The 72,089-nt window shown below is 43.2% G+C and overlaps 1 protein-coding gene across 1 annotated transcript; it reads left to right on the forward strand.

Annotated features, from left to right (window-relative positions):
- The first annotated feature begins 10,537 nt into the window (after positions 1–10,537).
- nxph1 (neurexophilin 1) lies at positions 10,538–44,170 on the forward strand. The gene is made up of 2 exons (XM_052071283.1): positions 10,538–11,000; positions 42,045–44,170. Exons 1-2 carry the CDS (start codon positions 10,947–10,949, stop codon positions 42,798–42,800), a joined length of 810 nt encoding a protein of 269 aa, XP_051927243.1. The 5' UTR covers positions 10,538–10,946; the 3' UTR covers positions 42,801–44,170.
- Positions 44,171–72,089: the final 27,919 nt, after the last annotated feature.

Genomic DNA, 72,089 nt, shown 5'->3' on the forward strand with positions numbered 1-72,089 from the left:
TATATATACACGCCCACCCTTCCCTGATTGGCCGACTTTTTTCCGCATGCCTGGCCACAGTCACTTCCGCCTTTTCTCTATATAAACAGCGTGTCGGCTGTCAGTCAGATTTTGGAACTCAGCGCATATAAAGGACGCTCCGCACCATAAGGCGTCCTGTCCATTTTGGAGAAAATTTAAGACTTTTAATGGCGCCTTATAGTCGTGAAAATACGGTACTCAAAAAAATGCCTGGAAATCACAAGTATCAAACTACAACAGGAAACAAAACATGACAGGAGCACACGTATGCTCACATACTCACAGCTCACAATGACCCAACAAAGACCGGCAGAAACTCAGTGAACTAACTACAAGCTAAGTGACGAGACAACGAGAAACACCTGGACAACACACAAAGGGTTGAGGGAGCCAATTGGTTACATACAAGGAACACTGATAACGAGAACAGGTGGCGAAAAAAGGGCACATGGAGGAATCAAAACATAACGAAACATAACAGTTTTACATACAATGTTGAGATGTGAGTGGAAAGTGATGAACAGGCAGGAATGATATTGGCGTGGGACCCACTGAAAAACATTCCAAAATCCCCAGAATTGCCCTTGTCATGAGAAATGGAGCAGAGTTCATTTTTAACCCCTTCAGGGACAGCGGTTACTACAGTGGACAACTTGTCATTTATCAGGTTTACAGAGTGTCATGATTCTGTTTGTGACCAAGAGGTGGCACTGTAGGGCTCCCCCTGCAGGTGCACACCTGTTGGTCGTTATGTAATTAGTTGTATAAAAGAGCTCCCACCCGACCACTCATTGTCGGGTCATTGTTTGTTTGTTGTACAGCTGTCATGTTTGTCTGTTATGTTCTCGATCATGTTTTGGTGACTATTAGTTTTGACTCAAAACTAATAGCCAAGAGGCCTCATGAGGTGTGTCGACACAATGAAACACTGTGTTGATAGTGTGTCGCTGACCACTGCCACTTGCTGGACCTTCAAAATCCCTGCAGCCAACCCACTTGACAGACTGAACAGACTGATTTATTGTTGAAGTGTATACAATGCACTACCTCACTCTACCCACAATAGCCACAAGTGCCATTGTTTATGCTGCTTATATTGTTTATATTGTCTATACTGTTCAGATTAAATGTCTTTTTTATACAGTGTAGCTGCTATCCTTTCTTAGCTGTGTGTGTTTAATGCACAGCATGTTTGCATGCATATATGCACTGAGGATTGAGAGGAAGAAATTTCATCGATGATGCATGTCATACATAAAGCATATTTGACAATAAAGATAACCTTGACCCTTGACAATATCATTCACATCCATGCATTCATATTGTGTCATTCAATATGTTTCAATAATGTGAAAATCATGTGAATGAGGATGCTTGTGGGCTTTCTCTTCACAAATTTTGATTAGAAAAATAAGATGCTCCAGTGTTTTAAAATCCAGTCTGTTGCATTTAATGCATGCTATTTCCTCTGTTGTGGACAAGACAAACACATAATGGAAAAAGACATGTCAAAAATCCGAGAGGCACTTGTTGAGACAAGGAGATTTTAATAAATACCTTATTCTCCAAAAGGAGATCAAAATGGCTCTACACGGCGGACAATTTGTGTTTGTCCGGAAGCTGCTCCATAATATGCACGTGCTGTAGCAACGTCACTCGAGTGAAGCGCGTCTCAGCAGTCGATAGTCCGCTGCTCTCTGCTGTGCGCGGGTGAGCGCGAGCACATACTCGCGGCGCGACCGAACCCACGCCACATATTAAGCTTTGAACTACGGCAACAGCTAAGCTAGCCTAGCCGATGTAATGATGGTCAGCAGACAAGGTTTACGTTTGATGTGACTTTTAATAACAACGTGGCAGAGTCATCAAACATGTGGTGTGCGCACTCGCAGTAACTTTCTGGAACTCCCCCTTATAGGCGGGACCTCTCAATCAACTGGAGTATGATGTACCGTACAAACGTTCATAAAGCACTTCTCATATAATAATAGCCTATTATATGACAGGCGACACGACGCTCGAAGTCAGACAGACACATTTTTTCTGATAATCAGTGTGTTTTCCATATTGCCCAAATATTTATATTCGAGCGAGGGTGAGGTCTGGCTTGTTTCGGCAGTCGGCATCATGTCGCCAGATGCACTTCCTTATAAACACTGTGTGGGCTTTTGCTGCGTCAAGGCCCCCTGCACTAAGTCGACGCCCCCTGGACTGAGTGGCGCAGCCTGGACTGTGCCAAGCAGCCTGGACTGTGTCGACGCAGCCGATGCAGTCTAGACTGGCCGGTGCAGTTCACGTGTCAATCACGTGATGTAATGAAGCCGCACATGCACCGACACGTGGATTGCTCTGTGAGCCCGATGCATGCGTCAACGCATCGGTGTCGCTGGACCCATCACTAGTTTTGAGCTTCAGTCATGGTTTTTGTTTGATACTTTGAATTCGTTTTGTTTGTATAAATTTGTTTTGGATTTAGTTTCTCTGTGTTTTATTAAGATATCCTTTATTTGTCCTGCAATGGGGAAATTACAGTCAGAATTCAGAAAGGAAAAACGCTGGGTAGGGAGAGGGAAAAAAAACACGCTCGAACTATCCTCTTCTGAGGATAATTTAAGTACAGGATGAAAAAAGACCCTAGCGCATGAATAAGCATATGACAGTTACAACAAGTCACAAGACATAACATGTATAAGAGGGAGGATAAATGGGAAGGGGGGGGGAGGTAACCGCGACGCGGCCGAACAATGACCAGCTGCACGGTTCGCCGTTGCGCTCCGCATTATCGAATCACGTCACGGGGGGAAAAAGAATCGGAGCGATGAAGACGGTGATAACAAGGATGTGTATGCACGTGTGCTTGTCCAGTCGTGTATGTGTATGCGTGCACAGGTCATAGCTGCTTCGTCGAGGTCTGCTCATCATGAAGACAGACCCGGCTTATCAGTCCATGGCCGAGAAGGAGGGGGTGGTGGTGGTGGGGGCCCTAGACTCCATGCGTATTTCCATCCAGGGGAAAGGCCAGATAGCGTTGTTTGTTTTGGAGCGACGGACGCCAACAATTCCATACAGCCTTGAGTCCTTGGTCTGTATCTCTCACTGGCGCCAATCATTCGGATCCGAAAATTGTTTCGCAGCGTGAATTCCAATGTCTCCATGGTATTTTCAATCACGCGGAGTCGCTCCAAAAACCGCAAAGTCGCAACAATATTGCGGTTGAGCTCAGTCACCGCTTCAGTCTGAGTGTTGGACATTCATGTCAAGCCATCCAGAGTGACCGGCAGCTTCTTCACTTCCAATAGAGCCGCTCCCGTCGGTTGAGTTTTGCGATAGAACAGCAAGCTGCCAACACCAAACAGAAGCATACCTGTTATCAAAAGGCCAATGATGTAGATGTCTTCCACATCCTCCACGGAAAGTACTGTCAGGCACACCGGTCTCCACTTTCTCCATGGATCAAGGGCGTATCCGGCAGCAAGTGTCCCCACTTGCAGGCCCACCACTGCCCGCTCTTTCCGTCGAAAAAATTTTGTCGATTACATTAAGAGACCAGCCAACTAATTCCATGGTTAGTTCTTCGGATGAAAACACGGTAGGAGGCTAGGAAAAAGTTAGACAAAGACAGCACAAAGACTAAGTGGTGAGGAGGGAAAAAAAGGTGGGAGGGCAGAGGAGCTGTGCAAAAACCGTCCGCCTTCGTCGAGAGCCAAGCAGAAAGAGGATTATTAATACAACTCGTCAAGTACACCCTGCTCCTCTCTCTTGACTGCTTTTTGGGGTCCACCACCACCACGCAACGTGACACTGACACAGAGTGTGTGAAAGGGTTAATAACCCCTCGGGGATAAGAATTGGTTTCATCCAAATAAATATTATTAATACTTTGAAATGGGTGAAAGCAGCACAGAAGTCTAAATTTGGCTAAAAGAAATGATTTATGTACCGTATTGGCCCGAATATAAGACTGTGTTTTTTTGCATTGAAATAAGACTGAAAAAGTGGGGTCGTCTTATATTCGGGGTCTAGACATTACACCAATTCACGACGCTAGATGGCGCCCGATATCAATGAAGCAAATGCTGAACTTGACTGCCCAGGCCAAAGTGAATCCCTGCCACAAAGAATAAAAATAAAAATAGTGGTAGCACGAAGAAGAAAAATAAAAAATTGCGGTAAGAAGGAAAAGAGAAGAAAATAATAGAAGAGATAACAGAAAATGGTGAAACGTAGTGACAATCTGGAGAAAAGTGGGTCAATGATCGGCCAGGTTAAACGGCAGCTCGGGAGAAGTTATGATGTAATTTACATTTCAAAAACCAGAAGCTATTCATTTATGAATGTGATTGCACTTCAAATTTGAATGAGGCAAAATAACATGCTTTTTCTCTCAAATATATTGTTATAATCAATGGTTTCAGATGCACTGTAATTATTTTCTGTATAAAAAATAACTTGGTGTTCAAATAGACTTTTTTCAAACTTGAGTCTTGAAAAAGAGGGGGTCGTCTTATAATCAGGGCCGTCTTATATTCGGGCCAACATGGTATTTCTTTATAACTGAAGTTTTAAATCAAGTATGACAATACAGATTAAAAATGTGTTTTGGGGCTTTTAGGATGATGACAATGTATGCTTCCCAGCTGTGCATATGTTAAAAACATAACCTCAATAAAAAAATAAGGAAGTAAAAATTCAAAAATCACATTGACGTGGCACACGCCCGAAAAGTTGGTCCGAGAAGTTTCGACCCCAAAATAAATAAATAAACCTCATGTACATCTTCATATCCTCATCAGGCTGAACGGAAACTCAAGTTTCTGTAAATGCGTTTTTTGACGCCCACGCCGGCAGTCATTGCTATAATTGTGACGAGGGAAGCAATTGATACCCAGCAGCTGCATCCTTTTGGCCAGCGCGCTACTCTCGGCCATTCATCTCTGTCAGCCCTCCCACCTTCCGCATCCTCCCTGAAAAAAAGTGCTGGCTGCCTTGACCGTGACTACAGGCCACGTTGGCTTTTTTTTTTTTTTGGTCGCGCGCACATGGCATTGAAGTGCACCCCGTTGGTGCCTTCTGGTCAAGCCTAGTTTGACTCGTATTCCGTGCAGGCGCGATCACCGCGTGCCACTTGACATGGCAGCTGGTTGGGCCACAGCCACTCTGCGTCACTGCCTCGCCTGAGGGCTCGCGGCAACATCTGCCCTCACAATCGGAAATGGAGCGAAGCCAGCCAAACATTTCCGTGCCACCCGGACAACTAACTCTGCTCAGCTCCGCAATCATCCTCTTTCTTTGGGCTTCATCTTGTCTTAATGCCCCTCCTTTTGGAGCCCGAAAGCGAGCCATTAGGAAGAGGCTACACTGTCATTTTCTAGCCCCAAAAGGCTACACTGGAGAAATCCGTCAATTGGCCTGCTGATTACACGTTGTGATCGACAATGTCGTGGTGAAAAGAGGAAGAGAAGCAGGTGTTTGATTGATCTTTAAGATATGTTTTTTCTTTTCAGCGTATTGATTGGCAAGCCTCAGCTGTTGCCCTCCCATGCTCGTAAATAGGCCTCGATTAGAACGACAGTGATCCAACTCGGTTGTTCGTATCTGCGCTTCACTGAGTCTCTATTGTAGCCTTCAAATGCAACGAGACTCCTGCTTCCCCTTCAAACTCTGGACACTGGCAATGGGGAACAGATTCCACTTCACAGATGAATAAATAAACGACGGTGTCGATCCATTAGAGTCTGTAAGGCACATTATTTAATGAGATCCACAGCAGGAGGTGTAAAAAAAATGTCGGGCTTTATAAAGGCATTACTTCAGCCTTTCAATGAGTAGCAAAGTGCCAAATATTTCTACAATGTTGAACTGTGTGATCCTTTTTGGGGTTGTTCACCGATTTGTTTGCAAAACAATTCTTCCTCATTCCAAAATTCAACAGTGAAATGTGATGAATCCAGAGTCAAAAAGTCACATTCGTCCAACTTTTATCGCCCACTTTTATTCGGATTTCTCTGTTTTTGGTGGCAGCTGGACGAAGCACAAGTGAGACAAACGAGGGGCTTGCAAGATGTGATAAGGTTTTAAGATGGCTGTTGGACATTTGTCTAAACTTTAAGGCGTTACCAAAATTGAAAACATCAGTATGTCTGTCACCAGTGTAACTGCCAATCAAAGATCAAGAAAGCTGCATTGCAATAATAAATATGGTTTATGCCGACGGCCTGGTGGACAAGTGGTTAGCGCATCGCCCTCACTGTGCAGAGGTCGCGGGTTCGATCCCGGCTCTGCCCTTCCTATGTGGAGCATGTTCTCCCTATGCGTGTGGGTTTTCTCTGGGTATTCCGCTTTCCTTCCCCATTCCAAAAACATGCCTGGCAGGCTGATGGAGCACTTTAAATTGTCTCTAGGTGTGAATATGAGCTCAAATGGTTGTTCGTCTGTGTCTGCCCTGTGAATGGCTGGCAACTGGTTCAGGGTGTCCCCCGCCTACTACCCGAAGACGGCTGGGATAGGCTCCAGCACCCTCCGCAATCCTTGTGAGGATAAGGCAGTTCAGAAAATGGATGGATGGATTGATGCTGAAAATGTTTGAAAAAAAAAAAATCACACACTCCAAAAAAATATCTCCTCATTCACCCTTTCATGCACCCTGTAACCTGTAAACATGAGAAGCCGTCCACTGTCGTGAAAGCTGTGCCTGAAAGGGTTAATGATACAAAATTGAAATGTAATGAAATTACAAATTCTGGTTAAGTGTACCAAATACCCCTTGAGGGATTATACTCAGTGGTCTCAATTTATTTTTGATTTTCTCTTTGCTTTTTTTTTTTTTTTAATTACCGGTGTACGGCTTCAGCTCAAATTCACCAGTGACACCGAACAGAGGAAACATAAAAACATGGATGAGTGGATGTATTTTTAAATGATTGTCCTTTCCAGACAGGGGTGTCCAAACCCTGCCCTCGAGGGTTCGCTTGTCCCGCATCTTTTTGATGTCTTCCTCCTTCAACAGACCTGATTCAAAAGGTGAGGGTCGTTATCGGCCTTCTCCTTAGCTTGCTGACGAGCCGATCATTTGAATCAGGTCCGTTAGAGGAGGGAGACATGTAAAACAGGCAACGACAGCAGCCCTCGAGGACGGCAATTTCGTGAGATGAAATTCAATCAAAGAACGAAGCATGCAACTTGTTGTGGTTGGTTTAGTCATGCATCATTCAAAGATCATTCAATATGTGTCTTGGATGCATTACCATTCCATTTTAAACTGTCACTTTTCAATTCCATTGGATATGGTCCGACTCACTTCAAGAAAGTGAGATGCGTTGAGTTTGCTGTCATTTGACTAAATCTAGAAGAGTGTTGGGACCTATAATTAGTACATGAATCTTTCAGATGGGGCAGCACGGTGCACAACTGGTTAGCACGTCTGCCTCACAGTGCAGAGGTGCAGTATTCAATTCCGGCTCCGGCCTTCCTGTGTGGAGTTTGCATGTTCTCTCCGTGTCCATGTGGGTTTTCTCCGGGTAGTCCAGTTTCCTTCCACATTACAAAAACATGCACGGCAGGTTAATGGAACACTCCAAATTGTCCCTCGGTGTGAGTATGAGCGCAAATGGTTTTTCGTCGATGTGTGATTGGCGATTAGCTGGCAACCAGTTTCGGGTTTACCCCGCCTACTGCCCGAAGACAGCTGGTACAAGGTTCCGGCAGGCCCGCGACCCTCGTGATGATAAACCAATTAGAAATTGGATGGATGGATCAATCCGATGTCCATGTTCAAACTTTGAACTTGCTATGAATTTCATTTTTGCATATAGTGAAACTCCTCTACAACAAAATCATGTTTACAGCAAGAATTTTTTCACAACAGGGGTTTTTTCACTTTAGCAAATTTGATCCTAGATGTAAACACACACACACACGCACAAACATATGTGTACTCTATATTTTTCTTCCAATAGTGCATAAGTATGAGCAAACACGTATTTGACACTTCATATAGTCAGTGTAGAAAGAAAAAAGGAAAGAAATTACAAAATTTACGATCAGCATTTACTTTCACTTACATCAATTTCTTGTATAATGAATTTTATTTTGCTTCCTCCGTCTTTCATTTTGATCACTTTTACCCTCTCTTCCAGCGTCAGAGCTCTTCTTGTCTTAGCTGCTTGACATCCAAAGGTCCGTTTTGTAGACATTTTAGCAATGCAACATTCTTGCTGCATCTGAAACTAACAATAACAAATATTTCTTGGACTACTGCGCATGTGTAAACCAGTGTGGTGGTTGCTGTTGCCGTTTCCGAACGAAGCAGTAGAGGTCGCTGTTGGATTAGACTTCGTTGTAGTGAATCTCGTTGCGAGGCAAGAGCAGAGAAAAAGATATCATGTAACACAACAGGGTTTTTTGTTGTTGTATGGGGGCAGGAAAGTGGGAATGATGTTAATGCATGAATATTTTTTCACACTAGGGGATATTTTCACCCATGTAGGTTTTCGTTGTAGAGGAGTTTCACTGTAGTAAATTCATTCTGGAGCTAAAAAGTCTATATTGTCCTTCCATGCTGCCACAATGGAATTACGCCACCCCCTTGTGATCTATGCCCCTTGTTCAGGCTCAACATGTCATGCTGGGCCCATGAAGGCTATCTGGACCATTCAGTGCAGGATCCCATCAGCCAGGCCGGCTGAGTTATGGCCAACATACAAGAGCACACCATTGTTGTAGCAAAAAGGCTGTGTGGGGATTTATTCAAGTCCCATCCTGTCGTTTCTTCTCTCCTCCTCTTGCCACCCTCTCTGTTCTGTGACCAAAAAGACGTCTCCTATCTATCCCGACCTAGGGACACACACTCAGCAATACAGCGAACTTCACTACCTTGTCTCGCCTCTGATCGCAAGGTGGGCAGATGAACAGGGGACAAAAGCGGACGCCGGCAGTGAAGCCCGCGTTGAAGCCATGTTCATCCATGATGCACCTCGAGTGACGGATCACAAATAGTGGCAGCTAATCCAGCAAAGAGGTACCGGTGTCTTTTTCTGAAGAGGACACTTAGTAGCGTATAATCTTGGGTCACCGCTTACAAATGTAAATGAATATAAAAAAAGACGTCATTCACGTCGTCATTCTTCATTATTACATAATATAATAATTATTGTTGTGTGGAATGATATGAACAATCCGCCATTGAATACTCTTCACGAAGACTACATTTCTTTTTGAATTAAGTTCCAGTAAAGGATCATATAAATTACAGAAAAGGGACACGCATACTATAATCTGTCCCTTATAGTCGGGTAACAACGGACTGAATGGTTAACAAATCATCCAAAGAGGCATTTAAGTACACTTGGGTGTAATTAAATCGTTGAACAAAACATTTTTGTGCCATGCTGCAAATTCATTTGTCCAGAAATATTCGAAACATATGCTTACATTTCACTGTACCCTACAGCCACAATATTAAATGACAACTGTTCAACAAAAGACCGTATTGGATCTCATTTGATGATAGCCGCAATGATCGAAATGTCACGCGCAGTCAAGTGTGATGAAGAAAAAATGCAATCGTTGAGCTAAGGAATCCTACACAGAAACACAAGCAATTGACACCAATTAATAAATGGAAACGGTGTTCCGTATATATCCACGTATGCATGTATGTGCCCTCTCGTGGTCTATTTTCTGCATTTAAATAATGCGGAATATGCAATTTGAAACATCCACCTTTCCAAGTACTTTGACTGTAAATATTGTAAACTGAAAGAATGCAAGGTTGTGCCTGGAATTGAAAACAAATGGAGCGGTGGTGCTGTGATTGTTCTGTGTGTTTATTGACACACAACAAGTTAGCTGCCTGACAATCAGAACCCGTGTCTGTTTTATCAACGTTAATTAAAGATGCCACGGTATAACATAATGGACATGTTTCGTGTTGGTTTATTCATACAGAAACCGTAATTGAGCCCATAGAAATCAGTTTCTTTTCTTCAAAAGGTGTCTTTTCAATCAATTGATATGTGTTCCTCTCTCTTTTTTATAACAGGGGTGTTGTTGTCAATTACTCATTCGTTTTTTTACTTTGAGTACTTCACTCGGCAAAGCATCTGCGCAAATAACACGAGCCGATATCGATTGCACTGATCGGCTCATCGGCTTCCATTCGAAAGCGTTAAACGAGGATAAAGCGTGAAGAACTCCCAACAGCCGTAAAGCGCTAAAATATGCCGCATTACCTCAACACAATGATTTCAAAATCTGAAAAACGGCAATATCGCGCGGGCTTCTCGCTTGGTTTACTCGCCATTTTTTTTTCTATGAAAGTGAATTCTTAGTAAGAAGTTAAAATAATATGTCGAAAGAAACCACAATTAGTATGTGCTTGATTTAGCAAAAAAGCGAAGGCATTGTCCACGTCTTCTTGCTTTGATTAGTCTATTTGCATTTGAAATGTCTTTGCCTGCCCCCCACCTCCCTTATATCGCTACTCGACCCCCACCCCCTTGAGTGAGAACCTCTCCGCTTGTGTCGGAGGCGCGCGATATAAAGCGCAAAGCTCCCTTGTGTCGCCTCCACAGCGGAGCTTTCAACATCACCAGCAGCCGGACAATCAGAAGCTGACCCTGCACCCGACCATGACCACCGCACTCTTTTTCAGGCCTGGACTAACTCTTAAGTAACTGTTTGAATCGCGACCCCTTAATCTTTAAAACACTCCGCCAGCCTCTCTTTTTTTTTAGTTGCATCCGTCCTTGCCTCCTTCTATCCCTTTTCAAATCACAGCCCGCGGTCATGGGTTGCGCCGTGTCCTTTTTACCCCGATTACTTAAGGACTTGACCGTGCAGTGAGGTAGACGCCGGGTGGATTTATGGTCCGAAGAGTTGCAAAGAGCATCCGAAGGAAATTTGTGGAACTTTGAGCAGCTTGGAGGATGCAGGGGACGTGTCGGTGCGCCGTGTTCCTCCTCACGCCTGTACTTTACCTGGTGAGTTGAACACTTGCATACTCTGTCTGGACAGAACTTTTCCACTCCACGTTTTTTTTTTAATTTTTATTATTATTTTTTGTGGAAATATAATTCAAGAGAACATTTGCTACTTTCATGTCACGTCAATGTGAGGCAGGGATATTTTTCTGAGTTGAAGTCGTCTGTCTCTGCTCATTCGTTAAAGTCCGACGCTGTCTCCAAAAAAAATAACGTTGACCTTTTTATCTTATCTGCATGATTAGATTCTTATTCGCACCCCTTTTAATCGTTCTTATTTTTATATATATTAATTTGATACTATTTTGGATACTTTTCGAAAGTGTGTGATTATATGTGTCAAGCGGAAGTGGCCATTTGCATTCAATGCAAAGCGGAATTGTAATAAAATGTCCTATTTTTCAAGCACCCAAACTTTATTATTACTATTATTATTATTTTAAATGTGGGGACAATACCCTCTCAGAAATAACCTCAGGACAGAAGCGATGTCAGACCGTCTCACGGGGGCGCCACAACAAACCAAATGTCGATATCGGTTCCCCTCTGCCTCAACAGACAGAGGGAACGTCAGAGCAGATTAGATTAAAATCCCGCTGTTCGTCCATTAGTCTTGCTATTTTATTAAAGTCCAGTCAGTCATTGTAAAAAAATGGTGGAGTTTAAATCGCCTGGTAGGAACTTGTAGAATTGTCGAGGGAACTCAAGACAGTCTTTAGTCTTTGTCTTCACCGACAATACCATTTTAAAATCCCCAAATGTAATGGTGTTTTTTTTTGTGTGAATTGTGTGGTTGTGTTTGAGGATTCACAAATTAAGAAATCTGTTTTTCTGTATTCTTCTTTTAGTATTTCGATTGAAACAAATACAATAATATCCTGTGTGTTTCGTGCATGCATAAAACATGTAGTAGGGATTTACACGACTGTTTTTTTCTATACCCCTATTTTTAAACAGCCTGAAAAAAATCGATAAAATTTCGCCATTATAGTACACTTTTATTTATTAATTATTATAATTAAATATAATGTCCTGAATGTTTTTTTGCTCTCCAGTGTTCGAAAGCGTATTGCCTTTTCACACACCCGCATGTCTTCTTAAAAAAAAATCATTTTCGAAAAACAAGTTTAGATTTGTTTCTGATGTTCACAGCACGTCTTTTCCAGGCATTTCAAATAAGACTAAGACGAACAAAAATCCCCCCCCCCCCCCCCCCCCAAAAATACTTAACAACCCTGAAATAAGTGTGGTTAAGGAACTGTACACTCGTGTTTATAAGCGCACACACTCTCTCTCAACTCAACTGTATTTATAGAGAACTTTCAAACACACACACACATGCACACACGGACAGAAAGAACCCGGTGTGGAATGAAAGTAGAGCCTATTGTGCTGCACCGGAAGAGCGTGCCTTTTCGCAGCAGCGAGGATTAATCCTGAACTTTGATGGTTTTAATTCATGTTAAAGACACTTGTATCTCCTTAAGCCGCTTGTCTGAGATACGCACCTTGACCCCGATAGCAGCTCAAAACCCAGGTACAGCCAGAGCAGTCTGGCAATCAGAGTGCTTCACTTATGGGCTCACTGTTAAATAAAGAAGGCTCATTATTCCTGGACATCAAAATCCTTTCATGGCGTTGCCAGGATTTGGTCCACGTGACTATTTATTTACTAATTACCACACAAACTAAGAGCAGTTCCGCTTACAGACTTGATCATTTCAATTTTTTATTCTTTGGTATAATTTCCAATATGAATTGCATCTGCAAGTGAATCAAATTTCAGTATCAAACCTTTTTCTGGTATACAGTAGTTGAGGAAAGCGATGCCAATAAAAAGTGAAATCATTTGAACCCTTTCAGGGACGGCGGTTACGAGAGTGGCCAGCTACTCACGTGTTGTTTTCTCTTATATTAATTCATCTTAATGTCACAGTTGTGCATCAGCCACTACAATGGACTCTTACGTGTGTTGCCATCCATTGCCATTATTTTTTTCATACCTAAAGACTAATAAAGAATCCTAAAGTAGGTTATTCTTATTTGTGCATGAAAAGGTGAATGTATTTATTATGAAGCCACTATTTTTATTTTTGTCTTTTAAGTCTTTTTTTTTTCTTTCAACATTTCAAATATACAGTAACCTCTTATCACAACCTACTCGTGAATCGAATTTTAGGCAGGACAATATTTTCGCAGCATCTCATGATTGTCACATAGAAAGTCAAGACTTAAACGGAGCGTCTTCATCACTGACCATCTGTCATCCAGATGAGGAAAAGAATAAACTCAAGCAACGGGAGGGAGTCTTTGTTTGCCACTGCGCCACTGTCATTGGGCCTGGGTTGGGGGCAGTGACAGAAACTTGCATTCAATTGTTATTTTCAAACTGTGCAAATGTGGCCTGCGGAACCAAGCAGCCAACACAACATATGCCGGCGGGGGGCTCACACATACAGTACTTCTAAAGCAACGCTCAGATGACAGGACCCCCCTCCCACCACCTCTTTCCACTCTATTTCAGATCAAACGACACAAAGAGTATTGTCCTTTATTTATGCTATTCATTAACTCTTTACTGGGTTACATATAAATAAGTAAATAATACGCCACTTAATAATATTCATTGGCTCAGGTGTCCAGATAAGTTGATTGTGTAAAAGTTAGAGACCATATGTGTATGTGTGTGTGTATCTACAGTATATGTGTGTGTGTGTGTGTGTGTGTATGTAATATATATATATATATATACATATATATATACACACACACACACGTGTGTGTGTGTGTGTGTGTATACATTAACCTTGTTAGAGGTACCGAACACAACCAGTTTATATGTATGTTCACCCCAAACACTTCATTTGTGAAAAAAAATATGATTTTTTCAAAATTCAAGACATAAAAAAAAGAAAGAAAAGTACATGACCAAATGATATTTTGTTGTTGTTTGTTTTTTAAATTGTACAATGTACTATCAAGACAGGTGACGACTGAGTGAACTAAATTTCCCGCAGCACTGATTGGACAAGCGATGTCATGTGATCACCTGCAGCCAGTAATAGCCAAGCGGGCGCGTCATTACGAATTGACATGTTGAGTCAGGTGTGTCTTACCCTCCATGGCAGAGGCTCCGTTGAACCTCTGAGACCGGTTCACTGAACCCTGAGGGTTTGATCGAACCCAGGTTAAGAACCACTGAGATATTTATATATGTATACACATAATTTTCCGCATGCATCGAGGTGCTAATTCGCTGCAGCATGAGTGTGTCACTGTACACCAAAAAAAAAAGCTCTTTCAATGAACTTGAAAAAAAATATGGAAAGAATTTCCACATCATGAAATGGTTTCCTTGAAGCAATTGCATTTGTTTATCTGAATGTGTTGGGGTTTGGTCAACCTCATTGATCATTTGGTTCATTTACCTGAATTATGAGGATTCGATCCAATTTAATTGACTTGGGTTTGATGAACCGAATTTCATCAGGGTAGTACAGTTTATTGATTCAGGTTAGGTTTCTTAAAATTAACACAGAGAGAGTACACTCAGAGCAAATCCAAAACAAGCACAGGTGGAAATTCTAACTCCACACACAACAGGGCCAGATTTGCACCCACAACCTCAGACCTGTGAGGCAGACGTTGTTCATCGGTCATCCACGGTGCCGCAAGTAACATTGTCACGGCAAACAGTACATTTGTCTAGTTTTTCCACCACTGTCAGATCACCACTTGATTTGATTTACACCCAAAAAAACAATTACTGATTCCCAATTCTATGTCATATTTGAAGAAATGAAAACGGGCAGCCAATATAATTTTTTTGGGAGTGTATCCTTGTCTAGCCCTTATTCAAGGCTGACTGCTCGAGTGAGCCAGCTGGATCGTTATGCCAAACACCCCCCCTCCCCACCCCATCTGATATAATAGACTTGTCAATATGAACACAATAAAACACGGAGTTTTACCGATGCGTGATAAAGGTATAAATCCAATTTAATTTGCGCTTCCGGATTAAGCTGAAAAACAATTACATGACATGCAAGCGTATAAAGATCATCTTAACTTTGATAACAAGTAACAACGTGCGAGAGGTGAATATTACAGTAAGTCGGCTGGTTTTAGACACACACACACACACACACAACAATGCGAACTTTTGAAGCAAAACAAGTCACCGGGCACTTGAGTGCAACTCAGGAAAATCTTCAATCTCATTCAGTACCAACCAATTCTGGCCCAAGTCTGAAAAGATGTTGAAAAACATCTTTGGGAGTGAATGAGTTTTAATTTACCTCGCAAGATTATTGTGCCGTTTAGATCGTATCGATCCACACATCCATAAATTTACCATCCACAAAATCTGGACGAGACACATTCTTTATGTATGCAGCCTACAGTATTATTCACAGAGAAATGAAATAAATACAACCCAACAAAATAACATTAAGCGGTAATGAAAAACAAAACAACAAAACCTTGATGAAAGTAATAATGCATGTATCCTCATGACAAAATAATCAACGAGGGTGTTCCAGTTTCGCAAATCACATGGTCAGCGGTTACTATAGTGGACAGCTTCTCAGGTTATCACATTATTATTGGAGCATAAATGGGTTAAACTTCAGCCCAAGAGCTTCTCTTTATCGATGCAAAAATCTACGGGGAAGCATTTGAAATTGACGCATCAAGGTGACTCCGGCTTGTTAAGTGCTATACACTACGTGAACCCGTAACCTGTGCTATCTGATCCGTGAGTCCGGGTCCGTCTGATCTGAGGGCTGCCTCCCCAGGGGCATTCACACCCACCCGCAAACCAGCCAGAAACAACATTTGACCTTCGCTGGCTGGCTATTAAGTCAATGATAATAGTAGTCTACCTACTGTGGAGAAAGAAATCAGCACTCTAATCTCCCGTCTTTGTTGTTGTTTTTTTCCCCCGCATGCATCGTTGCGAGGACAATATTTCACATCCAGATGGGGGGCAAATGAGAAAAATCTGGCTGAGATTTGGATCTCTGAGGATTGACTCTCCTTGTAAATAGAAGTCAACACAAATGTCTGGCTGTTTTGGGAGGGATGGGGAAGGAGGGGGGGCGGGGTCTGTGCACGAAAGCAGCCAGCGTCTATGATTAATGACGCTAGCCTCTATTCTCTTATCCGTTAGCTGGTCCAGATTTTCAATCGTGTTCACAGTTCAAAGGTCAGAGATGGAGCTCGCCGTTGAAGGGCCGTGTTTAAAAAAAAATAAATCTCAGTCAAGCTATGACCCAGGTAGAGAGGCTACAGAAAGCTCGCTCGCCCATTTCCCCTCACTGCAATCCTTTTATGGCTAAAGGGTACGGCACCTTGATAACGCCGCTTTCAAGCAGTCCTGAGAGAGAAGCGTCTCTGAAGGCAGAAAACCATGAGATAACCTTATCACACCTTCTTTGCATGCCCAGGTATCCAAGTGACTCCGGACTCTACCTTCTTCTCGCTTCTTCGAAAGCTGAAGTGACGCAGCACGTTTTTTTTCCCCGACACTTACATTGATGTCTGTATTTAAATGAACTATTTTTTTATTGATTGCGGTTTAGCATCGGTCTCGACAGCCAACATCCCTGCGTGAGAAACAGACAGCGCCAGAGTGGGACTCAGTTTCGACTTCAGTTCCCAACTTTTTAAATGAAATTTTTTTTAACCTTATTACTAAAGTGAAACTCCTCTACAACGAAATCATGTTTGCAGCAAGAAATTTTCACAACAGGGGGGTTTTCACAGAAGCAAATTTGTTCTCCAATGTAAACACATACACACATACTAAACGTATGTGTGTACCGTATTTTCACGACTATTCGACGAACCGTACGGTTGGGCGCAGTCTCATTAATGGGTGACATTTCTGTATTTTACACATAGACAGACCGCACTGTACCAATGGGCGCAGTTTTGCAGTGGTAAAACATACGCCAGCTTAAACATACGGCATGCATGCGCGCACGCTAACACGTTAACTTGAAGCATACGGTAGCATGCCAAGACATACAGATACAAGCTAAAAACAAGTTTTTAAAAAGGCAACGAAAGCAGAACTGAGTTCGGGTGTATTTTATTTAGCCATCTTACAATGTTCTCACGTTTTTCGATCAATCATCACCCAGAAATCCATCAAAGTCCTCATCCTCTGTATCAGAAGCAGAGGACTGCACATCCCAGTTGTCATTGAACGCATCACATGCTAGTGTGAGTTGCTACGCATTGCCGAGCGGAAAGAAGGAGCAGCAACAGCAAAGTCAACATTTCTCTCGTGTGAAGCTTTCCCACATTTGAAAGTAAAGAACAGAGCGAAACATGGTGGCAGCGCGTGTGTGTGTAGGAAGAATTGAACAATTGTGCAAGTACCGTAATCCATCAAAAACGCCGCGTTCCCTCTCGTTGTTGCGTATTGTGGCGTAACTCGCCCAGCGCTGCCTCTCACTCTTTGTAAAGTTGTGTTTGCCATCGATCATCCATTGTTCCCATGCCGTTCGCAACATTACTTTGAACGCCCGGTTGATTCCGATGTCCAGCGGTTGGAGTTCTTTAGTCATGCCTCCGGGAATAACGGCAAGCTCAGAGTTCATTTGCTTGACTTGGTTTTTCACCGCTGCTGTGAGATGGGCACGCATGCCAAAAGCATAACCGGTGGCTTTAAGTTTGAACTGAGCTTCGTAGGCGTGTCTCTTTGTCGAATTTATTTTCAGGGGTGCTTAGAAACCACAACCGGAGTTGTTTCGCAACAATGCACATTGCCACACTCTATACAGGTGTTGGTAACTGCTTGCGACGTCCCTTTAGCGTCCACTTACACGCCCACCCTTCACCATTGGCGGATTGCTCCCCAGCTTGCCTGTCTTTTCTCTCTCTCTCCCTCTCCATATATGTATATATACACGCGCACCCTTCCCTGATTGGCCGACTTCTTTCCCGCATGCCTGGCCACAGTCACTTCCGCCTTTTCTCTATATAAACAGCGTGTCGGCTGTCAGTCAGATTTTGGAACTCCGTGCATACAAAGGACGCTCCGCACCATAAGGCGTCCTGTCCATTTTGGAGAAAATTTAAGACTTTTAATGGCGCCTTATAGTCGTGAAAATACGGTACTCTTTATTTTTATTCCAATAGTGCATAAGTGTTCCGCCTTCGCCGCGCCCCCGTTGCAGTTAGACAGACAGACAGACAACTCCTTCAATGACCAAACTATTGATATTTCCAGAGATTTATTCACCAGCGAGTCAAAAAGGTGTAAAACTGGAACAGACAGACAAAAAAACACTAACAGGTTGCAACGTAAAACGTGGTAAAACAACTGATCTGACATGTGACGAACGCGTGGCTACACTAGTGTAGCTAACGCTAACGAGCTAATACACGAATGTGCTAATCGCTGTGCATAAATGTGAACTAAACAATAGAAACGCCCCACAAATGTAAATCCACGGTGAACACACCCCACGAATTAATAATATGGCATACATTTACATAAAATATTTACATACAGGCTGTGCTTGGCCTACAACACGAAGTTGCAGTCCATCGTTCGGAGGTTCCCCGTGCAACGGTCACCCGCAAGTGTCTCACTCCACAACGTCCGGTATGCCCTTCACAATAACGAATTAACCTTACAAAATAAAGCAGCTCTGTAGTTATAGAAAATAGGAAACAAATGTACTATGGCTTATCAGGAGCCAGAACAATAAGTATGAACATACACATATTTGATACACATAAGGTCAGTGTAGAAAGAAATTGAGAAATTTATGCTCAGCATTACATCAATTTATTGGATAATGTCTTTTGTTTTGCTTTCTCCGTCTTTCATTTTGATCACTTTTACCCTCTCTTCCAGCGTCAGAGCTCTTCTTGTCTTAACTGCTTGACATCCAAAAGTTCTGTTTTGTAGGCATTTTAGCAATGCATCGTTCTTTCTGCGGCTGAAACTAACCATAACAAATACTGTCATTGTCAAATGTGGTGGTTGCTGTTGCCATTTCCGAACTAAGCAGTTGAGGTCACTGTTGGATTAGACTTCGTTGTAGTGAATCTCGTCGCGAGGCAAGAGCAGAGAAACATATTTCGTAGAACGCAACTGGGTTTTTTTTTTCGTTGAATGGGGGGCAGGAGAGTGGGAATAGTGTTGATGTATGAAGATGTTCTCACATTAGGGGGTATTTTTGCCCATGTAGGTTTCGTTGAAGAGGAGTTTCACTGTACTGCCCAAAGACAGCTGAGATAGCCTCCAGCAGCCCCCGCGGCCCTCTTGACGAGAAACGGATTAGAAAATGGAAGGCTGGATGGATGGTGACTTTAAAATAGCTTACCTTTCGCTCCAATGATATTCACATCATATTTGATCAAAAGTAAAGATAACCTTTGAATGCACTTGCAAGCTCACAATCGGTGTTCATTTGAGCAAGTATGACCACATAAACAGCTAAAATGGGCTAAAACACTTAATTCCGAACAAGGCAGATTTAGCAAATGCTGTTACACTAGCAAGCATTTACGCCGCTAACGTCTGATTTCCTGTTAGTGTCTTGTCCAGGGTAAACCAAGACAACTAATGTCTCTGTGTAGCAAGATACAAGAAACGCTGTTAAATGTCCAATTTCCACTACATTAGCGCTCTTATTTGGAACCGACTCACTCCACTTCCACAACACTACCTAGCGGACTGACGCTAACGTTGCGATGGCACAGATGTCTTTTAAAAAATATTATGCATCTTGAATGTGTTATTTTTTCTACACGGAGGGGGTATTATATTTACGGTGCTGTTCTTTCTGGTGGCTTTTTAAACATTTGTGACTTCGTGACACCCTGAGTAACAAAAAGCGATGTGAAGTACTGAATGCAGAGTGAGTGAATGGAGATTGAAATGTTGCCAATGCACTGCGTTTGCTGATTTTAAAATGAGTCTGCGGGCCGGAGAATGTAAATGTGCGGATTGGAGTGGCGGCCCTGAGCAGTGTATATTTAGCAGATTGGCCCACCGGGAAATTGCCAGAACGTCCAGATTACCAATCTGGGCCTGGGGACAGATATTAACACTTATGCTATTATGCGTCAAAACGTGTTTCTTCCAAATGTCTGAATTGCTGAAAAGTGTCACACTAATGCTCTCTCCGTATATATTTGTAACTGCATATGATAGTGCTTCATTCAATAAACCTCCATTAGGATCATTTGGGTCAGGCGAGACCAGGTAGATCAATGTATTAAGAGCACAGCAAAATTATTTGGTCAAGAGCGGCAGAAAGACACACGGAACGCAGCATGAGTTCTGGCACTGACTGAGTTCAGCAATCCAAGAAGTGGATTTGCAATGGCCCCCGTGATGGATCACCCTGCTTTCTAACCTGATGACTGGCTCGGCTGACCACTGAAACAGAGCAGGTTGAGATATTGCACTCCCGAGGGGAGGATACGGAGGGCATCGGGACAGAAGGAGAAAATGTTTCCCTCCACTGCCTTGGCAGCGTTGATTCTTCCATCGGAATGCTGCCTACCGCTCAGCTCGACAGCTAGAGCACCCACCAGTGGGAATTCCAGCCATGTCCGCGATGGTCCCCTTTTTTGATCTTCCTTTACTGTTATGTTACAGTGACTGGCCATGCAACGCTTGTCACCGCACGGACAGACATATGGATGATTTGAAGCAAACTGTAAAGAAAATATAAATGATTGACGAGCGCGTTAAAGGGTAACCCAAAACTAAAATGAGTGTAGTTCACTTTGGTGTGTACTTTAAGGCTGACAAAAAAATGGTTATAGCTCATTGCATGTTTTATCATAAATATTTGTGTTCTGTTGTTGGGTTTTATTCGTCCCATGTGTTTCACTTACCGGTACTTGTGTTTAATTTCATGGCACCGTAAATTAAGGACCGTACAATTTTGACTCCCCTAAAAATTGTATTACTTATTCAAAGCACACTGCGATTGGCTGGCAACCGATTCAGGGTGTCCCCCGCCTACTGCCCGAAGACAGCTGGGATAGGCTCCAGCATCCCCCGCGACCCTCGTGAGGATCAAGCGGCTCGGAAGATGAATGAATATTCAAAGCACATTTGGATTATTAGTTTGATTACATAACGCTCATTCTTAATTGTTTCATTTTCATTTGACTGGCAAGGAGACAGCAAACAATGTTTATTGGCATCTTTCTGCTAAATTGTAAGTAACTCAGATGGACATTTTTAAATGCAATTGATATATCAATTGACATCACTTGAAATCCAGTTGAAAGTTACTGAATAATTAAATGGTTAATTTGTACTCATCTTTAACCCTCTTACTTATTTCCCGCATATATTTCTCAGATCCATGCAATTGATTTGAAAAAAAAAAAAAACCCGTCAGACTCCAAATATTACTTGCAAAAATATATCGACTCAGCTTGGGGCGGTCGTTTTTTTTTTCCATTTAAAATATTAGGAACAGGAAAATGGCCACAGATGCCCTGGGGCAGGCTGACGGAAGCGTGGCTGCCAGTGTGTGCCCTTCTGACCACCACAAAACGTTCACACCCAGTCATACACCAGTGTGAGTGATTCGTCTTGCCCAAAGACACAACAACACGTGACTCTAGCAGAAAGGAAATTGAGCTGTCAACCCTTAAGGTTCCTCGACGAGCCGCTGTACCTCCAGAAACACGACTGCCCCACATACAGCTGCTGGCATATCAGTTCTAGAATAACAACATAACCAGCCAATGAATTACTTTTTTCCTGTTATATTTTAAGGGTATTAAAGTGTTTTTTTTAATATTGCAGAAGTAAGATAAAAGTGCCAGTCATGCAAGTACTATAAAATGCGGGTACACATGCATTCCAATAAAAAAATAACTATATTATTATTATATTATTTCCTGTGTGGAGTTTGCATGTTCTCCCCGTGCCTGTGTGGGTTTTCTTCGGGTACTCCGGTTTCCTCCCACTTTCCAAAAACATGTATCTGAATCAGAATCCTCTTCATTGGCCAAGTATGTAGAACACACAATGAATTTGTCTCCGGTAGTACAGCAATAACAAGCAATTATGATAAACAAAGGACATGACAAATAAGTATGGAAAGACATTCTGTATGTAAGGGTATAGTTGTGCGGTGCAGTGGCGGATGCTGGTCTGTCAAGGACGGGAAGCTCAATTTCGGCCTGCATCATAAAATGTGTCCGTTTATTTATACATGGATTCTACTCTCTGTTCCTTTTCAAGAAAATGATCTGGGACCCTGTCATACCAACAAGGCGTCTTTTCCAGGGACTTAACTAGTGTCCTACAACTACAGCAACTACAATAAAAGCCAACAGAAATAAAATATTAATTTGTCGCTAGTCGTTTTCAATAAAGAGAGTGTCATTCAATGCATTGGGGCTACTCTCTAGACGCCCAGCGTCTGTGCTGTAGACACTCAGCACAGTGAAGCTGTGGGAATCCATGAGAAGAGAGTCGCGTTATAACCAGTAATAAGAAGCTGATTCGGAAAAAAGTTGAGCGCGTTGTAGCGCATATTTAGTCAATGACATGTGCACACAATTGTATGTACACACATATATTTGATCACTTACTTTTTCACATTTTAGGGGAAGCTGAGCTTCCCCTGCAGTCTGAGAGCAATCACCTCTGGTGCAGTGGTACCACCTAATGACAGCTGTGACACAATGTGCAAAGTTTCAAGCAGAGCTAAAGTGATCAGTGGTAGAATACAATACTCGAACAGTTGTGGAGTCGGTGCAGATAATCATTGCACTATTTTAAAGTGACCAGTCGCAGTACTTGTAGTACAACATGTATGCAATTGTGTAGATGTCCTTGAGCTCTTTAAAGTGTCTGGTGCTGTGGAATAGAGATCAGTGACAGTGGTTAAACTAAGTACGGGGATGGTGGGTTAATGGAGCACTCGACATTGTCCTAAGGTATGATTGTGAGCGCTTATGGGTTTTTTTTTATTGATGTGTGCTCTGCGATTGGCTGGCAACCGGTTCAGTGTACCCCGCCTACTGTCCGAAAACAGCTGGTCCAGTTTCCGGCACGCCTGCGACCCTCGTAATGATACACGGACAGATTTACATATTATCGTGGCAGTGAGTGATTAAATTTTTATTAATTTTTTTGTTATTTTATGACTTTCGATTTGTAATGGTAGGAGTTCTGACGTTTAAACATACAGGTCTGTTTCGGGGAAAACAAAGTCGTAGTGCTGGCGGTGACAAAGCTCTTAAATAGTTTCAGCATATTGTCGATACAATGAATGAAACATTTGTTGCAGTGCAGTTTCATTGCATTGCAAATGACGGCAATAAACGCAAAACAATTATCGCTCGAATTGCTAATCACAAGTGACTATCATCATCAGCTCTTGCTGTGGAAATCATTCGTTCATCTAAGTGCACATAATATTGTGGCCATTGATTTTATGTGGGTTACCAGCAAGTCTTTTTTTTTCATGGAACTTAACAACTGATCAAAATGCAATTGCCACTTGTCAATAATTTGGAACTCCCTACGAGTACCTCGCCTGGATTAAAAAAAAAAACGACACACAATTACATTTTATGAGAACGAAACCCTCCAGGGATGAAGCATGTGAAGTACTTGATAAGAAATACAATATCTTTGCAAGGAAGGTAGAGTTTTCTCTAATCAATAAATTAGAGTTCAGGTCAATGTCCCCTTTTTAACTTGATGAGGTCTACATTGATGAGTGACTCGGCGTCTCTGAGTCCTTATCAGTTTCTCATTGTGGGGACATGACAGGGCTTATAGCAACCCCTGCAGATGGCAGCTGTATCGATTTGCAGAATAACAATTCAATTTGGGGTCGAAGGACAGTTTTGCGTTTCAGGGGAGGGCCTGGTGTACAATAACACCTCGGGGAATAAATTCCACGAATGATGATTTTGTTTCAACCTAAAGTCAGATTGCATAAACAGATCAGATGACACTCACTGTTTATAGATGACAAAGTAGTACATGCGTCACAATTAAAACAAAAATCAATAAATACAAATATTTTTGAAACAAAAGAATTGACATTGGATAATTGACATCGGGTAATTTCCCGCGGCGCACGTGATGATCTCTCACGGCGGATTTATGTGCCGGCAAACTGGTTGAGAATCACTGCTCTCAGGTGTTCATTGTGTCATTAAATAGACATTAGAAAACAAATAATTAGTAGTTTCATGCTGTTTTGCTTGTGAGGACAATTGTTTGTAGAATTACATTAAAAACTGCGAAGAGTGAGTTCAGGAAAGATTCAGACATTGAGTGTGAACATTTGCGAACATTAGCGTAACTTGAATTGATGTTCAAAAGGTTTGCCTCAATTAAAAATGTCTTCACATTCAATAAACGACGTCGACATTTTTTTTTCATGTGGTAATGGTATATCAACGTAAAGTTGGTGTACAAAGTCCCATTTCCAGAAATCCTCACTCCCGTGTTCTCAGTGCTAGCGAAGCGTGTCAAAAGGCTAATTCAAAATTAAACACTTGTGTTATGTTAGCAGAGTTTTCAAGTGTTTATTTACTTAAGGTAGTTGAATATCTGCAGCATCAGCATCTATGGGTGTAATTATACTTGCAAAACTGCCAGAAAATAATTTTATAGCGGTGAAAAAAAGAAAGGCATAGCAGAGAAAGTTATATGTAATAAGATGCAATAAGGGGTGCCAAACACCAACTACTGCTTGACAGGGCATTCACCCAAGACTGTAAAACCGGACGCACCCAACTGCACACGGCCTGGGTTGACGACTAAAGGCCGACAACTCAATGTAACTCTAGCGTGCGCAGGTGAACGTCAAATGTGTCATATCCCAAGGAGATGCTCTGCCCCCACTGCTGTTTGCAGAGGCTTGAATCCACTCAGCCAGATCATAACCAAGAGTGGCTTCGGGTACCAGTTCAGAAGTGGAACAATGATCAAGCCACCTCCTCTACATGGATGACATTAAGCAGTATGCCAAGAAGTGTGACATCAACTCCCTTGATGCACCTCACAAGCATGCACGGCGATGAAATTTTGGCCTTGTAGCCTGGCCACTGGAAAAAGGTACAAGGCACTTATCTCAAGACAAGAAAGCCCCTTAGAAGGGGGCCTTGGATTTGTGAGCCTTATGAGCGCTATCCATCCATCCATCCATTTCCTGATCCGCTTATCTTGCCACGGGCCGCGGGGCGTGCTGGAGCCTATCCCAGCTGTCTTTGGGCAGTCGGCGGGGGACACCCTGAACCTGTCGCCTGCCAATTGCAGGACATACAGAGACTAACAACCATCCGCGCTCACACTCACAAGGACAATTTAGTGTGTTCAATCAGCCTGCCATCCATGTTTTTGGAAAGTAGGAGATAACTGGAGTACCCACAGAAAAGCAGGGGTGTCAAACGCATTTTCGCCGCGGGACACATTTTAGTTACCATTTCCGTTGGAGGGCCATTATGACTGAAATCATAAAGAAATCATAAAGAAGTCAAGAATAACAGTTTATTCAACTATTGTTTAAGTTACTGGAATGACGTGTTTGGCAACAAGAAAATGCTTGCAATGTCTCTCTTATTTACGACATTTGTGAATTTGAAATGTTGGTACATATTTCGCAAGCATCATGGAAGTTGCCAGGTTTGATTTGCTTTCGCGGGCCACATAAAATGGCCTTGAGTTTGATACCTGTGATTTAGAGTGTCTCATTATTCAAACTACACACAGGGAGGCCAGAGCCAGAATCGAACCCTGCACCTCTGCACTCTGAGATCGACGCGCGAACCACTTGCTCACCGGCCGCCCCTTTTGGGCTCCAACCATGAGAAAACAACAAGCCTCCAAGAATGCATCAAGTAGTCGGCACCCCAGGGACGACATGCTTAATGAATGCATCAGGCAACCAATGCCCAGTAAGGAGAAGGAGCCAGATGGACTGTCACGGAAAGACAAGCCTCTGCATGGCATGTACCTCCGACACATCGAAGAAGTGGCTGACATCAAGAATACATCCAGTACCAGTTGGCTGGAAAAAGCTGCACTGTAAGACAGCACAGAGGTGCTAGTCATGGCAGCAAAAGAACAGGGTCCACGCACAACAGTAATAGAGGCTGGTCTACCACATCGGATAGAACCCCTAGGCACAGGCTTTGCAAGGAAACCCCAGAAATGGTGCAACACGTTGCAGCAGGGTCTAAGATACTGGCGCCAAGGCATACATGGAGTGGCATAACCGAGTAGCAGGAATCGTGTCATCTAGGTCCCATAAATCTTTTGACATTTGACTCGACATGACTCAGACTTGATCCGAGTTTTACTGTTTTTTGCTTTCTACTGTCCTTGTTATTAATTTTTTCTTTTATTGTTGTATACATGATATTTGCTCCATGTACAGCACTTGGTTTTCAGCGATGGGTATTTTAAAGTGCTCTATAATACAGATGAGTTGAGTTGAGAATCAAGCTGGCAAACACCAGCCCCTCCAAAGGTGGTTGAGAACTACCAGGCCAAGATGTTATGGGACTTTCAAATATAGACTGACAAACTGGTGATAGCCAATCAGTCTGGCATAGCGGTGGTGGATAAGCATCAGAAGACGGCAGTCATGATAGATGGAGCAATCCCGAATGATAGCAACATATACAGTGTACAGTGAAACTCCTCTACAATGAAATGATGTTTGCAGCAAAACCCCCTGTTTTCACAACAGGGGTTTTTCACTGTAGCAAATTTGATCTCAGGTGTAAGATAAGATAAGATATCCTTTATTCGTCCCACACTGGGGAAATTTACAGCCTCCAGCAGCAAGAAAGTATGTAGAAAGAAGAAAGGAGAAAGAGGAAAAAAAACCAACAAACATCTTTCAATTAAATACAATATGAACACAAATGGATAAATCGCAGTACTATTTACTGTCAGGGCGGGCTGGGGGGGGGGGGGTGGGAGGGACTGGCCATCATAGCTTTTAGCTTAGTTAGCATCCTTCTGTTGCCCACCTCCTCCAGAGTGTCAAGGGAGCAACCCAGGACAGAACTGGCCTTCCTGACCAGTCGCTCCAGTCTCTTTCTGTCCCGTACTGAGATGCTGCCTGACCAGCAGACAATGCCATAATGGATGGCCGAGGCCACCACCGAGTTATAGAACGTCTTAAGGAGTGACCCCTGAACCCCAAAAGACCTCAGTGTCCTGAGTAGGAAGAGTCTCTGTCCCCTCTGACTCTGTCCTTTCCTAATCAGGGTGTCCGTGTTTGTAGACCAGTCCAGTTTGTCGTTCAGAAGAACACCAAGGTACTTGTAGGAGGTCACCCTCTCTATGTCCATACCCTGGATGTTCATCTGTGCTGGTGAGGACTTTTTACTGCAGAAATCCACAACCAACTCCTTAGTTTTCCTAGGGTTGATCTGGAGGAGATTCTGCTGGCACCAGTCCACAAAGTCCTTTGTCAGTCCCCTGTACTCCCGATCGAATGAGGCCAACAATCGCAGAGTCATCGGAGAACTTCTGAAGGTTCTGAGGCAGCCACTCGGGGGGCGCCATCATCAAAAAAAACACACACACACACACACACACACAAACTCATGTGTACTCTTTATTTTTATTCCAAGAGTGCCTAAGTATGAGCATGCACTTATTTGACACTTCATATCATATAGTCAGTGCAGAAAGAAAACAAGGGAAAGAAATTGAGAAATTTACGATCAACATTCACTTTCACTTACATCAGTTTCTTGGATAATGTTTTTTATTTTGTTTCCACCTTCTTTCATTTTGATCACTTTTACCCTCTCTTCAAGCATCAGAGCTCTTCTTGTCTTAGCTGCTTGACATCCAAAGATCCGTTTTGTAGCAATGCAACGCAACAATAATAAATACTTCCTTGACTACTATACATGTGTAAACCAGTGTGGTGGTTGCTGTTGCCGTTTACGAACAAAGCAGTAGAGGTCGCTGTTGGATTTGACTTCATTGGAGTGAATCTCATCGCGAGGCAAGAGCAGAGAAAAATATTTCATATAAGCAACAAGGGTTTTTTTCGTTGTATGGTGGGCAGGAAAGCGGGAATGGCGTTAATGCATGAAGATTTTTTCACACTAGGGGGTATTTTCGGCCATGTTAGTTTCGTTGTAGAGGAGTTTCACTGTATAAATAACATACAGTATATCACCTACAAGCTGTTCTTACCCTAAGTGTTTTGACATACCTGAACCCGGATAGAAAGTCCGACTGTGTGCCATTCCAGTGTCTGTCCCCTCATCTTTCATTCTGCTCGTATATTGATTAAAACAAGTACTGCTGAAAGGAGTACTTCCTTACAGGTAGTGAAGTGTCTCACCCATAATTTATTCTGTCACTTTGATGCATTTGCTCAGTTTTTTTTTCTCTCACGTGTTTGACATATAGCTCAGGGGAAGGCTCAGGCCGATCTGTCAAACCTTCCAGTCATTATTTCAAAGATTAGCTACTTAAAGTGCAGTAAGCCACTTCACTTCACCAAGTGGTTTCCATGCACTGTAAGGGGACAGTCAAATCACTACCGTCACATTTTGAGAAGTTCAAGCGGTAATAGAAACATGTTACACGTGTCGCATAAGCCAACCTTTTAACTTCTTTCGACACTTCTGTGCTATGGTCAAAGTTTATGTCATAATTTAAATATTTTAATAACATTACTGTTTTTTTCATGTTTGTGATTTCTTGTTCAATTTCGGGCGGCCCAGTGCTGGACTGGTTCGTACGTCGGTCTCACAGTGAAGATTTACAGGGTTCGAAACCGCGTTCTGCCTTACTGTGTGGAGTTTGCATGTTCTCTCCGTGCCTGCGTGGCTTTTCTGCGGGTACTCCAGTTATCTCCTACTTTCCAAAAACATGGATGGCAGGCTGATTGAGCACACTAAATTGTCCTTGTGAGTGTGAGCGCGGATGGTTGTTAGTCTCTGTATGTCCTGCAATTGGCAGGCGACCGGGTCAGGGTGTCCCCCGCCGACTGCCCAAAGACAGCTGGGATAGGCTCCAGTATGCCCTACGACCCTTGTGAAGATAAGCGCATCAGAAAATGATGAATGGATGTTCAATATCTCACTATTCTGCTGGGGTGTCGAAATTGCCAATGTATTGATACTCAACCGATGCAGCTCTCACAACCCACACGTGGAAAACCGAAAGTGTTTTCAGGAGCCCTCAAGGTGGCATTCGGCACCAACACCCAAGCCACTGTAACATTTCCACTTGCTGCATTGCACAACGCGGTGCGGAAAAGGTTGTCCAAGTCTGTCGAAACATTGCTTCCTCTTTGACCCGGTCACTGGCTTGTGCGTGACCATGTCCGTCGGTTGCTGTCCTCCATGAACAATGCGACATAGCATCAAGTTGAAAGGCACACGGGGGAGAACAATGAAGACGTGGAAGTGGACATTATTCCTACAAAAGCGCCGTCATTCAGCTCGACAAAAGACAAGGTCTTGACATGGGCAATGTCAACCTGTATAGCTTTTGTTTCAATAGCAGCACTCTTTTCTTTTGAGTAAAGGGCCTTACAAATTGCAGAGCTTGGAAGCAAGTGCTGCAAATGACCTTGAGAAGAAAGGGTGTTGTGGTTGCAGCCATCTTTTTGACGAGACATTTTTGAATAAAAACTACCGGTAGACGACTTGACTGGGCTTGGTTCTCAATTTGCATTTCCTTCCAGCCCACGCCGATAATATATTTTCACGTAACTTCTGTAGGTCATGACAAAAAGTTCTGTCTGTCCGTTATAAAATATTTCCCCAGCAACTGTGGATTCTCTTTAAATCCTTCATTCAAGTACAATGCCGAGCAATATTTATAATATTTCTCAATGTACAGATTTTCAATCTTCTATGGCTGTTTGAAATGCTAAACATCAATTTAAAGTTGATAAAAATCCTGCAAGAAGATTCTATTAAATGGTGCAGCGTTTCAGCAAAATTTTGAGGGTTGGGAACCTTTTTTTCAAAATTAGAAAAAACCCACAATATTTTTCATCAACATCTCGAGAACAATATATTGTTTTAATTTCACTGCCAGAACATACAGTGACTATATTCAACAAAGAATAATAAGAAAATTTGTTGAACTCCAACGTATGTTCGACTATGATTAATTTGTGCTGTCCGGGGAACTTGTGGGTGTCTAAAATAACTATGTGTAATATATGTAAATTACAATTTAAGATCAGTTAACTGTGTCATTATATTGGGTGACAATGACATTTACTTATCGTATTGGTTGTCACATATTAAATGTTTCCACATAGCCGCTGGTTGGGAAACACTGGTTTCGGATGCAACCAGAGCGAGAAAAAAATTGAGATATTATGAGGACAAAAAATTAAGAACAAGGGAGCTTGAGTTTTTAAAAAATGGCGAGTGGAAATTCTGATTGGCTGGTGGCTTTTAGGGAGTAACTCCCACATTGGCTGGTGATCCGAACAATTCGTTTAGAACTGTGGTTATATGATATTGAGAGAGGTTGGGGAGAATGACTCCCGGTAATATATCAACTACGGATTGTGCAATGTGTGTGGTGATGTTCATCTGTGTTTTTATGTACTGTATTTTCCGCACTACAAGGCGGTCCAAAGTATACGGTGCATCTTCAATGAATAGCCTATTTAAAAACGTTTCTTGTATAGGGTGCACCGCCTTATAAGGCACATAGAATAGAAGCTACAATAGTGGCTGCGGTTGCATTATGCATCCACTAGATGGAGCTACGCTAAAGGAAATACAATACAATACAATGCCGCTTTATTTGTATAGAGCCATCACAACCACTGCAGCTGTAACAAGGGGCTTTAAATAACATCCAAGAAACAAGAGTATTTATCCATATATAAAAAAGGCCATGGGATTATAAGGCACACTGTCGGTTTTTGAGAAAATGTAATGCTTTTAGGTGTGCCTTATAATGCGGAAAATACGATAATTTATATGTCTAGTGTTTGTGGGATGAGTATATGTTACATTTTAACAATTGTTATTTTCCTCATCATTTTGTCACTCAGATTCTGTCACAGGGGTAAATTCATCTCCAACAAAGTGTGTGCAAAGCATGGACAATCCTGAATGGACGGGTGACTTCAAAGGGTCCGTTTTCTATCAAATCTTGACAAGATCGCATTGTGTGGGCACTCAGCCGGTTCGGAGGCGCTGAAGTGACCAGAGATCTGAAATTAAATTAAAGGGCCAATTAGGCCTCAGGTAACGGATAACAGTTCCCATTTATCGGCTGCTCTTCTTTGATGAGGCGGAAAGAGAAAGACAGACATGGTGTAAAATCTGGAGTGAGGCGTTCACTTAACAGCTTTCGCCCTCAGGGTTCAGACAGACAGCACAAGCCTTTGATTTTCCCATTAGCAGTCGGACTAGAGGATCCTAAACCTACCTGACTTATGATGTTCAAAAATGAGCAGTATGTGTTCAGCCTTATCCCACATCCCTCCTCATACCCCCCACACCTCACCCCACTCAGGGGCTCCAGTCAGCCAGATAAGGGCTAATCTCCAGCTAGCTGCTGTTCATTTACAACCAAGCGTATCCCGAATCCACATTAATGTTGTGTGCCGGGGCCTCATATTCACTCATCCTGCCCTCCCAGAGGCTGCTCTGAGATGCAGGTGAGCACGTGATTGACTTCATTGGAATGAATAATGACTTTCCACACGCAGCAATGTGTTCAACGTGTGTGGCTGGGCCGCATGCTGTGAATGAGAAGCAGCTGGTGTAAATTTTAATAGAAAAGAAAGATGCAGCTAACTAAAAACCACCCACTGATCATCACTGTGGGAATACTTCAATTGCAATTTTAAAAGATGGTTGTGTGTGTTTCTGTATGTATGAACGCATACATACATTTCCACATAATACTACATTTACAGTATTTCATAGTTATTTGACATTGAAGAGATCTATTGTCATACAGTTTAAAAGTGTAAAACAATTGAGTGTTAGATTTGCTGCTTTTTTTTAATTGACTGGTTTTATCTCTATTATAGGTATACAGTAGTGTGAGACATTTAATTACGTAAACTCATTCAATCGCAGCCATTTTCACTGGCGCAAACCCCTCAATCCCAGGGTTTTACCGGATTTTGACTGAATTTGCGAGGCCCACAGAATATTTGGTTCTAATGCTATATAAACATGTAGCCTACCAAAATATAGGTTGGACTCTCGCCCTTCAGCAGAAAAAAATGTTTCTATTTTTTTTCTATTCCTCAGAAATTGGCATTAAAAAATGACTATGTTTCATGAAAATGACGACTCCTGGGCAAAAAACGGAAAAAAAGAGCTTTTTGTAAAAGCATGCATTTCAATCATGAGAGGCACCACTGCCACCTTCTGGTCGCTTTTTTTTTACATGATTTACAGTGCAAACGGTTTATTCTCATTCACAGATTGCATCAAACCCTCCTCCTCCTTCTCTATGATGGAAAAAAAGACAGACGTACAAGTACGTCCTTGGTAGGCGGGGCCTAATTTTAAAAATACATACTTTTTTTAGTACGTCTTGTGGAATGAAAGAGTTAAAACCCACTATTAATTTCATTAATAAACAAAAAAAAATTCTCACATTGTGTCTGCCTCACAAGCGTGTGTCTGCCTCGTCATTGACACCACATGCACCAACATTTTTATATGTCACTTTTATATAGTTATTAGTAATTCTATAAAAGTACATGGGTGGCACCTTACAGGAGGCTGACATATTTCACCGCCATCCTTCTGCTACGGATACCCAAAGGAAAAAAATAATCAAATTACTGACTACAGCAGTAGTCAAAATAATCCAAATCACGTTTGAGGGAATACTTGTCGTTTCTGATGACATTTTCCTTGTCGTAGTTTTACGAAGTATGGTCTCTCTGAGGCACCGTAGTTGGTGCGCAGGCTCGAGATAAGGTCATTGCAATCTGTTTGTTTGCCACTACATAGCAAGCGCATATTACACACTGTACATTCAAACTATTATATTTTTAATGTATGGAAGTTGTTGTAGTGATAAAATGTGATTGATGAGAAGTTCTGCAGGATGTCTGAATGGATGTTTGCTAAATGTGAATACAACTTTTCAACCACTAGGTGGCATGGTGGTTTCATGTTGGACGTTGATGACGCACTTCCGCTACAGTTTGGCTGTATTATCCTTACAATACAATACAATACATGCTGATTTATATATCCTTGTCAAATTAAAGTTAGAGATTAGGAAATAAATTCATTTATCGATTCCTGCGCTTTTTGTTCATTAGAACTAACAAATACTGTTCACCTGTCACAAATATATGTAATTTTATTATGGTTGTTATTAAAACGTGATATAGTGAAGCCTGGTTGTATCAGAATGCTTTTATTTTGTTAAACCGTAAAATGATGCATACTGTGACGTCACGTCTGGTTTTGGAGCAAGACAAATGATTGATACTGTGTCCAACTGTTTTGGAATGTCCACCCTCATTCTATTTGGCGATTTGGACACCCACAGCCAGCTAGCTAGTTGTTCCTCGTCGCATATCACGTGACTACAGTACATATCAAATATTTGACTAATTATTGTTCATTTTATTTATCAGGTTCCAAATAACAAATGAGCAAACTCGGAAAACAGGTGAGCCGTGATTGGTCATGACTGTGATGTCAGTTTCAGGGGACAGCAACTGGCAAAATCGCCGCCCACCACTGAGATGGATCAAAACGTTTGTGCAATTTGAATTCAGCAGAAAACCCCAAACGCAGTTTTAATCAGAATGTCGTATTTAGACTTTTGCGGGGGCATAGAACATATTGTCGAGAAAATGTTTGACCTGCTTTCCTGAGGTCTCCTTTTTTTTTTTAGTTCTTGCTTTTTCAGCTCCGCTCGAAATATTTTTTTTTCCATCCAGGGCAGTGTTCACCAACCTTTTTGAAATTTAGAGCTACTTTTTTAGTACTGATTAGTGTGAAGATCTACTCATTTTGTCCAGACCGAGCATACTAAAGGGACCCAAAACCGTGACGCGAACGCGCATATTTTAAGCCTGGAAGACGGCAAACAAAGATGACAGTTCAACAGTCAAGTGGTGGTCAAGTGGCTGACTGTGATTAATAAAGCTCAACATTGTTTACATGCTCAGAGAACATGAAAAAAGGAATATGCGATTCTCTTCGATTGCCTTTATAGCATTTGAACTTGGAATCCACGTCGCATGGATCGGAACGCAAATTATATGAAATCCAACAGAAGACACATAATTAACAGTTTATGTCTTCTTCATTCATCGAATGGCGCAAAGCGCATTAAGCCGATTTCTGTGGTACGTAATGAGTAATTGTTTGCTTTTCTCTGGAAATGGGCGAAAAGAGAGGGAAATTGCTCATTCATAATGAAAGCAAATGATAGAGCCCATTACACGCATGCTCAACAGCTTTCTATTTTCACAGCGAATTATTTAATGTGATTTGTTCAGGTAATAATCTTCCATTTTTGCATCCATCAAAGCAGAATAAGATGCAGAGGTGGTTGCTTAAAAGCATTGGAGTGTTTGAAATAGCGAAGGTAGTGTGCGATGAGGTAGTTGGCCCATTTTCTTTTAGGAAAAAAAAATCTCATGAAGTGTGACAATGACAATTTGTTGAATGGGACCAAAGTGGGAGTGAATGAACTCCCAAAGGGGCTGTGAGGAGGTTTCCGCATTGTTTGCAATTAGTTATTGAGTGTTGAAACAGCTCAGGGGAAGCTGAGAGCAGCTGATCGGAACATCGGTGACCATGAGAAGAATATAGTTTGTGTGTTTACACAGATGGTAACATTGTCGAGAAACATTACTTTCAAATGCAAGTAACTTGCAAAATATAATAAATTAAATTTTGGAAGAAACTTGCTCAACACTAAAAAGGAGACATTTACAGCATACGAGAATGTATAAAATGTTCATGGATGCTGATATTGTGAATGGTGAAGGGTCAATGACTTTTTATTCAACTAAATCAGAAACATGGTGCAATGGCGAGGGAAATAGAAAAAAATAAAACGTGTTTCACCCCCACGATGTTCACTGAAAAAAATAAAATAAAACACTAGATGAACCCCAAATAATGAAGTCACCAGTGGCTGTAATTATTCATGCTTTGAAACAAAAAAAAAATTATTTGGTGTGCAAGCTAATTTATTTATGAAGGCAAAGCAAACCTTAAAAAAATAAATACATTCGATTTATTACATTTGGTCATGTAAAAATAGACATTTCAATTCAAACCACAGAGTTCTCTCTGAAAACCATACTTACATGTTGGAAACACTCAGAGTTACATTTATCAACATATTGAATTCAAAATTTTAATTGCTTTAAGGCGGTCAAGTGGTTAGCGTGTCGACCTCACAGTGCACAGGTTGTGGGTTCGATCCCGGCTCCAGCCTCCCGGTGTGGAGTTTGCGTTCTCTGCATGGGTTTTCACCGGGTACTCCGGTTTCCTCCCACGTTCCAAAAACATGCATGGCAGGCTGATTGTCCCTGCCCTGCGATTGGCCAGTGACCAGTTCAGGGTGTCCCCCGCCTACTGCCCAAAGACAGCTGGGATCGGCTAATGAGTTAGTTGGCAACCTTATATAGTACATGGATAGCATGCCCATGACGTAGTCCTGTATGTACATTTGAGAATAAGGTAACTTTTTAAAATGGTTTGTGAAAGTAAAGGGGTTTGTGATATTTTGGAAGGACCTGAATGACTCATAAAGAATGAATTCCAAATCACCGGGATTGATGCACCTCCTCTCTGCATGTACAGCACTATAACATGCAAGTTCAACTTCACACACAGAAGTACATAGGCTAATAGGATGTTCTTGAAGTTCATTGCAGAAACGTGACAGCGAGCAGCAATCATTCGGTTCATAATTGTGTTTGGCATTCATGTGGGCAAGCTGACAGCGTGGCTGTGTTTCAGGATTTATGAGACATAGACAATGAGGAGGAAACGAGATCAGAATGCTTTAGTCATATCTGAATATGCCGCTTAATGGATAAGCACTGAAAACACATCTGAGAATTGTAATCGGCGACACACGAGCTCAAAAGTGTTTTTTTGGCCGGTGCTGCAAAAAGTGTTTTTTTTTTAAAGAATCATCATGTTTTTTTGGGTTGAAATATATTTAGTGGAAAATGAACTGAAAAACAGAGTGCTCTTTTTTTTCTTAATTGTAAATGCACATATCCATTAAAAACGCCTTTTTTGGGTTGGAAATGATTGATCCATTTTGCCATTTTAAAGTATAGTATATCTAATGTTTGTTCAAAACTATGCATAACGTTACAGTGGCACAATAATAAGTATGGTTTTAAGAATAAAGCCATCGCTTTATTTTTGATCAACACTTTAAAGCGCTGTGTCAAACTCAAGGCCCAGGGGCCAGATTTGGCCCACCACATCATTTCATACGGCCCCGCAAAAGCAGCTCAAACATATCAACTTCCATAATCCTTTCTAAAATGTCTACCGGAATTTTTATTTCTCATCTGTAATGAATAAGAGATATTTTCTTGTTACCAAACCCCTCATGATAGTAACTCAAACAATAGTTGAATCAACAGTTATTCTTGACTTCTTAATATGGTTTCAGTCATAACGGACCTCCAAGTGAGACAGTAACTAAAATGTTGCCTGCGCCAAAAATGAATTTGACACCCCTTCTTCAATTTTTACGTGTTGCTTGGGCGGTACATAGCATGTAAAAATGCATTAGCGTAAAAAAATGGACATCTAGATGGGCATTTTGTCAATCCGTCACTGACGGACAGCCAAATTTTCTGGCGAATGGTGACTAATGACAAACGTAATTAAAAAAAGACTGAAGGAGGTGGATTTTCATCCATCAGCATCATCGTCACCAACCGGGTCGAGTACCGACGGACCTCTTAGTCCGTCACTGATGGACACCGATTTCACTGATGACTGATGAAAAACAAGCCCTGCCTGTCTCGTGTTTGTTCGAGGAGGTTGAAACAGGCAAATTGATGTGAGTGTAAAGATCTTCGATCAGCCACCATATAATGTAAATACACGGCTATTTAGTGCACTCTATTTAACATTTTAATCAAATTGGATTTTTCTTCAGTCGGACTCTGGCTTTTGCGGGGGGTCAAGGAGGGGTCGGGGGTGGGGGGTTTTGGACTGACAGACTAAGAATAGATAGAGTGATGGGTTGGTAAAATTTACTCACGGAAGCACGGTTAAAATGACATGACTTACTGACACACTGACGATTACAGTTTGTTTGGCTTGAAAAAAATGATGGACTCCCAATGACGGACTATGTGACAGAATATATTTGACTTTTATGACAACATTTTGGACACACAGGTATGTTGGTCCAATGAGACCTAGTGTGTGTAATTTTCTGTTGGAAAAAAGACATATATGAACAAAGAAGGCGCTCACTGGCAGGTTATTCCTCAATTTTCATTTTGAAGTGTACTTACGCATGTTTTGATGACCCCCCTTTTCCTCCATTGTGTACAACTTCACAACAGAACAGGCAGGCACGCATGTAGGTGCAGTAAACATTTCCAGGACAAGGAGGGATTTACAATTGGCAAGGAGACATGCCAAGCAGGTTAAATTAAAAACAAATGCTGTGCCAATTATTTTTAAAGAGCAAGAAGTGAGAGATGAGCTTAACTGCCTGAGGGAGGAGCTGCTTTATCCCTTTTGCGATTCCCGGTGAGGCAAGCGACAGCGTTGTGGGCGTTGTGCCTATAATGCTCGTAAAATAAGTCGCTGAGGCACCGAAACGATGCGGCACTCTGACCTTTATGCGGGTGAGGTTGGAGGACATTAATTACAGCATTGTCTGTGCTATGTGTAGCGAGCAAAGACATGACAGACATGGTGCTATATGACGCACTTCCTGGTCAACCACGAGTGTTTTGTGCCATCAAAAGATCTTTCATATTAAATGTAGATTCTCACTCCAGACGTGTTTCGTAGTATTTGGTGAAGCTATATGTGTACTGTGATATTAATATTCAAAGTCTTGTTTGTAAATATTTGTAAGCTAACTTAAGCTATCAAATGATAATAACAGGTACAAGAAACAGGACAAAGTGGCCTCAAGGGCTCTGGACGATGGTGTCACTCATACCACGATTCACTGCACCAAATGTAAATTAACACAATTTTGCCAGGGGAGAAAATCGATCACTAATTCGAGGAAACGCAACACTCGGATGATGGTCGACTGCTGGTGTCCACCAGGGTACCACAAGAGGGGACAAAAGAAGGAGCGAGCGAGAATTCTACAGGCTGCCAAAAGAAGAACCAAGGTGTAACGCCAGCGTTGGGGCAAACAGCTCCCCCGGGTTGCACTTGAGCGCCGAAGTGGCCGCAAGCAAGCACGCCTGCGCCGCCCACTTCCCCTAGTCGGTGCGCCCGATTGAGAAGTCCCGCGATCTAGCCCATATCTCAGGGCCCGCCGTCTCGTTGGCGTCCATCCCGTCCTCACCCGCCTGCAGCGGGGCAGTCTAAAACGCTCAATATTTTAACAAATAAATAAATATGTCAATTAATGTGAGAAAACCACGATCGATAGTTATCAAAACTCACATGCGCATCTCTACTTATGCCCACTTCAAACTCTGAAAATCTAATCGTCACCTTATTTTGAATTTTAAAAGCATTTGGCCTTTTTCTCCCCATAGACCAGAGGTGTCAAAGTCAAGGCCTGCGGGCCATATCTGGCCCACCACATCATTTTTGTGGCCCGCGAAAGCAAATAAAACATGATGCCTGTTCAAAACTGAACAAAATTTCTAATTCTCATTTCTAATCAAGAAGATATTCTAAGCATTTTCATGTTACGAAACCTCATTACAGTTACTTCAGCAACAGTTGAATAAACCATTATTCCTGACTTCTTTACATAGTTCCAGTCATAGCAGCCCTCCAAAGGAAACGGCAACTACAGTGTGGTCCGCCACAAAAATAAGTTTGACACCCCTGACCTCTGCCCTCATCAATCTCCGGAAATCTCAAAACCATTGTACCAATCCTTTTTCATTTTATGGACAATAATATCTTCCTCTCATTAGTGCTCACGACAGCTTAATGAGGAAAATGCTTCATGTCCATAAAATCCACCCGCCACCATCCACAGCGACCACCGTCACGGGGGCCAAGGGCAAGCATGCGTGTGCGCCGGACCGCCCACCCTTGCTGCTCTCGGCCCACCAGCGGAGCCCAGCCCTAGCTTTGAGGCCACCCTGATATTTTTTATTGCCTCTTATAAACCACTGGGATCAATCTGGGATTAGCAGAGGTATAAAATCAATAAATGCTTGATTTTGCCTTGTGGCCCCTTTATTTATTTATTGTAATCAGTGTACTGTATAAGTGCATAGGACCTGTCAGTGCGAACTCTGATGTTTGCTATGGACAACAACAAAAAAAAAATAGTTGTCTGGCATTGACTAAAGTACCTGTGAGGCCTTCTCTCTTGTCAGTGCCAGCATTTCTTTACCAGATGTACCATCCCCCAGAGTCATTGCAGCTGGCAAATTAAAAAAAACACTTGGTCAGGATCCCAGAACTTGCTTAGATGCTGTCTGTGTCTTTGAACCGCGCAGATAGACGTGTGCCATGCGGAGCGTCCTCCCACTGGACCAGGCAATTAATGCAGATAAGACACTCTTTTCAAAGATGTAGCCCTTTAAAATTCTACTCTTGGAACAGATTGTATTATGTAGCTTCAAGATGGTGCCGTAGTTGGCAGCCGTCGGCAAGAGCTTTGCTGTTTGTCGTTTTTGTGTTTTATTTTGTCATATGGTGTTTGTTGTCCTTCATGTGGACCTGATGTGGATTGTTTTGAACGTTTTGGGCATGACATTCGTCAAGGGAGAAGAATCTGTGCTTGATGGATGCTCTTCTCGGCAGCGTGTACCAGCACTGATTTTGATTTTGGCGGGGAATGTCTGCGCTATTTGACTCTCATCAGCAGACAGCCCTGGGGCGCTTGTGTTTTTTTGCGCCTGTAACGGGCAGCATTTTTCACAGCCCCGTTTTGTTCAGCGGAGATGTCAGCACTGTTGGATAGTCTGCGTTGGTGTGCGGCTGGATGGATGGTTGGTGGAGTCGAGAAAAAGAATACAGGAGCATCGGCACGCAGCACACTTGTGTATTTGGAACCGAGAGTCGCCGCTTGGAAATGAAGCGGATTTACATGTGACGGGAGAAGTGAACTGAACCAATCTCTTTTTTTCATCAATGGATGCCATAGCTTCATGTTTACTTTCAAACTTAGCTTAGAGCAGACCTGTGTGCATTTTGAGCATGACGCCAATGTTCCAGCGGTAAAATAACACTTGGATTCTCTCCTCTTTTGTATGCAGGAATGGTGGTTCCGATATGACTGTCTGCGTCTTATGTTATGTGTTGTGTTGTATTATTTTATTATTTGATGTTAACTGTTCTGTGAAGGGCTTTGTTACAGCTGCAGCTTTAGTGAAAGCGCTATATAAGTAAAGATGTATTGTAACAGTGGCTTGTATTTTTTTCAGATAACTCTGTAACCTGCAAATCAACTGATTACGGTTAAATTGGTGCCCATTAAATTGAAATTTCACTGAAACTGAATCAAAATATTAATCTCCACACTAGAGTTCATTATAGACAGTTAACTCACTCACCGAAATTTGTCTCCATCTATCAGTTATGTCGCTGCAGTAGCTGCGAGGCGAGTTAGTTTCATGGTATATGTGAACCCTTATTTTCCCTGTATTGATCCGAAGGGCAACCCATAAATTGTCAAAACCTAATCAAGACTGATTTGCTGTCATACTGTCACAATCAGCCAGTCAATGCCATTACCGCATACACTTATACTGGGTATGAATCTAACTGCTCGTACGACGTAAAAATGGGAACATTATAGCGGTCATAAATCACTCATTCATGGAGCATTCTTTCATTAATAGGGACGTTTTTTGTGTTTTTTACTTGCATTGTCTCTCCCCTTCAATGCTGCATTTTAATTCCTGTCCGCTTGATCATTAAAATTGATGCGTGCAGTTCACGCCCACTGCATATTAGTTCAGACTGCTATGCGAAAGGTTTTGCTCAGGGTCCTTCTGCGTTGACTTTGCATGGTTAACTGAAGACTCAAAGTTGCCTGGAGGTACAGTCTCGCTGTGTCCTATTTTTACGTCCTTAATAGGAAGGAATTGGTTTGCTACTGGTCGCCAGGTAGCTTTGAATAGTTTGCATTTTTTCCAAAAGAATTAAAATCACAATAAATAACTTGCATTTTATGTGACCTTGGGCTATCTTTGTCTTCGTTTATTTACAGTTGATAATCTCAAAAATTAAAGTGGGGAAGGGATGCAAAAAAGTATGAATTTGAGAAGAGAGGAAAATACACTAACTACGGAAAAGACAAGTTCAAAGCTGTTCATTTCTCTTTTTTTACATGCATGCATTTATGAGTGGTTTTGAAAATAAAATAAATCCCAAATTTCAAAAACAATGATTGTCATTGGTAGCACGGTGAGCTACTGTTTAGTACGTCGGGCTCACAGTGCAGAAGTACAGGGTTCGATTCCGGCTTCGGCCTTTCAGTGTGGAGTTTGCATGTTCTCCCCATGCCTGTGTGGGTTTTCTCCGGGTGTTCTGCTTTCCTTCCACATTCCAAAAACATGCCTGGCAGACTGATTGAATACGTTAATTTGTCTTGAGGCTTGTTTGCGAGCGCGAATGGTTGTTCGCGAATGGTTGTTCTGCGCTGCGTTTGGCTGGCAACCGGTTCAGGGTGTGCGCCGCCAACTGTCCGAAGACTGCTGGGATAGGCTGCAGCACACCCCGCGACCTTCGTGAGGAGAAGTCCATCAGAAAATGGATGAATGGAATTATTGTCATTTGAAGCATCTATTTCCACAATTTTTTTTAAAAATTGTCCAGTGTTTTTTTTTACACAGATTTAATATATACAGGTGTCAACTTTACAACAATATCAATGACTCTACTTGTTTCTCTCCTTTTCTTTTTCTCAATCAGATTACAAATGTCCACTCCTCAAATTCAGAGATCGTAAAGTCCGGGAGCCCCAAATCACCTCTCAAGAATTTATGGACAGAAAGCAGGAAGGACATGTCCATAAGTAGGCTGTTGTTACAGACTCTACATGGCAAAGAGAACAACACTGCACTGGACCTTCGTTACGATACCCCAGAGCCCTATTCAGAACAGGATCTGTGGGAATGGTTGAGGAACTCCACCGACCTGCAAGACTCACGGCCCCGGGCTAAACGGCGGCCCATGGTCAAGACCGGGAAATTTAAAAAGATGTTCGGATGGGGGGACTTCCACTCCAACATAAAGACAGTCAAACTCAACCTGCTGATCACCGGTAAGATTGTGGATCACGGCAACGGCACGTTTAGTGTCTACTTCCGCCACAACTCCACAGGTCAGGGCAACGTATCTGTTAGTTTGGTCCCTCCGACTAAGATAGTGGAGTTCGACGTGGCAGCCCAGCAGTCCGTCATAGACGCCAAGGACTCCAAGTCCTTCAATTGCCGCATCGAGTACGAGAAGGTGGAGAAGGGCGCCAAGAACACGCTCTGCAACTTTGACCCATCCAAGACGTGTTACCAGGAGCAAACCCAGAGCCATGTCTCCTGGCTGTGCTCAAAACCTTTTAAAGTCATTTGCATCTTCATTTCCTTCTATAGCACCGATTACAAATTGGTGCAGAAAGTGTGTCCGGACTACAACTACCACAGTGACACTCCTTATTTTCCATCTGGCTGATCTTTTCATACAAACCGATGCAATATCTTTGACGAGTGAGACGCAGGCCAGGGCTTCGACCCCACCGCTGAGGAATGCGTATCCTCTGGAACATCTGTTTTATTGCCATTGGAATATGTAGATATCAGGGTTTGATTGATTGATTGACCGATTGATTCATTAGACACCAAACAAGCCACAAAGTAGGTATATTTGTATTATCCAAGAGATCTAATATACGATACGGTACAATCTTTTGGAGCATTGTCAAATGATATTTTTGCTCTGATTTCAACTTTTTCTCAGACTCGCAACTTTGTTGTTAACATATCCATCGATCTATTCTTGAACTAAAGACGGATGAAAGACAACTTATTTAGAAAATATAACTGTTTATTATTATTATTAGTCCTCACAATGCAGTTAAACATGCTGTGAAGAATGTAACATGACTTCAATGTTTTATGTGAGGTCTGTGTAGGACTAAAATGGGTTTGAGCAGATGCCCCCCCCCAGCCCCCACCCGGCTGAGCTTTAGTGGTAGCACTGATGATAACGTGACGATTTGACTCTGCAACACGGCCGCTCCTCAGCTGTCGAACCAAATGCTGCTACTCGTCCAAACAGATTCCCAGCCGACTGCTAACCTGATGACCTGACTGCAAAATGATCAGCGGGTAGTTTGGGGGACTCACTCATAATCAACTAATATACATCAGTTATAGAAATGTAATGTCTTGAATTCAATATCTGATGACCTAATTTGTATGAATGGTTTGTATTGTAAATAGTCAATTCTCCCGCTGCTTCTGTACAGTATATGCATCCCGTGAGCCGTCCGTGTTATTCCGTTCTTGCTTAGTCGACTAGTCCACCCATATGATGCTTGTTCTTGGTTCCTCTATCAAAGAAAATAATGTGGATGCCCTAGATGTGATTTTACTGGAAACGGCAAGCCTGTACAGAAACCCACGACTCAAAACAGGGTGTCCAAAGAACCAGCCCCCCACCCCTCCCCCAAGATTACATTGTTATATGTGAACTACTTCAAATAGAGAAATCATAATATCTTAGCTTTATGTTGGGCCTTCCTTCTTTGCGGGTACATATCGAGTGAGGATTTCCGAACTCCAATTGTAACCTCAGGGGCGTACAATGAGTTTCTGTAATGCTACCATATACCATAAGAGACTATATGACGTCATACGGCTCTAGCTACGAAGCATAAAAGAATATGAACGTACCGTTACATGTTAAATCCGACGGAAATTGGGGGTAGCTTTTCTGGACACCCTGTATGAGACAAGTATTCATTATAATTGTCTTTGATGGCAGAGACGGTTGGAGATGTACATTTGAATAAAAATAGAGGAAATTAAATTTTTGACTGACGTTTTGTCTGAGTTGCGTTGTTCTGTTATGGCCACCATGCACAGCGTTTGTTGGTGAATGAGTTCTCACATTCTAACAAGGAATGAAACACATCAATATCGCGATGTTAGCACTGAATTATTATGAATCACCGCAAGGTTTTACATTTTCAAATGTTCCATCACTAGGAAAATATTTTTAGAACGGGGCCATGAGTGATCAGAAATAGTCCATGATGGTGGCTAGTCTAAATTTTATTTTTTTTCCATCATCTCCTGACAGTCCCTTTTGGTCTAGGAGTTTTTTTTTTAATCACTTTTTAAATCGAAAGGCCATGTTGTTTCTATAAAACCTTTGAAAAGCCTTGGCCTGCCAAATAAGCAGATATAAATTTGCTGTCATTGTGAGGTACATTCGTCAACATGATTGAAATATCTCTTGTTGTTGCTACACACGCGGCCCGGTGGCCGAGTAGTTAGTGCGTCTACTTCACAGTGCAGAGGTGGTGGGTTCGATCCCGGTTCCGGCCTTCCTGTGTGGAGTTTCCATGTTCTTCCAGGCCCTGCGTGGGTTTTCTCCGGGTATTCTGGTTACCTCCCACATTCCAAAGACATGCGTGTCAGTCTGATTGAACACTCTAAATCAGGGGTGAGCAATTATTTTTTGCATAGCGCCACATGAGAACCAGAAAATATGATGGAGGGTGAACTAAATGCCACATCATATGAATTGGATTTCTTAATTTAAAAAGCAGTATTTTGCATTTATGGCACGTTTTTTTAGACTTTAAGAGTACATTATTCCGTCGTATCGATTTGCTTGACTTGGCGCTACTGCGGGCTTCCGTATCGTCTCCCCCTTCTTCCCTGTGCCACCTGGCGTTGAAATGCCTGTCATTACAATGAAATGAATGCAGCCGTTGACATCGAACCTTAATTGTGTACCAACCTTCGGTGGGCCGCATTAAAAAGACCAACGGGCCGGATTTGGCCCGCGAGCCGTAGTTTGCTCTAAATTGTCCCGAGGTGGGAGTGTGAGTGCGGATGGTTATTTGTCTCTGTGTGCCCTGTTATTGCCTGGCAAACCGGTTCAGGGTGTCCCCCCTGCCTACTGCCCGAAGTTGGCTGGGATAGCCTCCAGCACCCTCCGCGATAATTTGAGGATAAGGCGGATCAGAAAATGGGTGGATGGATGTTGCTACATACACACTCAACTCAGTAAAAATGTGCATGCGTCTGATGCAAAGCTAAAATTTTGCATCAGCTGCCAATTTAAAGGGAATAAACTGTAAACTGTTCAAATTTCAGGGGGGGGATTTTTTTCTTCTGCTTTTAGGCACAAACGTGGAGGATGTTTTCACCAACATAAGGTTTCACAAAATTCATCTCTGCGTTTTAAGTGAGACAGCCATGCATACACATAGTCCGCCTCAGAGTGCTCTCTGGGCACCAAGGAGGGTGAGTGGTGTCGCCATGGAGGTGGATTAACACAACAGAGAACCAGCCATGGAATATGGCTTTGCGTGAGTCAGTCCACCTCAGATTGCTTGCTCGACAGGTCGCTGAGCATGACCATGCAGCGGAAAAAAAGTCCTCCAGGCATTGCGCCGCTGTGGCCGCCTCAGCGGGCACCGTGGCCGGCCACAATTGCACTGATGGCCTGTTGAATTTCAATGGAGCCAACAATAAAGAGACATATTGGCCAAAAATACCCGCAACTATTATTCACAGTTTACATGATTAGAGTTATTATTGATAAGCGCAGGTGTCAAAAAGTTTTTTGGGTATCGATAATTTGAGTGGGTGGCACCGTGGTCGACCGCTTCGCACGTCCGTCTTACAGTGCAGAGGTGCAGGGTTTGATTTCGGTTTCGGCATTCCTTTGTGGAGTTTGCATGTTCTCCCTGTGCCTGGGTGGGGTTTCTCACAGTATTCCAGTTTCGCCCGAATGGCAGGCTAATGGAACACTCCAAATCAGGGGTGAGCAAACATTTTGGCTAGGGGGCCACAATGACTCTAAAAATTAGACAGAAGGGCCAGGTCAGCACAAGCTACGGTACATATGTAACCCCCCCCCCCCCCCCCAAAACTGCATTTGTTGACAGTCCATACCAAACATCAAGCATGAACGTATTAACATTAGAGCTGTCAAACGATTAAAATATTTTATCTAATTAAAAATACAACTGTCATAATTAACTCAAATGAACAAAAAAATGAATCATGATTACTCACACATTTTTTTTGCGTTTCTGAATTTCCTTTTACATTTTTGTCCTATTTTTTCCCCATTTTAATGCTCTCATCAACTTGGAATCATGAATCAGTTTTCTATGTGCCAAATGCAAATATTTACTGAAATAGCAATTTCAATTTTTAATTTTACATGAACATTTTCCACTTGGAGCAGTTGTTCACACATAATCTCTCACACAATATTACTGTCAATCAACACCAGTGAAAAAATATTTTGTCACACAACAGCTGCTTTAACAGCTTTTTTAATGAAATGAAAACAGAGCAATATAACATTATAAAGTGCACATCTAAGGTAAACTAGTACTCAGCCTATAGTGGATTTAAACCATGGTCGCATACTTCGTTTTTCTCAAGTTTGCTTTCAACACAGCAGTCTGTTTCTGTATGTTTGTTGGAAAGTAACGAGACCCCGGACACCAGTGTCGCTGTATTCAAAACTGCCGGCCGTACAAACAAGCGCAAGCACTTCCCCCGTGCTGCTGGGGCAAACCATTCTGAAAGAGGGGGGTTTCACTCCCCCTAACACAGTCAGGCTATGTTGATTATGTTGGTCCTTCTTGCGCGGAAGTGTCTCTACGGTTTTTGTGTCTACCTCATTTCGGATGACTACACTTGTTCGATGACAACACTGAAGACGTTTAATTTTCGCTAGGTCGCTACAACAGCAGTGCACTGTCACTGTCAGACGAACACAGAGAAGCTCCACCCGCTGTATTTATATGGACACGGAACGCTGTAACCTTCCACACAAAATAGTTCCAAACAAGAACGCTGTAACCTTCCACACAAAATAGTTCCAAACAAGTAACAATCGCGTCAGTGGCATACATCGTATACCTGAATGATACACAGAGAGAGAAGAACAGGTAACTTTGGTCTTGTCAGTGGAGCAATCTGGCAACTTTTTAAAAGTAAATTTTCCATTCATAAACTCTTTAAGTATCCATTTTCGGTGTCTCCCGCTGCCATGGCTGGTAAAACAGACATGGGCGTGGACTTCTGCAGCGCGCTTGTTGTTTTGTTTCTGGTGTATTTATAGAGCAACGTAACATCCGCTTGTGACGTGTGCCGTGTTAATCTTGCGAGAAAATTTTTAATCCCGTTAAAATTCATTTAAATTAATGCCAATAAAAACGCGCTAAACTGACAGCTCTAATTAACATCCATCCATCCATTTTCCGAACCGCTTAATCCTCACAAGGGTCGCGGGGGGTGCTGGAGCATATCCCAGCCGTCTTCGGGCAGTAGGCGGGGGACACCCTGAATCAGTTGCCAGCCAATCGCAGGGCATACAGAGACGAACAATCATCCACGCTCACATTCACACCTAGGGACAATTTAGAGCGTCCAATCAGCCTGCCATGCATGTTTTTGGAATGTGGGAGGAAACCGGAGCACCCGGAGAAAAACCAAGCAGGCCCGGGGAGAACATGCAAACTCCACACAGGGAGGCCGGAGCTGGAATCGAACCCGGTACCTCTGCACTGTGAAACCAACGCGCTAACCACTGGACTACCGGGCTGCCCTCTAATTAACATACTTTTTAAAAATCAGAACAGTGTTGTTTATCAACCATGTTAGCCAGCGAATTGCTGTTGAAGTCAATCAATACAGTAAATATTTTGAAGTAAGGGATCATATTTGCCTCTCCGTGAGCCGTCATCTTACCGTGGTGGAGGGGTTTGTGTGTCCCAATGATCCTAGGAGCTAAGTTGTATGGGGCTTTATGCCCCTGGCAGGGTCACCCATGGCAAACAGGTCCTAGGTGAGGGACCAGACAAAGCACGGCTCACAAAGCCTTGCCCGGACGCGGGTCACCGGGGCCCCCCTCTGGAGCCAGGCCTGGAGGTGGGGCTCATTGGCGAGCGCCTGGTGGCCGGGCCTACACCCATGGGGCCCGGCCGGGCTCGGCCCGAAGAGGCAACGTGGGTCCCCCTTCTCGTGGTCTCACCACCCGTGGGAGGGGTCAAAGGGGTCGGGTGCAATGCGAGCTGGGCGGCAGCCAAAGGCGGGGACCCTGGCGGTCCGATCCTCGGCTGCAGAAGCTAGCTCTTGGGACATGGAATGTCACCTCTCTGGCAGGGAAGGAGCCCGAACTGGTGTGTGAGGCAGAGAAGTTCCGACTGGATATAGTCGGACTTGCCTCCACACACAGCCTAGGTTCTGGTACCAGTCCTCTCGAGAGGGGTTGGACTCTCTTTCACTCTGGAGTTGCTCACGGTGAGAGGCGCAGAGCAGGTGTGGGCATGCTCAGTGCCTGTACGTTGGGGTTCACACCGGTGGACGAGAGGGTTGCATCCCTTCGCCTGCGGGTGGGGGAACGGGTCCTGACTGTGGTTTGTGCATATGCACCAAACAGCAGCTCAGCATACCCACCCTTTTTGGAGTCCTTCGAGGGTGTGCTGGAGAGTACTCCTGCTGGGGACTCTCTTGTTCTACTGGGGGACTTCAATGCTCACGTGGGCAATGACAGTGAGACCTGGAGGGGCGTGATTGGGAGGAACGGCCCCCCCGATCAGAACTCAAGTCGTGTTTTGTTATTGTATTTCTGCGCTCGTCACGGACTGTCCATAACGAACACCTTGTTCAAACATAAGGGTGTCCACATGTGCACTTGGCACGAGGACACCCTAGGCCGTAGTTCCATGATCGACCTTGTGGTCGTGTCATCGGATTTGCGGCCGCATGTTCTGGACACTCGGATGAAGAGAGGGGCGGAGCTGTCAACTGATCACCACCTGGTGGTGAGTAGGCGCCGATGGTGGGGGAAGATGCCGGTCCGTCCTGGCAGACCCAAACGTATTGTGAGGGTTTGTTGGGAGCGTCTAGCGGAATCCCCTGTCAGAAGGAGTTTCAACTCCCACCTCCGACAGAGCTTTTCCCATGTTCCGGGGAAGACGGGGGACATTGAGCCCGAGTGGACCATGTTCCGTGCCTCTATTGTTGAGGCGGCCAATCTGAGTTGTGGCCGTAAGGTGGTTGGTGCCTGTCGTGGCGGCAATCCCCGTACTCGCTGGTGGACACCAGCAGTAAGGGATGCCGTCAAGCTGAAGAAGGAGTCCTATCGAGCCTTTATGGCCTGTGGGACCCCAGAGGCAGCTGACGGGTATCGACTGGCCAAGCGGAACGCAGCTTTGGTGGTCGCCGAGGCAAAAACCCGAGCATGGGAAGAGTTCGGTGAGGCCATGGAAGCCGACTTCCGGACGGCTTCGAGGAAATTCTGGTCCACCATCCGACGTCTCAGGAGGGGGAAGCAGTGCACCACTAACACTGTGTACAGTGGGGATGGGGCGCTGCTGACTTCGACTCGGGACGTTGTGAACCGGTGGGCAGAGTACTTCGAAGACCTCCTCAACTCCACCAACACGCCTTCCTTGGAGGAAGCAGAGCCTGGGGACTCTGAGGTGGGCTCTCCTATCTCTGTGGTTGAAGTCACCGATGTGGTTAAAAAGGTCCTCGGTGGCAAGGCCCCAGGGGTGGATGAGATCCGCCCGGAGTTCCTCAAGGTTCTGGATGATGTGGGGCTGTCCTGGTTGACACGCCTCTGCAACATCGCGTGGTCAACGGGGAGAGTGCCTCTGGATTGGCAGACCGGGGTGATAGTCCCTCTTTTTAAAAAGGGGGACCGGAGGGTGTGTTCCAACTATAGAGGGATCACACTCCTCAGCCTCCCTCGTAAGGTCTATTCAGGGGTGCTGGAGAGGAGGGTCCGTCAGGAAGTCGAGCCTCAGATTGAGGAGGAGCAGTGTGGTTTTCGTCCCGGCCGTGGAACAGTGGACCAGCTCTACACCCTTAGCAGGGTTCTCGAGGGTATGTGGGAATTCGCCCAACCAGTCTACATGTGTTTTGTGGACTTGGAGAAGGCGTTTGACCGTGTCCCTCGGGGAGTTCTGTGGGGGGTGCTTCGTGGGTATGGAATACCGAACCCCCTGATATGGGCTGTTCGGTCACTATACCATCGATGTCAGAGTTTGGTTCGCATTGCCGGCAGTAAGTCGGAATCGTTTCCAGTGAGGGTAAGACTTCGCCAAGGCTGCCCTGTCACCGATTCTGTTCATAACCTTTATGGACAGAATCTCTAGGCGCAGCCGAAGCGTTGAGGGGGTTCGTTTTGGTGGCCTCAGTATTGCATCCCTGCTTTTTGCAGATGATGTGGTGCTGTTGGCTCCTTCAAACAGGGCTCTCCAACTCTCACTGGAGCGTTTCGCAGCCGAGTGTGAAGCGGTTGGGATGAAAATGAGCACCTCCAAATCTGAAACCATGGTCCTCAGTCGGAAAAGGGTGGAGTGCCCCCTCCGGGTCGGGGTGGGGAGATCTTGCCCCAAGTGGAGGAGTTCAAGTATCTTGGGGTCTTGTTCACGAGTGAGGGCAGGAGGGAGCGAGAAATCGACAGGCGGATCGGTGCAGCGTCTGCTGTGATGCGGACGTTGTATCGGTCTGTCGTAGTGAAGAAGGAGCTGAGCCAAAGGACGAAGCTCTCAATTTACCAGTCGATCTACGTTCCAACCCTCATCTATGGTCACGAGCTATGGGTCGTGACCGAAAGAACGAGATCCCGGATACAAGCGGCCGAAATGAGTTTTCTCCGCAGGGTGTCCGGGCTCTCCCTTAGAGATAAGGTGAGAAGCTCAGTCATCCGGGAGGGGCTCCGAGTCGAGCCGCTTCTCCTCCACATCGAGAGGAGCCAGATGAGGTGGCTTGGACATCTGATTCGGATGCCTCCTGAACGCCTCCCTGGTGAGGTGTTCCGGGCATGTCCCACCGGGAGGAGACCCCGAGGAAGACCCAGGACACGCTGGAGAGACTATGTCACCCAGCTGGCCTGGGAACGCCTCGGGATCCCCCGGGGAGAGCTGGAAGAAGTAGCTAGGGAGAGGGAAGTCTGGGCTTCCCTGCTAAAGCTGTTGTCCCCGCGACCCGGCCCCGGATAAGCGGTAGAAGATGGATGGATGGATGGATGGATGGATCATATTTGTGGTGTCCAATCTTTCCTTATCACAGAATTGTCCTTCTGTGGGAAACAACTACGTTACACACCCTGTAGGAACGTCCAAGTGTGTTATCAACATACATGTATCAAAACACAAGCAACAAAGTGCAACAATATATTGCCCAAAAACAGTTTATAACACAAAAACTGCAGCATACAGTTCAGGTTTCTGAACAAATATAGTTTATTTCTTTCCACTCACTCACTGTCTTTAATTTGACCACCCCTCGATCACCACCCAAGACAGCGTTGCTCAGCTGATGTCGTGCAACCACCTTTTGGAGCCAGCCACGGAACGCTTTGAAGTCCTCGATGTCCAAAGTTAGTGCTATGGAGCTCACCTTCTCTCTTATCAGCGGTCCAGTTTGTGGAAGGTTTTTACCATGATAACAATCAAACCATTCTAGGAAACGTTCATTGAGTCGACTGTCTGTTGAGCCGCAAGCAATTCGCTTTGACTGTGGAAATTGCCAAAATCGGACTGAGTAAGAATCGCTTCCTTGTTTTTCAAAGTCTCTAGATTTGAGTGTTTCCCACTCTGAGCGTCTCCTGAATGTTTCGTACTTTGTAACCTGCTTCATTTAATCAGATGCATTTCACTTTCTCTTCCGTGGCCATTACTGTTCCTCTTCGTTTGGATGCCATGATCGACAGGACGTGAACATTTTCGCAATTCCAGCAAAGCTCACTGCACTAAAGCGTCACTTACATGTCGCCGTTTTGGATCCAATGATCTGCATAAAATAACTGCGGCGTGGGCACAGTCATTCCGTCGTATCAAGTGGGAGTTGCTTGAGTTAGCGTTACTTCAGGCTTCCGGGTTCTGGAACTTCCGTTGTTATGAATTGATCGTTCATACGTTTTTTTTGTTTTTGTTTTGTTTTTACAGGGTTCGGGAATTTCCATTTGACAGAGGTCCATAGGTGGTTGATAAGATCTCTCTCCCTCTGTCCCCCACCCCCTCTCCAAGTCCAAATGAAATGAATGCAATCATTCACATCGAACCTTAATTGTGTCCCAACCTTCGGCGGGCCGGATTAAAAAGAGCCGGCCCCGCGGGCTATAGTTTGGCCACCTCTGCTCTAAATTGTTTCTAGGTATAAGTGTGAGCGTGATTCTGTGTGCCCTGCGATTGGCAGGCAACCAGTTGAGGGTGTAACCCGACTACCCGCATATGAAGACAGCTGGAAAGCACGCCCGCGACCCTCGTTATGATGAGCGGATTAGAAAATGGATGGATGGATAACTTTAGTGGACTAGTTATGTTTCAGCCTCCTTCGTATTTTTTACTTTTTAAGACAAATATCTGTACGTTCTACTCTTTACACATGCAAAAAAAGCCTCATCACTATTTTGGGATTGTGTTCATCCCAGTTTATCATGGTTCAATACACCAATCCGGATACATCATGCAAAGATAGCTTGAATGATTTTGATTGGGGATGGACGACAAGTGTAAACAAACATTCTGACACGCTACGGGTTGGTATGCGATGCATTGGACCTGCACACGACGTAAATCAACAATCCATGACAACTCGCCACACTCAAACGAGTGCAGATGTAGAGCTTTGCCAGTAAGTCGTCCGACTGTCCCAACCAAGTGAAACAACAGAGGTTCGTATCCAGCCAACCATCACACATCCTGAGTGGGACTTGGAGGAGTTTTTCTAAAATAACAAATCTTGAACGCGTTGTAAACTTTGGGAACCACACTGAAGTCGGCGTCTATTCAGCAAGTGTTTCGAAATCAGATGTTTGCAAAGCCTGGCTCACGTCGCAGGATAATTAGCCTGATTTTAACCTTGATTCTCTCCTCCCAACTATCATAAGGACGCTTCAATTATGATAGTGGCTCCCAAGATAATCTTATCAGATATTCCTTTAGGATTTGGTGTGTTCAGACTGATCTGGACGGCTCAGGATGCTTGGGCGGCTCCAAACTCAAATCGAGGATATTCAACACGTTGAATTGTTTCAGCCCGATTTCACACCGTGTGTGGTTGTGACCTGAGGACAAACGAGCGTCCAACCAGTTGGCAGTGATATGCACCCAATCAGAAAGTGAGCTGGTGAGGTAATGAGGAAGCAAAGTAGGGAATCCAAAATCAAAACAGTCATGGTGCAACCAAAAAGCCATGCTGGCACTGGCTCCACCCCTTTGACTTGATTTGAAAATATTTGTGAGTAACGTCAGATTGTGTGTGACGTGCTGATTTAGCCGTGTGGCTGCACACTGTACATTCAAAAGTGTTAATGTGATTTTTGTTTGTTTGTTTTTTGTTAATGTGCAGTATGGTTGTTTAAACTAAAAGCTTTTTTGGGTTTGTTTTTTACAAAGTGAGTGATCTCATTAATTATCTTTCCCCTTAGTGAAAAGCTGTTATTATACGTTAAATGCGATGTGGTAGAACTCATTTGTGAGTTTACGGCTACTGTGTAATTCGACCACACTCTGGCTCCACAAAAGGGCTCATCTCATGCTCTAGATGCCTAGCACCTTACTCCTCAGAATCTTGCATGGGCTAACTTCAATCAAGGGATGTCTGATGAAACTCTGCTGAAGTCCATTTGGTCCTCGGGGGTGACGTATGCAAACAGGCGTGTACCCGCAGGACTATCAATAATGCAGCACTTCAAGTGAAAGAGTTATAATGACAGCACTTGGTAGCTCCTTCAGCCAGAGACTGTTACACCCACGCTGCAAGAAGGAGAGATACCGACGCTCGTTCCTACCGACTGCTGTCAGGCTGATGAATAAAAAATAACAATCATAATAATAATAATAATAATAATAATTAAATGATGTGAAGGTAAAGTGTAAATAGTACTGCGATTTATCCATTTGTGTTCATATTTAATTGAATTTATTTATTTAATTGAAAGATGTTGTTGTTGTTGTTGTTTTTTTCTCTTCTTCTTTCTACATACATTCTTGCTGCTGGAGGCTGTAAATTTCCCCATTGTGGGACAAATAAAGGATATATCTATATCTATCTATCTATCTAATGCATGTTTGTGTCATTTTTGGATTATTTTAGTTAGAATATTCATATTTTGCAAAGTGTCTGACCGACAAAGTGTTCGGGGCAGTCCCAGAATATACTACTGTAGTTCTTTTGACTGGTAACAAGTTACTTCCATTAGAAAGTAATTCAATGACTAACTCTGTTACTTTTTTGAGCAGTAACTATAACTATTTTTATAAGGTATCCTTCCCAACACCAATCATGTGCGGGGTCTCTCCGTTTTCAGAAGTTCATTCATTCATCCCTCCATTTTCCGATCCGCTTTATCCTCACATGGTTCACGGCGGGTGCTGGAACCTATCCCAGATGTCTTCGGGCAGCAGGCGGGAGACACCCTGAACCGGTCGGTTGCCAGTCAATCGCAGGGCACACACAGACCAACAACTATCCGCGCTCACAATCACACCTAAGGACAATTTTGAATGTTCAATCAGCCTGCCACGCATTTATTTGGAATGTGGGAGGAAACCAGAATACCCGGAGAATACCCACACGGAGAACATGAAAACTCCACACAGTGAGGCCGGAGCCAAAATCGAACCCTGCACCTCTGCATTGTGATGTCGACACACTGGCTCACCGGGCCGCCCATTATATACAATTACTCTTCCACAAACACATCTTTTTTTTTAATGATAACTTTGTGGGTTCGATTTTAGCTCTCCATTGTCCTTTCTTAAATGAGAAGTAAATAATGAGGCGAATAGCCTATTCTTTCTTGAGTAAAAATAAATAAATGCAATCAAAAGTTCATTTTCACTTTCATGACGTTCATTCTTGGTGTAAAACCTTTTTCCCCACATCCATTTTTACAGCAGTGGAATGGAATGCATGTGAATATGATGAAGTGTTTCGAAGGTTTAGAGCAGTGGCCCTCAACTAGAAATGCTTTTGGTCCACTTTTTTTTTTTTTTTTTTTTAATAAGACCAAGGTCCGGTCCCATGCACGGCGGTCATGGGGAGCAGGGCTATATGCCCATTTAGTATGGTCAAGCCAAGCTTATACAAATCAACACTCCTCACAACCAACCAATAATGGGGTTCATGAAAATAACAAATTCACTTTGCCAGTACATAGCAAATAATGTTCAGTATTGTGTTGAGGCACAGGAACTCTTATTTTGTTGAGTTGTGCCTGCTTAATAATAGAAATAGCCCTTTTAGGGAAATAAGACATTTTTACTTTAACTTTGTTAAACAGTATTTGTCTTTAACAAAGTTAAATATTATTACCAAAATAAATACTAAACATGAAAAAAAATATCCTTTTCATTTGTAATTGTATTTTAATTCCCCTTTTCACATCCCCTCTGAAATCATTTAAAAAATATATCAGAAGAGTTAAGAAGCATTTTAAATACTGACACAAGGGAGCACAGGATGTGCAGTGCTTTTCTTCCACTATAGGTGAATGCAATGTCTGAGGCATGCAAATATTATTTGAGGACGCCAATGTGATGTTCATTTACCATGTTGCGGTGTTCTGCTATTAAACATCTGCAAAGATCTCCGGGTAGACGAGAGCTTAACTGCACACAATCGAAAACTCCCGCGATTCGTTTTGTCTAATTGTCTGTGTGCGGCTCTCCTGGGCTGAAGCTGTGAGCACACTGTGGCGTCGTGAATGCGTCTGTTTCCTGACACAATCATCCATTTTGAATGCGTGTGTATTGGGATAGACGCGTGCTGACGCTTATGTATGGGCACACCTTAAATTCAGAGGAGCCAATCAGCGCATCGTATATGCTGACGCGTATGTATGGCCACACCTTCAGTTCAGAGGTACCATTCAGTGCATCGTTATCGCCGACATGCCCTGCTCAGCCAGGGTCTCCAGTGAGTCAAACATTATATACACAAAAGTCGCGCGACCGCGGTCCTCTGCATTACATCTGTTAGTGCACGCAAAGAATACAACGGATAATTTTAACAAGCGATCGCAGATTATAGTCCACAAATATAAAATGTATCACGTAAAGATCACTTTATAAATTAGTATTTTATACAATTTGCCGAGGGTCCGGACAGAGGAGGACCGGACAGAGGAGGTCGGCGGTCCGGTCGTGGATCGTGGTCCGCCAGTTGAGGAAGGGGGGTTTAGAGCATCCCATTTAACAATTGTGGGCTTTGTCAGGACCTCCAAAGGTGTGGATGCTATGAACCCAGAGTTGTTTCAGACCCTGAACTGGGACACAACCAGTGAATGCAAAGCGCCTGTCTTACATTTAATTCTGCCAACGCAGAAACCACCACAGCCAGAACACAATATCCTGCCAATAATTACTTCTTGGCACGTCTTCAGATCTCACAGCAAGCGTAATTGAACAGACTTCCGAATAAGCAAGCATCCTAGAAAGTTGAACAATAAGACAAACTTGTTTTTCAATCCCAGAGAGATGTGGAGATGGGGATGGGAGACTGATAGCGTCTGTTCAGGGACTTTGCAGCGGCACCTGCTATTGAATCCTCCGACTCAGCAGTTTGGATCAGCCGTCGGCTTAAAACAGATTAGAGCCAATGGGGCCGGGAAATCCGCTGCCTTTAGCTGGCTCACGACTTACCGGTAATTAAAGTGGATGCCAGGTTGTGTGTTCATTTGTGGTCCACGGGGTGTTTTTATAGTTGTCCTCGTTAAAAAGCTGCCTCCAAAAGTTTACGGTAAATGTTTCACAAGTCGATAGGGATTCCTTGCACATGTGAACACGTATGACAAAATAGCACCAATGCGCTGACAGATATGTCACATATTTGAAATCTATACAATGCTGAAAATAACTCAATAGGGAGTTCAAAAAAAGACATGGGGAGCGTAAATTTTAGGAAAATATCAAACAACTTCAGAGGACACAAATTGATTCTTTAGAGCTTGAAAAAAACATGCCTTTCCTCGTGGGTCGGGGGAAATGGGGGAGTGGCGGGGGGGGTTATCTGGACACACACTTACAAACATATTGGGACATGTGACTGGCAGGTATGTTTTGTAATGCGGGTGTTACGGTTCCGGAAGAGTCCGGAACAGAATCAAATCCGACAATCGCAGATGTGGATAAGATTGTGACCAAAACTGTTTATTCGGGAGAAAAACGCAACCTGGACAAAGCACAACAAATGACGTTGGTGACGAAGAACCAGGACAAAATGAGACAAACAAAAAATGCTTGCAAAAGACAATGGTAAAGAGAAACGGGAATCGCTTGTCACAGTACAAACCGACAAATATCAACAAAAACTACTGACAAGAAAATACTATGAGGAAAGTGTTAAGAATGTGTAGAACTCTACCAGTCGATCGTGAACGACCATTAGCCCACAGACTGGTCCCAAGTCATTCGCGATGGGTGTAGCGGGAAATGGGAGAAGAAAATAAAATGGTTGTCTGTGTGCGTGTTATTGATATGATATATTTAGTGTTCGTATACACTGCACCCTGAGCATCTAATCAGTTTCATGAAAAAGTATTAAGTAAAAATAAAATTAAATAAAAAAACATAGGCCACCTTTAACCCATGGTGGTGCATGACCTTCATCACCGGAAGCTGTTAGCGGTCAGCTGACTGCAAATCATCGAAGGCACTGGCAGAGAATGGGAATCTGGCATTTTAAAACATCACACGTACGTACGAACGTTTCTGCACTGAACCCGCTGAAAAAGCGTGTACCATGCCCTCATGTCTGGCCTCTAAAAAAGTAGGCAGTGATTTCCTTTTCACAAACTCACAAACTCTTGATCTTGGTCAAGAGCAGTGGTTCTTGTTAGACCTTGTTAGAGGTACCGAACCCAACCAGCTCATATGCATATTCACCAAACCCTTCATTAGTGAAAAATAAAAATATGATTTTATTTATTTTTTTTACAATTTCAGGACATAAAAAACACATTTATTAAAAACTGAAAAAAACTAAATACAAAATGAACCATCCAGTGCTGGCCAAGCGGGCGTGTCATAATTAATGTATAAATTAATAATTAATTAATTGACATGTTGAGTTGGGTGTGCCTCAACCTTCATGGGACAGGCTCCGTCGAACCCCTGAGACGATTCACCGAACCCCTCGGGTTCCATCAAACCCAAGTTAAGAACCACTGGTTTAGAATAAACAGGCACTTGTAAACGAGAGTCGTTCAGCAAGCCTAAATAATCCAACAGCCAGTAGACATGGCAGAGTTTATAGAGGCATATGGCTAACAATACTTATTAGCGACATGTGCAGCTCTGGGGGGAACACCCTCCAATCCCGAGGGAGCCTGAAAACCAAACAGGACAAGATGATGACACCAGGCGTCCTTGTGCATCGATTATTAAAATAATAAATAGCGTTAAATGTGAGTGATTTCAGACTTTTTTTGTTTTTGCCGTAGAGAATACATTTATACTTGATAGATGTGAAATCACCCTACCAAAAAAACAAAAACAAAACAAAATTCAAATCAGAATTCAAATTCTGAGGTGCTGTCTATGGGTGGAAAAACAAGCAATTTTGATGCTCAGAGATAAAGCGGAAAACTTCAAGACAGAAAGCGTCTCCTCATCGTCCCCAACAAACAACCTCTTCTGCAGAAAATCTATTGAGGTGGTCAGGTCATGCCTTGGACTTGGAGAGCCCCTTCTCAAATAGGCTCATCAAGAGTCAGTCATTTAGCGCAGGATGGCAGCATGAAAACAAACTCAGAAGTCGACGGCAACATTTTGTCTGCCAATTTAAGCAGCAAGACTGATTGGGAGATGCTTTATCATGCAGCAATATGATGAGCCACTATGCACTTGCAAAACGACAAATGAGGTCATCTGGGGTAAGACGCAGAATATCTTGTACTGGCAAAGGCAATGTTCAGACTCATTCAAAATGAAGTCATCAGGGATAAGAAAAGGACATTTGTGGACTGGCAAAGTCGTTCTTTGGATCAATTCAATCCATAGTACTGTAGATTCCAAGATGTGTATTCGATGCAGTAGTAAATACTAGTCTTATTTTGTATCGTCATCAATGTAAATATTTTTTCTGAGGTGTGCATCAAAGATAAGAAAACCTTGATTTGTCTCACAATGGAGACGCGAGCGTGTGGTGAGAAATTGGACACACGCCTGTGTTATATTCCTAAATATCTGTTTCTCTGTATCTAGCTACATCTATAAAAATATATAAATATACACAGTCAAGCCTCGGTTTTCAAACGTCTCTCTTCTGGACCAAATTGGTTTTCAACCAAAAATTTTGCGTATTTTATGTCTCGGATTACGACCGAAAATCGGTTCTCGAACAAACTGAGCGCATTGAATGCACCACTTGACTCCTCTCGCCTTCCTTACACGAGGAAGCGTCACTTCCTCGTCTACCCGAGGTGTAACGTGCCATTGAGAGCAGACATGTTCAATTTTTTTTTTTTTTTTTAAAGAGTGTGGTTTCGGTTTTCGAACAGCTTTCTGGAACGGATTATGGTTGAAAACCGAGGCATGACTGTAGACATAAGTATATATATACATATTAGAGCTGTCTGTTTAGCGCGTTTTTATCTGCATTAATTCAATTTTTTTTCTCGCAAGATTAATGCGGCAAACGTCACAGCGGATTTTACGTTGCTCTACAAATAAACCGGAAACAAAACAACAAGCGCACTGCAGAAGTCCACACCCATGTCTGTTTTGCCAGCCATGGCAGAGCGAGACACCGAAAACGGATACTTAAAAGGGTCCAGAGAGGCCCAGAGAGGTGTGATGAAAAGGCCGATACCCGAGAGGTACATCCAGATGACCATACCTGAAGCACTCGAAACTGCCAAACAAAGGCTCCAAGCCTTGTCCAGTTGCTTAAAGCGGTACACGAAAGAGAATGAGGCCGGACGAATAAACAGGCTGTTCGCAACACAACCTGCGAAAGTGTACGCTCAGTGGCAGGGTCCTAACAACAGAGCTGACCCACCAAGACTGGAAACTGAAAGGTACTGGAAGGGCATATGGGAGAAGGAGATTGTACATAACAGCAGTGCACAATGGCTGGTGACCCCGAGAGAGGAGCACAGCAACCTCTCTGAACAGAACCCGGTTACCATAACAGTGGCAGACATACAGGAAAGAGTCTCAGATATGAAGAACTGGACAGCACCAGGCCCGGACATGGTCCACACTTACTGGCTAAAGAAACCCACAGCACTCCATGAGCGCCTAGCAGTACAAATGAACCAGCTGCTGAGGGATGGGACTCACCCAGAATGGCTAACCGAAGGGCGAATGATCCTGATCATGAAGGATCCCTCGAAGGGTGCAGTCCTATCCAACTATTGGCCAATAACCTATCTCTCCACAACATGGAAGCTCATGTCAGGCATCATTGCGGCTAAGATAAGTGGACACATGGATCAATACATGAACGAAGCACAGAAGGGCATTGGTAGAGATACCAGAGGAGCCAAACATCAGCTCCTGGTTGACAGAACAGTTGCACAAGACTGCAGGTCCCGACGTACCAACCTGTGCACAGCCTGGATTGATTACAAGAAAGCCTATGACTCGATGCCACATACATGGATCACTGAATGCTTGGAGTTGTGTAAGGTAAACAGGACCCTAAGAGCCTTCGTTGCGAACTCGATGAGGATGTGGAAAACCACACTTGAAGCCAATGGCAAGCCACTTACCCAAGTGTCCATCAAATGTGGCATATACCAAGGTGATGCACTCTCCCCACTGCTGTTCTGCATAGGACCGAACCCCCTAAGCCAAGATCACCAATCACCAAGACAGGCTATGGATATCGCCTCAGAAATGGAGCTACAATCACTCACCTCCTCTACATGGATGACATAAAGCTGTATGTTAAGAGCGAAAGGGACACAGATTCCCTGATCCACACAACCAGGATCTACAGCAGCGACATCGGGATGTCATTCGGGCTTGAGAAATGTAGTCGGATGGTTACTAAGAGAGTAATGGTAGTCCGCATAGAAGGGGTCTCACTCCCTGAAGGAACAATAGCAGACATTGAGGACAGCTACAAGTACCTCGGTATACCACAAGCCAATGGCAACCTCGAACTGGCAACAAGGAAAGCGGCTGCAGCCAAATACCTCCAGCGAGTGAGGCAAGTCCTAAGAAGCCAGCTCAATGGCAAGAATAAGACCCGGGCAATAAACAGCTATGCCCTGCCAGTGATCAGATACCCTGCAGGAGTAATAAGGTGGCCAAAGGAAGAGATTCAGACCACGGACGTTAAGACCCGAAAGCTCCTAACCATGCATGGAGGGTTCCATCACAAATCCACAAATCCCCTGAGACTGTACGCAAGCCGAAAGGAAGGAGGCCGGGGACTAGTGAGTGTGAGAGCCACTGTCCAGGATGAAACATCCAAGCTCCATTATTACATCAAGGAGAAGCCTCCAACGGATGACGTACTCAGAGAATGTCTCAGACAATGGGGTACAGAGGATGAGGAGCTGGAAGAGGGACCATCATGGGAGGACAAGCCCCTACACGGGAAGTACCAGCGGACCATAACCGAAGTGGCTGATCTCAAGAAGTCCTATCAGTGGCTTGAGAGGGCTGGCCTGAGGGATAGCACAGAGGCACTCATCCTGGCTGCTCAGGAGCAGGCCCTGAGCACCAGAGCCATTGAGGCCCAGATATACCACACCAGACAAGACCCAAGGTGTAGGTTGTGCAAAGAGGCACCTGAGACGATCCAACACTTAACTGCAGGGTGTAAGATGCTGGCAGGGAAAGCCTACATGGAACGCCATAACCAGGTGGCTGGCATAGTCTACCAAAACATCTCTGCGGAGTATGGACTGGAAACCCCAAGGTCAAAATGGGAAACACCTCCGAAGGTGGTGGAGAATAACAGAGCGAAGATTCTGTGGGACTTTCAGATCCAGACTGACAAGATGGTAATAGCGAACCAACCAGATATCGTGATCATAGATAAAGGGCAGAGGAAAGCCGTTCTAGTGGATGTAGCGGTCCCAAGTGATGGAAACATCAGAAAGAAGGAACACGAGAAACTCGAGAAATACCCGAGGGGGGTGAGACGAGGTATGTGTGTGTGTCTATCTCAATCTCTCTATCCCGTAACCCCAGCGGGTCGTTGGGGCACCACAGACTATCTGACAGACTATTTCACATTGCTTTTAAATCCGGTCCTAAAGCATTGGTGCTGAAATCTAAGATAACTACAGAGTAATTCAACATACAAATGCAGAGAGTACATTTGAAAAACCTGTAAAGGATGATTTTATCTCTCATTCATTTCAGACAATTTTATTCATTGGACAAACACTGTTGTCCAATTATCACATAACTACTAAAAATAGAGCACTCAGGAATGATGAATATGCCTAAAAATGTGACAATCTTAAAGTTATGATCCCACATTCAGCATTAACATCAATTCTACTTGCAATTATGCATATTTAAATGATTGATTACTGCTTGGGTCTGGTCGTGGCTAAACTCTTAATGCTTAAGCGAGCAGTTTGGGCTGACATACAGGTATATGCGCTACAAAAAAAAGCTGGGTTTTTTTGGGTGGTCTGTCTTTTTGCAAGGCCCGTTACAAGATCCTCCAGGACCGGTAGCAGGCCGCAGACCAGTGGTAGAGTACCACTGCTGTAAATAAGATGAGCTGTAAGAACCAATTAGTGGCAAAAACGCTTCTAAAGGCCTCTACCCTAAGTCCAGCGTTGGGAAATCACTTAGCTGTTAGTGAGTGCAGCCTACCTGTTGTGGCTTGTAGCACGCGGTTGGGCGAGCAGTTAGGGGCAGGTTTTTTTTTTCCACCAGATTCAATATGAATCAGCCTTTGACACGGTGACAAATTGACAGTTGATCTCTCTGCTTGTGGCTGTTTGCTCATAAATCAGCGTGCGAGACGAGAAGAGGAAGTGTCAAACGCAAAGCACGGCAGTCTCATTACTCAGGCATGCTCAGGGTTTGTATTTATTCATCCATCCATGCATTTTACGATCCGCTTATCCTCACAAGTGTCGCGAGGGGTGCTGGAGCCGATCCCTTCGGTCTTCGGGCAGTCGGCGGGGGACACCATGGACCGGTTGCCAGCCAATCACAGGGTACATGTAGACAAACAACCATCCGCGCTCACAATCAGACCCCGGGACAATTTGAATGTTCAATCAGCCAGCCATGCATGTTTTTGTAATATGGGAGGAAACTGGAGTACCCGGAGAAAACCCACGCAGGCCCTGGGAGAACATGCAAATTCCACACAAGGAGGCCAGAGCAGGAATAGAAACCGGTACCTCTGCACTGTGAGGTCGACGCACAAACCACGAGGCCACCGGGCCGCCAGATGCATTTATAAAAGTAATTTTTCCAAGAGGAAGCATTAATTTTCAAAATCTACTTTTATTATTTCTCAATGAGTTTATACAAGTATACAAAAAAAAACATCCTTGAAGAAAAATGTTTTAAAGCCAATATAAAATGTGTCAATTTCCTCCCTTCAAAAAGAAACCGCAGCATCAAAACAATAAGTATTATGCCCACATTAAATAATCTTTGCCAATCCCATCCTAACCTAATCCATGCTTTGTCCCAGAACAGAATTTCAGCTTTAATCAAAATCAGAAAGGAAAAAGACCCTGCCTCTGGGATATTTTTCCATTAACCATTTTGACACATGACTGACTGTAGGGGATTATTGGTTTTTGAAGAACTATTAACAGCTCTACATTAGCATTTTAATACAGTTCTCCTCAACATACTAATGCAATTTACTTCTCAGCTTTGTTGCCAACTCATTCCCGGCACAATTCAAACCAACAGCAATAAGCCCCCAGCTTTAATTATTTTAATTGTCATGGAATAGAACTTTTTTTTTTAATCACTTTTAAATCTTCTGACGCCAGTAGAACTCCTGTTTGGACTGCCTGCTTATGACTTCAGGTCAAGAGAGAGGCAACTTGAAAAAGTCAATTTTTCATTGGCTTGAGACAGTTACTTAACTGAGATACTTAATTGTTCCTGCCTACTTTTGTTTCCAAAGTTGCACTGCAGACAAATGAACAAATACAACATCCACTCCCACCAATATCACCAATAAACCTCGAAATATTCATTCGAATTACAGAAAGATTAATGAAATAATAACTCCAATTTCTGTGTGTCAACCTGTCTGGCCTCGCGGGATTGGTAGGTGAAACATTTCCGGGGACATTGTCTGATTGAGGTCTCAAAAGGTTTCTTGAGCACAGAGAAAAGCTTCCAGTCAATTATTCAGATTCCTTGTCATGTCCAGCCAGTCAGAATGTACTACAGTAGTACCTCTACTTGCGAACATCTTTTCATACGAAATGTTCACGTTTTGAAATGCCTCAACAGGAAAATACAGTATTGCCTCTATTTACGAAAGAAATTTCGATATACGAAAGGTAAAAATACTAGTGATGTGCTCGAATGTGCCGAGGCTCTGATGCGTGTGCCGAGTAAACCGGAAGAAAATCTGCGAAGCGCGCATCGAGGTGTGTGTCAATTACGCTTGTGGCCACGTCCGATGCCTTGGAACGAGAGCTGCGCCGCCCGAAGCCTCACGGGACGGGATTCCTACGTCACAGCCCACAAATAGTTTCGTGAATCGAAATAAATTCGGCGCACCGGGGACGACAATGAGCTGACAGGTGACACTGACTAGAGGTAAGATTGGGCCGACTGAGCCCGCGGGTCGGGTCGGGCTTCTCTCTCGCTGACTTTTTTTTTTGTTCGTTACGAGGCCGTCAATAGTTTTGGCCACGAGAGACCATGGTTCGCAAAAAAACCCAAAACAAAACAGAAGTGGCCTCATCACAACAAGTACTATACTAAACTCTCGCAATGACAGTTCAAAGAACTCCTTCATTTCTCTATGATCCAGCCGTCATTGTTCTTCTTTGTCTTGCTGCTTCTCTCTCGTCAAGTGCCACGCTCGATTCCTAAGGATGTACTGCTGCTGTGGTGAATGGCCCAATTTTCAGCCCGTCAAAATGACGGACGGACTTAAATTTTTCCTACAACTCTTAAAAAAAAAATACGTCAATGATGAAAAATTGTCGGTTAATGTACCCTCTGCTGAAAGAGAAATACATGTTTAAAGGATGTAAGTAATCATACAGACTTGTTTAACTTAGATTTTGTGGAAAAGACAGGCTTTAATTTGTTATCACAAATCACCCCTCCTCCTCCCGAGTCATCACAAATGAAATAGGAAATGTTGGGTTTGCTTCGAGCTCGGGCCTGCAAATCAAGTTAATTGGTCGGGTTCGGGCCGTGTCGGGCTTAAATACTAGCGAGCCGGGTCGGGCTGGATTTTTTGGGCCCGATCTTACCTCTACATCAAATCCATGGTATCATGATCCTCATGATGGCGCAGTAGTACAAATAAAGCCTCATGATGCTTCGGCCCAGGAACGAACCAGTTGGATGGAAACCCTCATTGCTTCATGAGGCTTCATTTTCCCATTACTAAAAAATACAGGATGGGCTGCTTGTTGTAGCTCCAAGTTTCCTGAATGCAACATACTCATAGCTGCTCTGCCATTGGCTATTACCGAGCATCATCCTGGCATCCCTTTGGCAAAGAGGAACCTCTACCCTATGAGTCTGTGTGTGTGTGTGTCTTTGCAGCGTCCTAGTCATTCGCCTCTCGGGCCATGAGACGTTCCGATAGTTTAAATGTAAATGTGAATCACAGAGAAAAAGTGTTCGGGCATTCGCTCTCTATGTTGGTGTTTGCCTTGGACATTAAAAGACGAAAACAGCAAACATTCTTGGATCAGTTCTTTACAAAACACAAGGCAAAAACCACTTCTGAGAGATGAAGTGTGTCTTCTGCCCATATTCAATCATGCTGTATAACTTTCCCATGCCCGCAGCGTAACTTGGCATCCTTTAAACAATCATCACTTAAAATTGGAACACTCCTTCCTGGAGACATTGTAGAGACGTCCAGATCATAGGAATGCGCCAGTATATACAAGCTATGAATTGGTTTAGGAGAAATGAAAGTCCTGATGCCTCACCATGAGTTTTGGTACCGCCCTTCTGATGATATAAATATGTTGTGAATCCCTTGCTTCTTTGCACTCGTGACCACCACACCCGTTGTCTGTAAATCGCGGTTGCCCGGAATATTCTGTTATTAAAAGCTTCGAAGAAACTGTTAATCGACTCCAGCCTATATCTGGATAACTAACATCCTCCTCATCCGAAATTCAACAAACACGCAGAGGAAAGAAGGCCCCTCTACCCGCAACAGATAAAATATGAACTATAGTGGGCAAAAAAAAACTATGAGAACACAGTGAAAATTTAAATGAGCATAATTCTTATTCTTTACTCTCTTCTTTGTTCTTTGTTCACAACTCTCATTTATTGTGCAGTAATCTAATTGTAACGTATGTTTGTTACATATTTGGATGCATTTTTATGCTTTTAGAAAACATTTGTCTGAATTTGAGGGGGGGGGGGCGCATCTCTACTTACTACATTTTCTAGTTATGAAATTTCTTCCAGAAACAATTAATTTCGTAAGTAGAGGTACCACTGTATGTTCTGTTTCCGTTTTTTTTTTTTAGGTCCTATTTTATTTTGAAGTTTGTCACTCATTTTGTCTTGTTAATTCATCAGTCATTACAAAGGCAGGACTTATGACATAAGTGCAGCACCGCAGAAGAATACCTGCGAAAGCTTGGTTTTGTTAAGCTTATCTTAGGACCAGCGCGGGACCCAAAGACAGATACAATGAACTTACAATTGGTTTATTTTCAGGAAGAGGGACAGGTTGAGGAGGCAAGAACCAAAAGCAGTCAAAGGCACCAAATTGTACAGGCAGGCTTAGTGTAACAGCGAGGCAGCAGCGAGTACGGCAGGGAGGATAGCTAACAAACTTAGCAACGGGTGGCTCTTCAGATTGGCCTTCATGCTCAGGAGGAGAGTGTGGCTGACGAGGTGAAGACTGGCAGGTGTGTAGGTGACACAGGTGCAATGATTGAGGAGACGCCCAGCCCACACCGAATAGATCAGTTTTATATGACGTATGCATGCAGTGAAACTCCTCTACAACAAAATCATCTTTGCAGCAACACCAGGGTTTTTTTCACTGTAGCAAATTTGATCTCAGATGTAAACACACACACACACAAACGTATGTGTACTCTTTATTTTTATTCCAATAGTGCATAAGTATGAGCATACACTTATTTGACACTTCATATAGTCAGTGTAGAAAGAAAAAAAGAAAAATTGCGAAATGTACGATCAGAATTCACTTTTCACTTACATCAATTTCTTGGATGAAGTCTATTATTTTGCTTCCTCCGCCTTTTATTTTGATCACTTTTGCACTCTCTTCCAGTGTCAGAGCTCTTCTTGTCTTCGCTGCTTGACATCCAAAGGTCCGTTTTGGAGCCATTTTAGCATTGCAATGTTCGTGCTGCGTCTAAAACAAATACTTCCTGGACTACTGCGCATGTGTAAACCAGTGTGGTGGTTGCAGTTACCGTTTCCGAACGAAGCAGTAGAGGCTGCTGTCGGATTAGACTTCATTGTAGTGAATCTCGTCGCGAGGCAAAAGCAGAGAAAAAGATTTCGTATAACGCATTAGTTTTTTTTTTCATTGTATGTGGGTCAGGAAAGTGGTAATGGTGTTAATGCATGAAGATTTTTTCACACTCGGGGGTATATTTGCCCATGTAGGTTTAATTGTAGAGGAGTTTCACTGTACATTAAGTCTGGCTGCGCGTGCATCTTGGAGGCAGAAAACACACACTTGTGAGTTATAATAGTCTTCTGCCGTAGATTGTCAGAATGGAAAGAGCACACACAGAGATTTGGTCTTTTATAGAATTCCTGCTGGTAAATCACCCCTTTCAGAAAAAATGGTGAAAGTTATGGTTACATGCTTGACAACGTGAGAATTGGACTGAGGAGGCTCGTCTTTGAAAACAAGAGTGACGTCAGTATGATGTGCGGGCATCTTGGAGGCAATGTTTGCAAACATTGAAACTCATCTATTTAGGGTATAGGCATCCAAAAACAGAACAGAAGGAGGGGCCGCACAGTGGAACACTGAGGACAGACACAATGGATTCTAATAGGTGTGCCCAAAACGGTTATCTGGACTTCCCCTGGATGGAAAAAAATACTCAGACGAGTCCTATCTCCCTATTTTTTTCTCTGGCTCCCATTGAGGAGAATAATTGTAGTCACTTGTTTTTTCCCTCCCTCTTCTTCTTGACTGTTTCCTTTCACATCTAAGATTTCGTAGCGCTTAACAGCGACCCGCCAGGCTTCTCGTTCTGTCTCGCCCCACGTTTGTTATTGTCTGTCTTGTCAATGTTTCTCTGAATAGGTTGTAACTGGGAACTACATTTCCTTGTGTGTGTTTTTTTTTTTGGATACATGCCAATAAATCCGATTCTGATTATTGTTGACGCAACAGCGAGGTGAAACTACGCCATTTCATCTACCACACCGCTCCAAGCGGCGTCTGCAGTGCGTTCACCCTTATAAAATTTTTACCGCCTTAAATTTGGTAATTTTACAGTAAACTGCTTTTGTTGATAACATGTAGTAAAAAAAATATGTTCTACTTCTAATGTGGTGAAATGTTGTTTATATGCCGTATATCAGGGGTGGCGAACCAGTCAGAGACTAAGAGCCAATTTTTTTTTTACTGTGTCACTGTAAACAGTGACGTCATGCAGATGGGCACACAAACATCACTGCATCCCTTCCACAGACACACACACACACACACAGACTCAGCCACATGTATTGTCAATGTCACACACAAACATGATAACAATAAGAATAAAAATAAGAAAACCTTTATTCGTCTCACAATGGAGGAATTCCCAATTTAAAGCAGTTTAGTTATGAAAGCAAGAAAGTAGAAGAACACTCTCGCGGCGCCATCTTGAATCAGAATCAGATTCTGATTCAAGATTCAGAATCAGAATCAGAATCATCTTTATTGGCCAAGTATGTAGAACACACAAGGAATTTGTCTCCGGTATAACACGCTGAACTAGTATCATCGTAAACAACAAAATCATTGAACCATTTTAGAGTAACCAGTAGTTGAGGTCATAACATAATAACAAAATAATACAACACATAAGACAGAGACAGAATTGACAGAAATTGACTCCCACAGTACTAAGACCACAGGCCAGTCATTTTCAACAATCAAGATTGTGTGCAGTGTCTCACACACACAAATTCTCAGTTCACCCAAGTCCACAAATAAAAAATATAATAATGTTTTTCTCTCACGATGCATGTTGTTTAGCGCCTTAGTACAGGGATTTTTGGCATTCCTTCTCTTGAACAATCCTCTTCAAATCTGGCTTGTATTCCATTGTTGACACTCGAAACATGCGCTGTCTGCATTCAAGCTGCAGCAGTTTCTTACTACTTGTGTCAGCTTGCCACATAGGTCAAACTTTTTTGACCGAAGATCGACTTTTGAAGTGACGAACCTCCCGCGATAGACCCGATCGCGCATGTGCAAGCATATGCACACACGCACATGAGCGCCCAGCCATGCAAATGTGAGCCTATGCACGCACGCACGCCGAGATGAGCGACAATCAGAACGTCACTGCACATGAAATCGAAACACACAAAGTATTTTCCGCCCCCGCATGTCCTCCTCCCAACCCCTGCGGTCGACTTGGGACCAGTCCACTGGTCAATCGCGACAAACGTATTGGGCACCCCTGCCTTAAAACCAGAGGTCATTCGCAAACTAACTTAGCCGTTAGCGCCGTTGTTTGCGCATGAGCATTGATTCAGTTTTAATTTAAAATTTAAAAAAAATAATTTGGTGTTCAAAAATTTTTTTTTCAAACTTGAGTCTTGAAAAAGAGGGGGTCGTCTTATAATCAGGGCCGTCTTATTTTCGGGCCAATATCGCAATACACATGGAACTTGGATGATAACATGCAGTTAATCAGGTTATCACACACGAGTTGGTGTTTCTGCATGCTAACGGATGAGTGAGCAGCACTATGTGAAGCGAGACAAGTTGATGGTGCTCGGCAATAAGAATGACGGAAAATGAAAAGGAATTCTGGACATTTCCGTGGAAGACAATCGCCCGTGCTCAGGACAGCTCGGGTATAAAGGGCTCTCAATAGGTATTTGTTATTATTAAAATATGCAAAAAAATTCATTTTAATTGTTTCCGAAAGAGCCCTTGCCCTGGGGGATTTTGACAAAGTCTTTAAGAAACATGTAGCGTTTCAAATTTAGCAAAGTTAATTAGTATCCGATGTACACAACCCTTAATTTTTCCGCTTATCATCTTTCTGACACGTTCCTGCTCCTCCTCCGCTTGAAAGAAAAACACCCATCAACCAAAACTCTCCATAAACTGACTTGAGTAGTAGATGTTGCCAACTCTCCTTACTTGGGGGTTAAATGTGAGTCACATTGAGGGCACGTCACTTTTCTCACGCATCCGTTTGACTTTAAAAGGTTTTGGTATTAAGCGGGATTAAACTCGATATGCTGTGCGGGTTCAGAAAATGTAAGGGTATTTATTTCCTCATTTAGAGTTAAACGTTATCAAAAGTTGAATAACAACCACGCTGCTTTCAAACCCTGACCCTAAAGGACAATTTATTCCACAAACCGCGTGTACAAATACAAAAAACTAACAAGCAATGGTATTTTGAAATGGAATACAAAACAGCTCTCAATATCATTGGTTCACCGGCCAGACTTCCATTGGGGGTTCAGCGAGGGTTTAGTACGCACTCATTGATGTCTGATTGTAAGTTGTGATGGGATTATTGATTCCGTGGTATCAATATATTGAATCAATGTGGTGAAATTTACAATGTAATCGTTGCAATCTGTGGGCACCGAGAGCTTTCCAACACAGCAAGCTTCCAATATCGGGCATGATCAGAGCAGGGCTGGAGTCAAGTCCACCTTGATCGGGTCCGAGACAAGTTTGAGTCACAAAGGATCGGGTCCATAAGGTGTAAATCCAAGTTAAGATGAGATCAAGTCAAGTCAACAGTATTTATAGAGCACTTTCAAACAGCCATCGCCGCAAACAAAGTGCTGTACATGGAGCGATTTAACATGCACAATAAACATTAAGACAAATCGGTAATAAAGGCGGTAGAAAGCACAAACAGTAAAATCAAGAACAAATCTAAGTCATGCTGAGTCGAACGCCAAAGAATACAAGTGATCAATAATACAAGATCAAGAGTAAACCTTTAGATAAATACTATTTTCCCACGGCATGGAACCCTTTGCTTTATAAACAGTCTGTGCAGATAAACAACAAAAACATTTTCGTGATACCTCTGTAGGTGGTTTCATGTTTGGTTTTTTTTTTTGGTTTGTTTTTTTGTCAAAAGTTGTGGCTCACGCCAATTCTCGCTGGTTGGTAAAACAAAATTTTATAACCCCGCTATTAGCTTGCAGAACAGAAAGAACAACATCGTGTATGCTTTGGTGTTCGCGATCAGGTTAACCAATCAGGTGGCTGCTTTGATCATCTGGAAAAACATTGGTTCAAATTTCTTTTGAAGGGGGATGTTAATTTTCAGAAATAAAAACAACAGTTGGATTCAGTCTGAGTTGACCCCGAAAATATTTTTTCAAAGGCCAAAATGAGTAGACCACCAACAAGGCAAATTCATTAACCCTTTCATGCA

This window comes from Hippocampus zosterae, chromosome 7 (genome assembly GCF_025434085.1).
Source record: "Hippocampus zosterae strain Florida chromosome 7, ASM2543408v3, whole genome shotgun sequence".
In the NCBI taxonomy this organism is placed as follows: Eukaryota; Metazoa; Chordata; class Actinopteri; order Syngnathiformes; family Syngnathidae; genus Hippocampus; species Hippocampus zosterae.

Bases quoted from the DNA above. Each gene is read 5' to 3' on its own strand.
- nxph1 (XM_052071283.1), top strand. From the start codon at position 10,947: ATGCAGGGGACGTGTCGGTGCGCCGTGTTCCTCCTCACGCCTGTACTT. The intron at 11,001-42,044 runs GTGAGTTGAACA...TTTCTCAATCAG, and splicing joins TCACGCCTGTACTTTACCTG to ATTACAAATGTCCACTCCTC.